Source organism: Drosophila sechellia, chromosome 3L (assembly GCF_004382195.2).
Source record: "Drosophila sechellia strain sech25 chromosome 3L, ASM438219v1, whole genome shotgun sequence".
Classification (NCBI taxonomy): domain Eukaryota; kingdom Metazoa; phylum Arthropoda; class Insecta; order Diptera; family Drosophilidae; genus Drosophila; species Drosophila sechellia.
In genome coordinates, this window is record NC_045951.1 from 24000341 (window position 1) to 24072429 (window position 72089).

The following is a 72089-nucleotide window of genomic DNA, read 5'->3' on the forward strand; positions in this document are numbered from 1 at the left end:
TATGAAACAACAATAACTGGCCATGAAATATCAATGTAAGATTTTTCTTTTGGGCTCCAACATTTGCATATTCCAACAGGCTGATCCCCTTCCTACGAAGATATAAGTTTTGTCAAACACAATATTACGGTGAATTTCAATTTTCTCATAGCAAGTGTCAACAATAACGCAAGAGTCAGGCTCGCATCCTTCAATCACTGTATTTTCCAGAACGCCAATCTCGATACAATTTCTTTGGCAAATCGATAGAAGTTTACAAGACTAAAAAAAAACAAGAGAGCACGCTATAGTCGAGTTCCCCGATTGTCCGACACCCGTTACTCAGCTAGTGTAAATGCGAACGCGAAATTTCATAACTTTTCTATCGATAGATATTTGGGAATAAAATGAGAAAAATTTTCTGTCGGATTTGTAAATTTTATTTCTGGATTGTGCAGCCTCTTCTCCAAAATAACCGACTGGAAGAACTGTGCTTTCAAAAATCAATTTCGAGTTAACCAAAAACTTGTGACCGGTCGCTGTTATTGGAAGCCAGGGAAGCTGGTCAATAATAAGTTTCCCGGTCTTATGGAACAGTTGTTCAAAATTATCCAGGTCTATTAGCAACGTGACACACATACGAAAATTGTCCTCAAGTTTAAAATAATTTGGGTGTCAACGCCAGTTATATCGGTGACGATGCTCGGCGGGCAGCATTACCAACACTTGTGCTTCCGAATCCTCCTTGTTTTGGTTGGTCAAGCGTAAGCAATAGCTTTTTCCAAATAATTGCTAAATGTTCTTTTTCATTTCTGAAACCGTACTTTTGTCGACGGAACTCACGCTCACTATCACTCACCATCAAGCGCACCAAGCTGTCACGCCCACACTTTTGAAAAATGTTTATTTATATTTTAGGTCTGGTAAATTGTTTTCGATTTGCCACGCCCTTATCCCGCCGAAAACTGCCACGTCCACAATTTAAAGAATGTTTTGAAATTTTTTCACATTTTTATTAGTCTTGTAAATTTCTATCGATTTGCCAAAAAACTTTTTGCCACTCTTACGCCCTAAAACTGCCACGCCGACTATTTTGAAAAGTGTCTTGACATTCATCATATTCTTATTAGTCTTGTTAATTTCTATCGAAAAAATCATTTTGACTTGCCCACTCTAAAGCTCACGAACTGCCAAAAACTGCCACGCCCACAAATGTTTTGATATTTTTCCAAAAATGTTCTCTAACGCCCACCAACCGCACAAAACAGACACGACTACATTTTTGACAAATTGTTGGATATATTTTCCTTATTTTATTAGTCTTGTAAGTTTCTATCGGTTTGCCAAAAAAACCTTTTTGACATGCCCAATCTATTGCTATAAAGCCGCTCAAAGCTGCCACGCCCACATTTTGACAAATGTTTTGATATTATTTCATATTTATTTAGTCTTGTTAATTATTATCGATTTGCTTAAAAACCGACATACACCGCCAAGCCCAGACTTTTGAAGAATGTATTGATATTTTTTCATATTTTTATTAGTTTTTCAAATTTCTATCGATTTGCCAAAAATCTTTTGCAACACCCATTCCAACGCCCTAAAGCCGACAAAAACAGCCAAGCCCACACTTTTGAAAAGTGTTTTGATATTTTGTCTTATTTTTTTAGTCTTGTTAACTTTTATCGGTTTTCCAAAAATATTCTAATATTCTAACAACCAAAAACTGCCACGCCCACGTTTAAAAAAATGTTTGGATATTTTTCAAAAAGTTAGTAGTCATGTAAATTTGTATCGATATGTCAAAAAAAAATATGCCGCGCCCACTCTCACACCCTAAAACTGCCGAAAACTGACACGCCCACACTCTTAAATAATTTTTATTTTTTTTTTATGATTTTATGATCTTTTTTGTTTCATTCAGCGAGAGGAAATTGCGATACTAATATTCTCTTTTTGTAACCAATTTTGTAATGATTTAGATACATTTTTACATATACATACATATTTTTGCGTTTTCTGAGTTTTTTATAAAAGGAAGAGTTTCTTCTGTGTTCGGTGCTCTGCTCTGACTCATAAATTACAAACTTCACGTTTATTAATGATATTTTGAAGGAGTTTCTTTAAGTTTGGGAAATAGTATGTCGTTGTAAAATCGTCGTAAGTCTTTTTAAAACCTAAATATATAGTCTTCTCATGTATTTTTAATATTTGTCAATGGAGTTTGCATATTTCGGCAAGTTTGGGAGTATTACAGATGTTTTCATTAATTTCGTCCCCGTATTTGGGGTAATCATCAAAAATTTCAATGTCTGCGTCATTATTAATGTTCATAACAAAATGGTGTCCACATAAGTATATCTTTTGCTAAATGTTAAGTTATGTTACTGTAAATTATTTTATTAATAGTTTCATTAATCTAGTGCGACCCACTTCCTTTCCAAATACATGCACATGTTAGTAATTAAATACGTTAATAGGTCGTTCGGTAATTTGTCTGCAATCACCAGTATCTTCTTGTGCTCTGTGCAACATTTCTGTGGTTGAACCTACATATATCACATCCGGTTTTATGGAATACTTCCTTAATTTTATCGACGTTAGATATATGTGTAATTCTTGACAACGCTTCTGCTACGCGATTCTCTTTTCCTTTTATGTACCTTATTTTATAAGCGAGCTCTCTAAGTTTTATGTTCCAACATTGTAATTTTCCGTTACTTGTAGAGTAAAATGATATACTAGATTCGTTGAAAAGTATGTAGGGGGCAGAAGGAAGCGTTCAAGTCCATATAAAGTATATATATATTCTTGAATTAGGATTCATGTTGCCACGCCCGCTCTAACGCCCTAAAGCCGCAAGAAACTGGCACGCCAACATTAATGAAAAATTGTTGGATATATTTTCATAATTTTATTAGTTTATAAATTTCTATCGATTTGCCAAATATCTTTTTGTGCCCACTCTAACGCCCTAAAACCGCCATAAGCTGCCACGCCCACGCTTTTGAAAAATGTTCACATTTTTCTTTGTTTTATTGTCTTTTGTTGTTTATTTTTATCGATCAGGAAAAGGTTTTGAAATAAATATTACAGGAAAAAGTCCTTCGGGATAGGTTTATGTGGATGGGTAGCTTAAAAACTGAGAGTCGAAACGGACGGCGGTTGATACCAATCACATACATACATAAATATATGTTTTTTATATGGTCGCAATTATCCACTGTACTGCGCTGCAAACATCTGACTGAAATTAATGTACCCTCTGCAAATATATAACAATTCACATTTTTGGATAATGGAGCCATTTGAGTATGCAAAGCAAATGGAGAAAAACGTGTCTTTGGAATTTTAAAAATATTCGCAAGGTCTACTGAAAAATTGTTTTAATTCATCCATCAACATGTTATGCTACAATAGCCATTAACAATTAATAATGTCAAATTTGAAATATATGTTTTTCACATTTAGTCCAAGGAGAGTACGAAAGTTAAATAAAACACATTTGTATGTTGAGAAGGGATACTAACTTTATGTTTACCTCGTCTTGTACTTAACTGACTCCAGCACAGGTCTCCGAAATAAAAAAAGGGTAAATGAAAAACAAAATTGACAGATGATTGCGAGCGCTTTTTTTACTGCTGGTGATGCGAAATTTTTCATAAGACTGCAAACCATCTAAATTGGCTTGTGCCAATTTTTAATCAATGTTCACCGTCGGGATCTTTTTTTGCGGGCAACCTTCTGAAACAAACATGTATGTCGTCTACCCCTCCCCGTCTGTCCGTATGAACGTCTCGATCACAGGAACTATCAAAGGTAGAATGTTGGGATTAATCATGCAGCATGCTTCCAGAGACATAGAGACATGAGACATATCTTGCTGCGCAAGATTGTTTCCACGTCAACAAACTGGCCAGGTCTTGTAAGTTGCTATCGATTTTTAAAAAATACCTTTTACCCAAAACAGGCCAAAACTGCCACGCCTACACTTTTGAAAAGTGTTTTGATATTTTGCCAAATTTTTATTAGTCTTTAATATTTTAATCGATTCGTCACAAAACTATTTGCCAACCCCACTCTAACGCACAAAACGGTCACGCCCACACTCTGAACAAATTTATAAATGTTTTCTTATTTTATTCCCCAATATCTATCGATATCCCGGAAAAATGATCAAATTTCGCGTTCGCATTCAGCTGAGTAACGGGTATCTGATAGTCGGGGAACTCGCCTACAGCATTATCTCTTGTTTAGTTTTACGTTTGGCGAGATCTGAACGTTCATACGGACAGATAGAAAGGCGGACGGATGGACATGGTTACTTTTGCTTCGCTAGGTATCTTGAGCAAAACCTGAAAACGACAATAGTATTCCATTTTACTCTACGAGCAACGGATATAACGTTGATGATCATCCAATGACCACAAATGCTACGCGATCTATTGTTTAATAACATTAAGTACCGCCGCATATCCTTAAGATTAAATAAAGTTATCGCTCAAGAATTGAATTTTAAGTCAAGCTAAAAACGTTTTTCGTTAAACATAAATTTACCTAGAATTAGAAGATTCGAGTCAGTTTTGTTTCTTAAGACCCTACTGTCTTAAAATGTTAAGAATACTTTTTTTGACAAAACGATAAAAATTTACAAGACCAATAAAATTATGAAAATATATCAAACAAATTTTCGAAAAAGTGGGCGTGTCCGATTTGGGGCGTTAGAATGGGCGTGGCAATGTTGGTCGACAAATTTGCGCTGCGTCTATGTCTCTAGCTTTAATGATTCCTGAGATCTCGACATTCTTACGGACGGATAGACGGGCAGGACCAGATCGACTCGGCTATTGATCCTGATCAAGAATATATATATACTTTATATGCTCAGAAACGCGTCTTACATACTTTTCAACCCATCTATTATACCATTTATAAAAAAATAACGAACGTAACCCCAACGGGGTTAGTGGGGCATGCAGTCTGTAAAAACTACTCAGAAAATGCTGATAAAAAAGTAATACATAAAATATTAAAAAGTAACAAGTATTATTACAAAATAAAGGAGATTGTAATACACTTATTGATGATTATTTTGTATACATATGAATATATATTCTAATGAAGGATTTGCATTTTCGTTTCCATATATGGGATAGGCAACTTTAAATATTATAAATATGGTTTTATATCTAATTATAGTTGTATTTCACAGTCGTAAGCTAAAGCTAAACCCATCCGAAATGCAAAACCACATTATCCCTTTGGCCGTTTTCAGTACGACTCTTTGTAAAATTGTGGGAAATATAAGCTAAGCTAACATTTTTTCTTGATTGCAGTGACAGTAAAATTAATTCAATTGGAATTTGCTGCCTTTCTAGAATGTTTGCATCGGGGGTAGGATTGTGAACGACAATGCCATTGGCTGCCTGCCCGATTCGGCTCACAATTTTAACACGTACCTGAGAATTTAACGATAAACGAAAGCTATGTCCGTCCCTTTTCGGCTCATTTCATTTTCCTTTGGGTTGGAGTGCGAATGAAACAAGACCTACATCGTGAAACGAAGATAGTAGCAAGCAGCAGTGACCTTTCAGAGCGCTTGCTGTCGGATCAGCCCCTTTTATTTCTAGAGCTGGTATTGGCTGTCTGAAGTAAAATGAATAAGCAATATTTTCTGTTTGTTTTATTCACCCAAGTATGTAGCCAGTACCAAACACAGCACAAAGTCATCGTTAATAGGAAAAACTTATTCGAGGGCTATCCAGAAGCCATCTGAGGAGTACTCGTCAGTACTGTTCAGACCTCTTATTTCATTTGACGGAATCGTGTCGAGTGGATATTCATAATAAATTCACTGACGTGAGCTTCTATGTGTTGTAATTTACATACATACTTATATTGTGCTAAAGAAACAAGAATCAGATTTTGCATATTCTATGTGATTTGGCAATACAAATATCGTGAATAAATCGTCTTTTAAAGTACATCTCTGTTAACAATCTTCCGAATAAAATTTAATATCACTTTGTTTTAGGAAATTAAGGTGCATAAAAAGAAATAAAATTGAGTGAGTGAAATCTAATTACTAAAAAATCATTAGAGAACAACAAATTATTATATACAAGATTCAGGCTCTACAAATTATATCGTGTCTCATGAAATCTATTTATTCTATGACGATATATACATATGTCCATAAATTTAATCATCTGAAAATCAGATTTTATTGTGTTCATATAGTGTTTTCCTTAAATAAGTCAATAATTTTTCAATAACTTAAAAACATTTCACAGCAATTTTATTGGGAAACATCAAAACATATATGTAGCTTATCGAATATGTTGGGCATATTAAGATTATATGTATAAGCCCAACATTAATACAATAGATTAAAAAAAAAACACTTTACTTCTAGGTTCAATTATTTTCATATATTTGTACTATTGTGTAATTTTTCAAATAAATAAGCTTGATGCTATTACTAATTATTAGCCCGTTAATCTTTGTGTCGTAGTTTTAAGTTCGACTTTTAATTAAGCATGTAGTCTCAGCAGATAACTCTAGCACCAGTAAACTAATGATATAAAATGATTTTTTGTCAAACGTTTCCTTTATACGCTTAAAACGTGTTCCGTTTCGGGGCTTATTAGTTTTTTTGGTTTTTTTTATTTGTATCCTTTTTAAGCCGTTCTTAAATCTTGAACTTTGGCTTCCTGAATACTGGCTAATATTAATATATGTATACCATCTGCTATGTTGACATGGCTGATACTTTATTTAGCAACAATATATCTGTAACTCGGCGAAGGCCTTATTTATATTTAAGATTTGATGTCGAACATTTTCTACTTTCGAAAAGAGAATTATATTTATACCCGTTACTCGTAGAGTAAAAAGGTATACTAGATTCGTTAAAAAATATGTAACAGGCAGAAGAAAGCGTTTCCGACTCTAATTATATATATTCTTGATCAGGATCAACAGCCGAGTCGATCTAGCCATGTCCGTCTGTCCGTATGGATGTCAAGCCCGCAGGAGCTATAAAAGGTTGAGATTCAGCATTGTTGACACCGCACAAAACTGCCACGCCCACACTTGATGTGTTGATGTTTTTTCACATTTTTATTAGTCTTGTAAAAATCTTTTCCAAAACATTTTTTGCCACACCCACCTTAAACCGCCCAAAACTGCCATGCCCACATTTTTGAAAAATTGTTGGATATTTTTTCATAATATTATTAGTCTTGTAAATTTCTATTGATTTGCCAAAAAAACTCGTTTCCACGCTCACTCTAACGACGCTCTAAAGCCGCATAAAAAACTGATCCCGCACACACCTTGGAACAAAACTTTTTCTCATTTAATTCAACAATATCTATCGATATCGATATCCCAGAAAAATGAAGAAATTTCGCGTTCGCATTCACAATAGCCGAGTAACGGGCATCTGATAGTCGGGGAACTCGACTACAGCATGCTCTCTTGTTTTTTTGTGTGTCAGTGGAATATCCTAAGAGAAATAAATAAAAAAGTTAGTAAATTGATGAAAAATGGTATTAATGTATTTTTTTGTATTTTAGCGGTAAAAGCCTTCTACCAACTTGTAAAACAATTGTTACGCATGTCATCGCACGGCCTTGCTTACACAACAAGAATTGAAAGAAAGTCTTATAGAGAACTACAAATCAATAGAGATCAATATTTTGTAACCGCGCCAAATGAAGAAGATTTGGTTATGAGTTTATCTCCAAAGGACATACTTATACATACGGCCATTTCCCAGCACCATCAAGTGGATACTTCTACTAAATTAAATACAAACGAAACATCGACACAAAATACCGTATCTACAGCAGCCGCGGCAGCGGTTGCACATCACCACCACAACCTTTCTAGTATTCACCACCTCCAAAATCTGCATAGTCAGCATCAGAGTACTTTATTTAATAGTAATCACTCAACACCCTTTAGCGTGACCGATATCTTAAGTCCAATTGAAGAATCGTATCGCAAACTGGAACTGAACGGAAATCCACCATCTCCGTTTCGGTAAATATAAGCAGATCGTTACATCTACATATTTATATCATATATTTTATATATCATATATATTATATTTATATTCATATCAAAATATTGGGAAACACAGACTGTTTTAAAGTGACCGTTGTGGGTGGTTTATGGACGCTATGATGGACGTAGAAATATTCTCAAATAAACTTACCTACGTCGGCGTCTCTAGGATCCAACTTTCATTCGGTGATATGCTGTCCAACGAATCTAGTATACGCTTTTACTCTACGCGTAAAATGTTACAGATTAATAATTAAATAAAATTGTTTTCCCTTTATGTAGAATTTTTGATTGAGACATAATATGAATATGTGGAATACATATTTTCTTAAGAATTATTCGTACTAAAACAATAATACGCACCATTCTGCGTCCATCAATTTAATTGTTGTATTGCGTTGTGTCACCAATATTAAACCTGAGACATATTAATAAAACATTAGACAGTCTTTTTTTTTTTTTTATTAATTTATTTATTAAGGCATATGGGGAAGTCTTGAAGCCCCTTTGTGTCCTTCTTATCTATTAATTCAGCCCATTTGGGCTCGCCGGCTAACAATAGTTAGCTTTTTCAAATTTACAGTAGTTTCTACAATTACATAACAATCACATATAACAAATAGGATTTAAGACAAACGTCGGCTTCTGCGGACCCTTGTCAAAGGAGATCGGGTAATGAGATCCCTCGGTTGCCTTCTATTGAGCCTCCTTGGTGGGCGAGATCTGTTTAGGGCGCTGGCCAGTCGATTTCTGTGGCGCTGCAGCCTGTCATGTTATCTGCTCGAGTGCTTGTTTATTTCGTCAAATACCGTTGCGAGTTTCAGGTCTCTGTGCAGGGTGGTGTTTCGAACAAACCACTCGCATCCGGTGATGAGTCTTGCTACCTTATTTTGAATAGCCTGGATTCTTTTGATTTGGCTATCGCATGCCAAGCCCCAGATCTGGCACCCATACTTCCAGTTTGGTGCTAAGATCTGTTTGTAAATTGTCAGCTTGTTGGATAGCGACAATTTACTGCGCGAACAAAGTAGCCAGTAGTGCTTCGCCACCTTAGCACGTAGGCGCGTTCTGATGTCGGTCACATGCTTGGAAAATGTGAGTCTTCGATCCAGAAGCACTCCAAGGTACTTTGCTGCGTTCGGCTGTGGTACGGGGGCTTCCTCGATGTAGACGGGCGGTGGCGTTCTCCGCTTTAAAGTAAAGCAGAAGTTGTTGGATTTAGTGCTATTGATGCCAATGTTCCAACGTCTTGCCCATTCCGAGAACCGGTATGCAAAGTCCTGGATACCATCGGCTGCGTCGTGCTCGCATCGGGACCTGTAGGTGACGCACACGTCATCGGCAAATGTGGCCAGCATAGATTTCCTGTAAAGGCTTACATCCGGCTGCGGCATGTCGTAGCTATACAGGCAGTAGAGCAGGGGGTTAGACAGTCTTAAGCAATAACTTCTTCATTTAAAATTAAAATTTTTAAAAATAATATACTACTACTAAGGTACAAATTTGCTTGAAAACAAGTTTACCTTTACTGCAAAAGGTTCCTATTTGGACTTATTAGTATAATTAATTAGCCTACTCTGGCCTCCTTAGGACCCAGAATTCCTTGTTATTACTTTACTAAGTTTTTGGGTGACGACATTTATCACATTTTCATACCGAAAGCTATAGGTGTTTTTATAATAATAAAACTTTGTGTATATATTTAAACGACCGAATTATTATTCTAATACGTTTAAAATAACAAAGACTAACATTTTCCTGTTGAACTCAACGGAGCAATTAAAGAAGAATCTGTTCTCTATATTTTAAGATACTATACTAGTTTTGTTGAAAAGTTAGAGCGAAGCGTCTCCAATCCTATAAAGTGTGTAATTCTTAATCAGAATCAATAGCCAAGTCTGAACTTCGAGATCTCGAAAAACATTAAAGCTAGAACGTTGAGACTAGACATGTAGATTTTAGTGACGTCTACAGTGCGAAAGTGTGTTTCAGAACGTTGCCACGGCACTCTTTTGAAAGTTTAGATTTTTTTTCGTTTTATTATTTGTTTTGCTTATATCTAGGGGTATACCAAAAACATTTTTGCAACGTTTATTCTGCATCCTGGTTACACGTTACATACATTTCTTTGATTCAAATATTCCCCTTTACTGCAAGAGTGACGAGTAAACAAATTATTTTGTTTTACTTACTCATTTTTTGGACGACTTATAACAAAACGGAAAAATATCAAAACATTTTTTAAAAGTTTTCTTTAAGAATGCATGGCTGGCTACGTTCTGAAATAAACTTGGGCAGCATATGCGTCACGTCCAGTCTTAACTTATTAGCTTTTATAGTTTTCAAGATATCGGCATTCAAACTAACGGATAGACAGTGGAAGTGTTAGTCCTAGATCCTAATCAAGAATATATACCTTGTTGAATCATAAGCTCATCTATTTACTTATTACTTACCTTTTAACGAATGCAATTTAACCTTTCATTCGACGAGTAGCGGTAATAAAAAGAATTTGAGTTAAGATATAATTTCTAATCATATACTAACAAGTTTATATAGTAACAAAACTGTAATACTGTCCAAATAGTATTTAATTCAGTGCAGTAATATTTAAAAAAATAAATCGAAATATGTTCAATGATACTACATCTTAGTAGACAGCTAATTTCAGAGAATACAAAATACTGTAAACTGCTTTCAGGTCAAACTCTAGTAGCAGCAGTATTAATTCTCCTGGAACACTAACTACATCAACTATGGCGAATCCGTACGCTATGGGAACCCTATATCATAGCCCAGGTGTTCAGACCTATTGTGGACCTACCGATAACCTCTCTCTGGCTGGTCACTACACTGACATGAGAAATTCCGCATCATGGTACGGATCAACAGCTAACGACCCAAGATTTGCAAGTAAGTATGGGACAATTTACTAAAAGTTCTATGGATTCACATAGCCGATAATTTTATTACACATAAAATGATTTTGAGACTAAGACCAGGTTCCTTCAATTTAAGATAACCGATAGCTGATTACAGATCAGTTAGTTTTCTTACGATCTAGAACCAGAAAGTTATATTTCCTCTGTTTGAAAATCTTTTATATTTAGCTATCAAAATTATAGTAATTATTTTAGATAACAATATATTTTTTCAATAACAGTGAATAGGCCCTGCTTCTGACCAATATATATATATATATATAGACATATATATATATAATATATATATATATGTTTAATGATACTATATATATATATGTGTATATATTGTCTAAATATATATATATATATACATATATGTATTGTCTATATATATACATATATATATTATATATATTGTCTATATTTATACATATATATATATATATATATATATATATATGGCCGTCCATAGGTATGAATGTAAAAGCCTTAAAAAATATAAAAGATTCAATGTTAATATAAAAGACGCAGATTACAGATTTATTTGGCAGCGATCATATTCACGGACGTGGCCAGATCGACTCTGTTATTAATTTTGACTAAGAATATATATACATAAAGGGTTGGAAACGCTTACTTCTACCTGTTTTTCAAAAAATCAAGAATACCCTTTTAATCTACGAGTAACATGGTACAAACATTCCTCAAAAGTGGTAGCTTTGGGCGGTATGTCGGCGCGGTATGACTCATAGGTTTAATGGAAAAAATTTTGAAATTAAAAATTTCAACTTTGTTTTTTGTATGGTATTATCGTCTTATTGGGCGAAAGTACCTTTTGAATGATCTGACTGCAACAAAATTAACACCAAAATTGTTTTTAAAAATATTTGTGCTTGTGCTTTACTGTTTTTTAACGTGTTAGGAAGGAATATTTGACGTGCTTATACTTCATTGAGGGACTACGAAAATATGAAATGGACACCGGTTAAAAATGAAATGCATGAAATGGTTGTAACAAGGGCTTCTGCATGGGTGTAAGAAAACTAATATGTTTTGAGTCATCGTATACAGCATACTATCTTAAAAGGAATGTAAACGGGTAAATCAAGGTTTACGCGTTGGTCATGAAAATCTTAAGTAGATGAAGTGAATTTTATTTTTCCTTGGAATCGCTTTTACACCTATATACACAATTATAAATATATTTACAGAGATCTATACAAAAAATATTCATACACACATCCAAATAAGGTTATTTGTGTTTATATACCATTCAAGAATAATAACCTCTTTGGGAGTAGGGTCATAAAGGCAAAATCAACAATCATCTTTCCATTTCTTAAGTAAACAATGACAACGAAATAATTTTAAATTCAATTGCTTTTTCCGATCGCCTTTTTACCTGAAGTAGAGTATAACCCTCCTAGTTACACTCTTCATCAGCTTGAAGGAAAATTGTTTAAATTTTTTGTATAACATATAAAATGGATAAAATCAAAACAATTTACAAAACAAAGGACCTTACAGTTTAGGGCAGTTGTGGGCGTTGCCAAAATGTGTTTGGCATATTTTTTAAATAAAATATTAAATAAATTATAAAAGGATGTACTCTTGTTAAGATTGAAAGAGGTTTTTATATAAATAATGAATATGAAATGCTAATTAGTTGCATAATAATATTAAAAAAAAAAGAGACAGCTTCTAAAACTTTCACTTTTAAATTTGTTTTAAGAAAATAATATATTAAACCGTTATATCTCTGAATAATTTACTCTTAGTTCAGGGCTTCAAATACAAAACAATTATTTATGAAGTACTAGGTTAGGCAGTTATGAATCTTTCCATTGCATTGCGGGTGTGACGTATTATTACGTCATTGTATTATATTGCAAAATCTCATACATACATATACATATACATAAACATATTCTTTGTCAATTTCGATTTCATTTGGCATTTTATGGTTTGCTGCAAGGAATTACGCAGGCAGATGTGAAAAGGCCCATATAATTGGAAATATATTGTGCAAAAGTTTAGTATACCCATGCAGAGGGTATATGGATTTTAGTCAGAAGGTTGTAAGGCGGTGCAGAACACTTCACTTTACATAACTGTTGTTAAAAATAGGGATTGATTACAAGGGCGTCGCCAGGCCGTCAGCCATAGTAGAATTATAATTTTAAAAATGTGGGAAAGTGGTCCTCGACTACCACGAGCGGATACCCTTAACTTCCTTCTCTTTATATAAAAGTTTCGTTGCCTATATCGCGGTTGTATAACCCGATTTCATGAGACTTATTTTGGTTAAGATATTTTCGAATATAACAGCTTTATGGTATATTTGGCATCTGTGCAAATAAGTATAGGCAACGTCGGGTCTGCGACACCTCCTAACTAAATATTCACTTTTTGAGTGAAGGGTAAATACAAAACAAATAAGTTTTTTAAACTACAATTTTTCTTTTTAATGAAACAAAGCTTAAGAATAACACAACTTTCTGGGGTTTTTACTAAATTCTTTAAAAACTTTGTTATTGAATTCATCCAAATCGTCCATAATTAGTCGTCGGTGAACACTCATCAAAGCCAGCCCATTAAGACGACTTTCTACCATTGTACTTCGCAGCCAAGTCTTTATACGTCTTAAGCTGCTAAATGATCGCTCAACTGAACAAGTTGTACACGGTAAAGCGATTAAAATCTTCAGAGCTTTTTGAATATCGGGATAGAATTCATTTGCGGGCTGAATCGAATCAAGAACAGTCATCTCAGATACATTTGTTTCCTTACAGCGCCGCATTTGTTGCCAAAGCTCAATTTTATTTTTAAGGCTGGGTAAATTGTAAAACTGCGAAATTATAAGTGAGTCTGTTGACTGTTTGTTTGTTTGTCTGTTTGCATTTTTGCCGGATGTAAATAGAACAAAGAAAATGATACATTATTTTCATCGGAATACCGATTATCGAGTCCAAGTTCGGAATAATCAATGACCTCCTCCAATACTGTGAGCTATTTTCAGCTGGATGGTTATTTCTGTGACATTGCTTGCCAAATATACGAGGAAGTGATGACATATCCCCCTCCAACCAAATTGTCTCTGCAACGACTGTTGCATCTCTTAATACTTCATCCGTTTTACTATCAGGATCATCTCGATGGCCTCTTAACAGTTGTATTATAATCAATTTGATTAACATCTCATCACTGTGGAAGGCAGTTCTTGTGATGACAACGCGCACCAGGAAAGTGTTTGATAGCGATTACTATATATTCATATATATATATGTACATATATGAAAAGGGTAACAGCATCCACAAAAAATATTAATAATCATATATTGTGGAATATACCCGCTGAAAAAATTTCTATTATTTTGTTTGCATAACAATAGAATAAGTTTCACAGGTGTAGGAATATAGGAATTTGCAAGACAAATAATAAAACGGGAAGAGAGAAGTTTTTGGATTTTGGCGATTAATATTCAAATGCAAACAAGAGAGAGAGCTATAGTCCAGTTCCCCACAATCATATACCCAGCTGATGACAGAGTAATAGGGGATGAAATGAGAAAGAAAATAAAAATTTCAAATCGATAGAAAGTCGAATATAAATGTAACAAAATTTCAAAACCCTTTTCAAAAGTGTGGGTGTGAATGTTTTTGGCGGCTTGTGGGCCTTGAATGACTTGCTCCCGATCTCCGGCTGGGATCAACTGAACCAATGACAATATTTGACGACCCCAAACGAAAATGCATTGACTTCTTGAGATAGGCTGATCGGGTAGTCATTTATTTAGCTTCTTATTAGGCTTCATTCCACAAGACCCGCAAAATAACCCACGATGTTATCGGTACCTTTTTAATCTGGACACCTTAAGGCCAGCTTTAAATAATATTGAGAACATCTAAGAACAGTTGGTGGATTCAGTCCGACTACAAAACTTTATTTATGCCAATTGTGACATTTTATAAGCTGTTTTAATTCTTCTTATCTCCAGATTTATTTAAATTTTTGTTTTTGTATTTTAGTCTTGTCAGAAGAGTTATGCCAATTCAAAAAATAACCATATTTCATACATTTTATTGTATATTTTTCATTTTCAATGAAAAAATATGCGTTTGTTAATTTTTCAGTTTATGTTACAAACACAAAACAAATAAAAGAGAATTGATACTACCATATCAAGGCTTTTTAAAGTTCCACTGTGACAAATGTGATAGCGACGTCCACGATATGCAAGTTGGTTTCAGATCGTTGCCACGCCCACTCTAATGCCCACATCGACAAAACTCCTGCACCCTTCCTATTGAAATTTTGTTGTTTCCCATTTTGTAATTTGTGGCCAATTCCTATCGATATGCCAAAATATGTTGAAATTTCTTGTTTAGACTCCCACTAGCGGAGAAACGGAAAGTCGGAAAGAAAGAAACTGAAACTCGATTATAGCGTATTCTCTTATTAACGGGTATAACTCGAAGAGTAAAAGTGTATACCAGATTCGCTGAAAAGTATGTAACAGGTAGAAGAGCCAGAGCGACCATATAAAGTATATATATTCTTGATCAGGATCAATAGCCGAATCGATCTAGCCATGTCCGTCTGTCCATCTGTCCGTATGAACGTCGATATCTCAGAAACTATAAAAGCTAGAAGGTTGAGATTAAACAAAAAATACAAATTCTTTAGGCAAAGACGCAGGGTGTGTTGACCCATGTTGTCACGCCCATCCTCACGACCACAAGCAGCACAAAACTGCCACGCCCACACTTTTGCAAAATGTGATAATATTTTTTCACATTTTTATTAGTTTTGTAAAAATCTTCACCAAAACCCTTTTTGCCACACCCACCTTAAACCGTCCAAAACTGTTATGCCCACACTTTTTAAAAATTTTTGTATATTTTTTCATAATATTATAAGTCTTCTAAATTTCTATTGATTTGCCAAAAAAAACTTGTTTCCACGCTCACTCTAACGACGCTCTAAAGCCGCATAAAAAACTGATCCCGCACACACTTTGGTACCATTTTTAATCTTTTTCTCATCTTATTCCACAATATCAATCGATATCCCAGAAAAATGAGGAAATTTCGCGTTTGCATTCACACTAGATGATTAACGGGTATCTGATAGTCGGGGAACTCGACTATAGAAAAGAAATAAATATATAATGAGTAATCATTTAAGTCATAACATTGTGATAAGGACATGAGCGCCCTTTTATACACAAAGTAGCCTCTCAGTTTTAAAAATATCCTGCATTTTCCTTCATTTAGCTGGGTATCTTCTGGGTGTCTTCTCTTTATCTTTTTAAATAATAAATAAATAAATAAATGGAAATAAACAAATTAGCATTATTTCAAAATATTTCAGTATCACGTCTAATGAGTTCATCAGCCAGTGGAACAATGAGCCATATGGGAAATATGAGTGGACTAGCAGCTTGCAGTGTAAGCGATACAAAACCGCTACAGTTTCCTTTAGCCCAAAGAAGAAAGCGAAGAGTTTTGTTTACACAAGCCCAGGTTGGTACTTACATCCTTAGTTTGCTACTTAAAAAAATATTTACCGAATGGAAAGAAGTCAACTTGCGACAGGCAAAATAAAAGAAAACGATATCCTCGACCTGGGGGATACATTTTAAACTGGGAATATGTTTTAAAGTTTTATTTTTTTATTGGTACGTTGTAGACAAAAGTTTTAAACTTATGTTACAATAGATATCGGTCATAGCTGCTGGGACTTTCGGTCGAACTTCTTTAATATTTATTTAACTCACAACATTACTTACAATTATTTACAATATATTTGCAGATTTGCTTATTGTACTATGAAGGAATATTTACAGATTTGTTGCTCTATTTAGAAATTTAAGTAAATGTTGGATATTTCCAGATGTGGGGATTTTTAAATTGTCTGTAAGGTTTAAGTTGATTGATCTATGTGTTTGGAGAGCGATGCAATCGTCTAGGATGTGGGGAATTGACATGCGGGTATGCTCCGGTAGTCGAATTCGTAAGAATTTTACGATTTCGATTTGAAATCGCAAAATCGGTGATATGGTTTTCGAATGCGTAACATTTTTTTGATTTGTTAAATGGACACTTTTGTCTGGCCATAATAAAATATAAATGCCTTTTTTTATATAAATCAGAATTTATTTACTCAATAGTCTATTGATGTTTATTCTACACAACCACAAGATCCTTCTGTCACTTAGTTATTTAAAATAATAAAAAAAAATAAGAATATTTCTGACCTCAGACCACCTGAGGACCAGACCTTTCTGACCAGCTCAGAACATTTTGCCATCGGCAAAAAATATTTTCAAGGGTCGATAAGTACGAGGTCGATAAGTAAGTATATTATATTTTTTAAAATGTATTTCCTTTTCTTTAAAATTGATGTTTTAAATTAAAATTTATATTCATATTTTATAATATTTCCTCTTCCTACTCATCCTACGACTTTAAATTCTTAAAAACTTCTTTCTTAATTTTTTCGCACTCGCAATTCCCCTAGCTGAGTACCGGCTACGTGATAGTCGGGGAACATGACCCGATTTCACATATTAAGTAAAAAAATTTGTTTGCCACGTTAACACTTACGACCAAAAGCCGCTCAAAACTGCCACGCCCAAACTTTTGCTAAATGTTTTGAAATTTTGTCATATTTTTATCAGTTTTGTAAATTTATTTCGATTTGCCAAACAACATTTTGAAACGACCACTCAAAATGTTGTGTTTTTTTCATATTTTTATTAGTCTTGTAAATTTTTTTTCAATCTGACAAAAAACTTTTATCCACGCCCACTCTTACTCCCACTACCCGCCCAATACTGGCACACTAACACTTTTGCAAAATGTTTTGGTATTTTTCCAAATTTTTATTATTCTTGTGAATTTCTATCGATTTTCCAAAAAACTTTTTGCCACGCCCACTCTAACACCCAAAAGTCTACCAAATCTGTCACGCCCACTATTCTGAAAAAAGTTTTGATTTTTTTCGTTTTATTGTTTGTCTTAAGCCACGCCTCTTCTAACGCCTCGAACCGTCAAAAACAGTCACGCCCACAATTTTGAAAAAAATGAGTAACGGGTATCTGACACCTTTTGCTTTTTTCTATTTTATTACTGAAATTGAAATTTCCTACACGACATTCCCGCTAACCAAGCAACTGCTATTCGAGGAACTCGAGTAATTATATACATATAATTATATACATATAAGTATATACATGTAAGTATATACATATAAGTATATACATATAAGTATATACATGTAAGTATATACATATAAGTATATACATATAAGTATATACATATAAGTATATACATATAAGTATGTACATACAAGTACATACTTGTAGTTATAGTTTTCACTCAATTTTACTGAAGGTAAAGCAAAACAAAGACCATTTTAAAATGTTGGGAATGTTATAATGAAAAATGTATTTTTTATTTACCATCTACTTGACGACTTGGAGGCTTAAATCAATACAAATAATATTAAGATTTTGTATTTAAATTGAGCAAATACTTGCTTGCCAATGCAGTACGTTTCTTTCTGATGTTTGGCAAGCATACACATACATAAGTATTTGAACAAATAAAAACACACTGATATAAAATCGTATTTAAGGGTACCTTTCAAGAGGTACTCAAATGCAGGCTGTGCAACACAGTTGTACACTTTTTTTAATAAAATGTATTATAAGGGTTAATTTCCTAAAAGCATCAAGTGTCGTTGCATGGCAATCAAACATTTTTGTAATACAAAATGCTCGGACTGTACATTTAAGATTTGAAGTTATTACACTTTTGCAAAAAAAAAATACTATCTAATTATTTTAATTTTTTAATACGAATGATTTGTAAAATTTATTAATCTATATTCCTTTTTTGTTTGTCTGAAAATCGAGATTTCAAAAAGTTGGATGCAGTTTTAGAGACTTCTACATGCAAAAAAATGTCCACAAGCGTCAAATTTGAAAACTATCAAAAACTTCCTTGTCAAGGTGAAATGCTGACTTTCTTTTATTTTTAATATTCCAGAGTATCTAGTGATTTCATTTAGAGGTGTGCAACGTAGTAAGTACCTTAACTCAGATCTAAGGGTACCTGAATGACGGAATACGTCGGATCGGAGCACTATATAACATAGCTGCCATAGGAATTCCAGAAAATACTTAGATAATACCAACGGCCACAACAGTCACGCAATTTTGTGATTCATCTTTCACACGTTTGAAAATGTTTTGTTTTCTTTTTTATTTTACTATTTTTCCTGCCAACTTTTATCTCTATGCCAAATATAACTTTAAAATATACACCAGACTGACCCATAAGCATCAATTCTCCCAGCCAATCAACAGCCAATGCCGTTTCTGCAATGACACCATAAGGCATGCTCCAGTAATCGGATTTGTTCTGAATTCGATTTTGGAAAAATCTTTTGATTTCGTTTTAAGGTGGTCTCGCTTTTGCAAAAATTTTTGCTATCGGAATGTTTTCTTTCTCAACAACTGACTTATTTACTTTGCCAAAACCAAACAACGTAAAAAATTCCTTTTATATTTGCAATTGCTTGTTTTGAAGCCAGTAGTAACCAGAAATTGTTCTTTGCATTCATCAGAAATCTGCTGTTAAAGCTGTTTTTCAGACAATAGAACTGCCACATTTTTTACAGTTTTAATCTTTCACATCGCCTCGACTATCTAAGTTATTAAATTAAATATAAATATTTACGAACTACACTTTTCTCTTTTATTTCTAAATAAATGAATTCTTTAATAATTTACAAGTATTTTTACCTGCATTTTTCGCTTCAACAACAGTATGGCAACGTTCGCGACAACTTTTGGCGACGTACTTATCGACCCCATGCCAAATTTATAAAATTTGTTGCCGACGGAAAAATTTTGTATGACAAATCTGCGGTGGGGTTTCTGACCTTTTTTTAAAAATAATTAATTGACAGAAGGATCTGGTGGTGGTGTGGTATAAAAAAAGGCATTTATATTTATTTCGGCCATTTAACAAATCAAAAAAATGTTAGCATTCGAAAACCATATCACCGATTTTGCGATTTCAAATCGAAATCGTAAAATTCTTACGAATTCGACTACCGGAGCATACCCGCATGTCAATTCCCCACATCCTAGACGATTGCATCGCTCTCCAAACACATAGATCAATCAACTTAAACCTTACAGACAATTTAAAAATCCCCACATCTGGAAATATCCAACATTTACTTAAATTTCTAAATAGAGCAACAAATCTGTAAATATTCCTTCATAGTACAATAAGCAAATCTGCAAATATATTGTAAATAATTGTAAGTAATGTTGTGAGTTAAATAAATATTAAAGAAGTTCGACCGAAAGCCCCAGCAGCTATGACCGATATCTATTGTAACATAAGTTTAAAACTTTTGTCTACAACGTACCAATAAATAAATAAAACTTTAAAACATATTCCCAGGACTCCCGAAAGTTGAGTAACGGGACAAGGCAAAAGTTTTCATTTATTTGGACTGTTTGGTATATGTAACGAATTTAATAAATATAATAAAATTGGAATGGTATAATGAATGGTGTACGCCACTGTAATAGGCTACAGTTGTTAATAAGAGTTTTTTCTAGTTCGAACTTAATAAAAAGAAGGCCCTATTGTTCGTCGCGTTTTTTACAATGCATTTAACTTAACTTTTTGGACAAAAAGATCAGCAAAAAATTTAATCGACACACATCGATCAAACATCGATTGCTTTCCGATAACTTCGAGAAAAGATCTTGTTGCCATTTTCTCTCTCTTATTTCTTAGTCCCCCCTCACAACTCTCTTTTCAAACTAAACCCCGAGTCTAAAATTATCGATGTTGAGCTCGATTTCATCTCGAAATGAACAGTCAGGCGGACATATTCAGATAGCAATATTCTGACCAATCTGACCATAAGTATACCCATTACTCTTAAAGTTAAAGTGTATACTAGATTTGTTAAGATACTATGTATGTATGTATCTATGTATGTACATATACAATGTATAACCGTCAATAAAAGTTAGCAAGTTAGAGAAGCATGTATATTTTAGAAACCTCCACGGAGTGTAAGCTTCCTTTGGAAAATTGCCACAAACAACCAATGACTGTCACTTTATGAAGTTTGTCATGGTATATGCGCTGGGTTAGTCTATTTTTAACTTTGGCCGAGACGGCTTGCACACCACTATATAAACATGTGTTATGCTCAGAATATTACCGGCTCTTGGCTTATATTCGTCACTTCCTTTAAATGGAAATTAATTTTAGTTTTGTTTAACCAATTTTAGGTGTATGAACTTGAAAGAAGATTTAAGCAGCAGAGATATCTTTCAGCACCAGAACGAGAACACTTGGCTAGTCTTATTCACTTAACCCCAACGCAGGTGAGTTAAACATTACACAAAACTTATGCAACACCAAGAAATAAACAGGATCCAAATTTTGAAAAACTGTAATGGCTTAGGAGAGACTGTATTTAGACTGAAAAGGTAAACTTTTTGAAAATGCACCATATTTGTGCACCACTATGTTTTACTCCAGCTATGAATAATATAAAAATTAGTAAGATCTATTTAGTTAGCGGCAGAGAGTCAGGATTACAGATAATTGTATAAAGTTTATTAAAGTCAAAACATAATACTCTGTTGGGGTCATGTAACTCATAGACAGAGAAGTTAAGTGGACTAGCACAGCCAGGGACTATTAACTCCACCACGAATAAGCTTACAAATAAAGACTGTTCAAATCATCGTTCTACTGTTAGCTAGGGAAGTTAAATTAATTGAAGGTAGTCTTCTGGGTTAAGGAGTTAATATAAGGCGTGCATCCCAATTCGGGCGCCGCAAGGTAAACAGTAAGAAGTTTTTTCGATTCAATGCAGTCCTAGCGAACTGCCTATTGTCCATACAGGTTATCCATAATCTAGAATCGGACGGACTAGCGAAATGAAAATGAAAATGCAAGTTTATGGTCCAAAGAACACCAACTTAGAGTGTAATTCGCGTGCATTGTGTAGACACGACAAAAGGTCATAACTTTACACGTGGAGCCATTTAGGTTTAGTACGTTATAAAGACACCATATTTAAAAGCCATCTAGATCGGATTGTAAGTCCAAACGGCAAGAAATGTCCTTTCACTGGATGCATAATTTAACATCGTCTGTATACATAATTACACGCGAATGTTTAATTACTACGGGAAAGTCGGCTCCCTTGTGAGACCGGATGTTACTCGGAAATTACAAAAAGATAGTTTTTAAGAGGACCCATCTTGCTAATCATATAACTTAAAATGAAATTTAGAAGATATTAAGTACAAAGCTTTAATATTAATCGCTTGTTTATTATACGAACTAGATACAAGATGATAAATAAATATTCTTGTCTGCTTGATGCGCGGTGGGTGAGTCGCCTGGCGCGCCGAGTACTCGACTGCCGATATTCTATCTGAGATCAAATGTTGGATCTGACAATGAAGTGTGTTTACAGCTGTTGATAATTTGGGAGTGCTACTTTGAACATACACAGCAGAAAATTAATATTGAAACCTAGTGAACTAATTTTCCTTACTAGAAAGAATTATTAACAGAATCAAATGCTTTACGAATGTCAGTGTAGATGGATGACATCTGTTTGAAGAATTTTTTTGAAGCCCTGTATTACGAAAGAAGTAAGCTCCCAAAGGTTCATTGATCTGCCTTTCATAAAAGCGTTATGACAAGGTGATATAATTGACTTGGATTCCACTGGTATTGCTTGCATCCAATAGGCAGGCCTAACTCGCTAAATATCGTCAAGCAGCGAGCTTTTGTTAAGAGTGCAAGAGTAAGAGTAAGGCTGGTAAATAAAACTTGGTTAATAGTAACGGTTAGTAAATGGTAACGGTTTAAATAGTTCTTGTAACACTGAGAATTAAGCACGGTACAATTTAACCGAGAACTTAAATATTTAGAAAGGATTGACTGAGTACCGGTATTTTTAAATTATTTAAAAGTGTGGACATTTTTCTGGACATTTCTTAGGTTTGTCAACTCTTTATTAAACCAAGAAGGTTTGTTAGTTATTGACGGACAGTACATCAGAACACATGAGTTACAAAATAGCTTAATTGCGGTATAAAAATATATTTATGGCATCCGCCATAATGTGGTAGGAGTAAAGATCGGACCAATTTAAGCCGACAATAATATTATTTAGCCTCAGATAGTTTTCCCTGCGAAAACAAGGAATTCGCTTGGACCGACGATTTTATCTTGCCTAGGCAAGCACAACAGTATTTAAGATTCAGTCCCTGAGCTAGGACATCAAACACAACCAACAAGTGATTTTTGGCTTTAAACCCGTAAATCAGACATCATTAGTTTCCATATTTTTATATTCATTAGTCGTAGAGTAAAAGTTGAAAAGTATAGTTGAATATAGTTGAAAAGTATGTAACACGCAGAAGGAAGCGTTTCCGAATATATTAAGTATATATACTCTTAATCAGGATAAATAACCGAGTCAATCTGGCCATGTCCGTCTGTCCGTATGAACGTTGAGATCTCAGAATATTCAGCATACAGATTCTAGAGACACGGACGAATCGCAATGCTGCCACGCTCACACTTTTTATAAAACATTTTTAAAAAACTTTTCGATAGTTTTATTAGTTGTTTAAATTTCTATCGATTTCCCAAAAAACTTTTTGTCACGCCCACACTTTTGAAAATTTTTTAAATTTTTTCTCATTTTATTTACCAATATCTATCGATATCCCAGAAAAAAGATGAAATTTCGCGTTCGCATTCATACTAGCTGAGTAACGGGTATCTGATAGTCGGGGAACTTGACTATAGCATTCTCTCATGTTTCTATTCGGACCACTGAACAAAAACACAAAATTGAAACTTGCAAGCGAGCTGTTAAATGTACCACAAGAGCGCAGAAAAGCAAGGGATTTCTTTAATTTATTTAAATTATTTCACAAATAAAAAGAAAAAGTTTTAATAATTATGTGTGCAATATATTAATATATGTTATTAAAGAATTTATTAAAAGCCACCGCTGGATTAGTGCATTACTTCAATTATGTCTTATGGATGCTATTGACACCTATACCATATTATTTGTATTGTTAATAAAGGATCTAAAATATTAAATTGTGTATGATTCGATTTTATTTTAATTATCATACAAATAATTTTCGCTAACTGGTAATTGCATTTTTAGGCATATATTCTTGATTAGGATCACTAGCCTTTCATTTACTTAATTTCTTTACTTAAAAATATAGTGCAATAGTAGGCATCCGAGTATAAAGATACCCCAGAGACGTTAGGGTGTGATACAAACAATGCCCACCACTTAACACATAATTGTCATTAGGTTAAGCAATTACTTTTGCGGTCTGCACAAAAGGTTCAAGATGCGACGTGTTATAACAATAAAAACATTTGAATTGTGTTGTCACCCTTCCGAGGTATTTTGCGGAAATTTTCTTCAATGAATACCCACATAAGCATAGATTTTTATTACCCCTGAATAAAGCAAACAAAATATGTGTATTCCCAACAGTCTCTGTTTTTGAAAGATAAAACTGCATTAAGGGACAATGAAACACACCCCTAAAACTAGCCATTGTTTGAGCATGCTCTTCCTAAGTAATTGGCATGGGTATTGTGTTTATGTAAAGGTAGTAAAGTACCTTAGTTATAAAACTGTTCGAGTTTTCATTCATTTATTAAATCTATGAAAAACATTAAAGATTTGACAAGAAATAAAGCTTGCTCAACAAATCGAACCTTATGTACCCATTCAGTAATACGAATTTGATCAAATTATATTTAAAAAAATTTTATCTTTACCGAAAAAGTAAAGTATCTTTATTTAAATAATGAAATACAGCGAAACTACGATTTTTTTTAATCTATAACTTGCTTTAATTTCCCGAATGTTCATTTTGAAAGTTTTAAAAGTAGGAGGCTAGTTTTCGTAGAAACGGACGGACTCGGATGTTGATTTTGATCAAGAATGGTGGGCATAAGTATTTAAATAAGGAAAATATTCAATATATTTGTTTGTAACTTTTTGTTTATTTGAAGGAAAACTGTTTACTAATTTTAGTAAATAAGTAGACTATCGTAGTTAAATTAATTAATTTAAATATATTTATTACTTAATTGAACTGATTGTTGATTTTACAATTACTTTTTTACAAATTAGCAGTGTCATAAGTATTTAGACAAATAAATTAAATGCCATTAATTGAAAGAAAAAGTCAACTTAAAAAGTGTAACAAATATATTCCCCTTACGGTCTATAACTTTTAGAAAAGACTGTACCAAGCTGTAAATATAAAATTCAACAAAAGGCTTCAATTTCTAAAATAGATTCTTTGGGACTTCTATATAAGCTTGCAAATCTTTTTTTTCTTATACCCGTTACTCGTAGAATAAAAGGGTTATCTAGATTCGTTGAAAAGTGTGTAACATGAACTATAGAAGCTAGATAGTTCAGATTAAGCATACACTTTCATGAAACATAGACGCAGCGCAAGTTTGTTGATTCATCTTGCCACGCCCGCTCTAACGTCAACAAACCGCCCACAACTGCCGCGGCCACACTTGTTTTGATATTTTTTCATATTTTTATTAGTTTTGTAAATTTCTATTAACTTACCAAAAAAAACTTTACCACGCCCACTCTGACGCCCTAAAACTGAAAATTTTGTCAGATTTGCCAAGCAACTTTTTGCCACGCCCATTCTTACGACCTAATGCCGCCAAAACAGTCATGCCCACACTTTTGAACAATTTTTAAATTTTTTCTCGTTTTACTTACCAATATCTATCGATATCCCAGACAAATTATAGAATTTCGCGTTCCCATTCCCACTAGCTGAGTAACGGGTACCTGATAGTCGGGGAACTCGACTATAGCATTTTGTCTCTAGAATCTGTATGCTGAATCTCAATCTTCTAGCTTTTCTAGTTCCTGAGATCTCGACATTCCTGATCAAAAGTATATATACTTTTAATAAAAAAAAAACACTTAGTTCTCCCTGCTTGATACGAATCTAGAATAGGTATACTTTATAAGGTCAGAAAAGCTATCCTTCGTTACACGCTTTTTCTAGGTACCCAGAGTAAAAGAGTAATTCTACGGTAACAAGTATAATAGGTCCCTTGCAATTCTTATAGGTGAGAATCTGACAGTCCAAGCTTCTCCCATGGAAGGAATATTCGACAGATAGCAGATAGCACAATGAAAAACTATTTTTTACAACTGTCACGCTAAGTTTTTAAAAATCGTTATTTCTAGATCCAGTTTTTATTTTTAGTTTTTACTTTTTATCGAAATTTTATATCCAATTTTTATTGCCATTAAACCGATGACTATAAATTTCAGTACGGGACTTTTAAGAACTAAGAATTTTCTAATAAAGATCTGGTTGTATAATTTACGTGGGCCTAAAACACTAAATGACCTATCGTATCTATCTTGATCCTTTTTAGCCTCTATTTTCAGCCTAATGTAGATTGCCCTCTGCTCAAGACGGCTATGATATTATATTTAGATTCTTTTATAGAACGGTTACACCAGTAAATTGCAAAATTGTTGTTTCTTCTTAGCTTCCTTGCGTGAACATTTCCCAAAAATTTCTACCATGTTACGCCCTCAATATAAATATTATAGAGTATATATTATAACTGTTCTGCTGCAACCAATAATAATTTATTCGGCGAGGCTGAATAACGACTGGTAACCATGTTCTTTTCCGAAAATCTTTGTTATTGTGACTTATTACCAGTTAGCCAATCTTTCTGCATAAAGATCTTCTGTCAGTATTGAGCTAATAGGATCTGAGGCAATAATAGTTTTATCACCTACCAGATAAAAACCGATTTCATACCGAAAGGATTTGAGGCAAAAGGAGAAAACCAGGATAAATATTACATTTTATTTATTCTTGCTAAAAGATTATTCAAAATTTTAGTGAAATTGATTGGAAATACGCAAATTGGAAATATGGAAATAATATGAAATTTTTTTATATTTACTTGACTAGCCAATAATCCGGTTTGGCGTTTTAAAAAGGGCAAGAAACTGGTTTTTTCCAATAGAGTTATTAAAATAAGTAATTTTGTACCATCAATGTACTTTTAATACACGATACTTTTAGAGTAAAAGCCTAATATACACTTTTCGCTTTCGTTAACTGTAACAGGTAGAGTGAAGCGTTTCCGGAAATATATGTTGTTGATCAGGATTGTTGATCACTAACCTAGTTGATCTGCCCATGTCCGACTGTCCGTCTATCTGTCCGTCCATATGAACGTCGGGATCTCAGGAAAGATTTCTCATACAGATTCCAGAGGCACAGACGCAGCCCAACTTTGCCTATTGATGTTCCCACACCCACACTTTTGAAAAATATTTAAATTTTTGTAATATTTTTATTAGTCTTCTAAATTTCTATCGATTTGCCAAAAAACTTTTTGTCACACCCATTCTAACAACAAACCATCCAAAACTGCCACGCCCACACCATGGAAAAATGTTTTGATTGCTCATTGTTTTATTGTTTGTATTGCCAATTTCTATTGGATATATATACTAGAAACCGCACAAAACGGTCACACCCACACTTTTGAACAATTTGAAGTGATTTATTTGTCGATATCCCAGAAAAATGATAAAATTTCTCGTTTGCATTTCCAGTAGCTATGTAACGGTTATATGATAGTCGGGGAACTCGACTATAGCATTCTCTCTTAATGTTTGTCTTGCCAATTTATAATAAAGCTATAATTTATAATGAAGCTATGCTAAGCTAATAAAGCAAAATCCAAATATGTGGGAATGACAGTTTGGAGAAACTTTCAAAACTTTCTAGCTTGTAAGGTTTCCGGACGGACATTGTTAGATCGTCTCGGCCGGCTACTGATAGTTATCGAGAATATAAACACTTTATCGGGTTGGAAATGCTTCCTTCTGCATGTTAAATTTTCAACGAACGAAAAGTTTACACTTTTACTCCAGAAAAGTCTATGCAGACTAATGATAGAAAAAGGGTTCACAAATAATACCAACAATTTAACAGGAACGTTTTCTGCGAGATTTAATTAGCTTGCTTAGTATAGTTTTGTGATTTCTCTTTATTTTTAGGTGAAAATTTGGTTCCAAAATCACAGGTACAAATGTAAAAGACAAGCGAAAGAAAAGGCAATGGCTGAACAAAATCAACATAATCAGGTAATCTCCTCAACTATATTGCCAGACTTCTTAAATTCGTTTTTGGTTTTATTCATTTCTCTGTATTTTAATGCCGTTTATTGTTTTAGTTGATTATAAATTGAATTCGAATTTGATTGCCTGATAAATCGTAAATATTGTGTAAAGTTATGTTTAAAATTGTTATGTTAAAAGGAATTATATACGATTTTTCCTACCCTCACTGTTAACTAGTGTCACTTTATAATTTTAATGTTAAAAATGCAACGATAATATAAAGAATAATCAAAAGACATAACGAGTTCTTCGACTAACAGATACCCGTTAAACATCTGGTCGGAGTGGAAACAAGAATTCTCGAGTTTTCTTTGACACGAATTCAAATTCAAAGACACAAATTGGCGAGAATTCGTAAAACAAATTATAACACAACAAAAAATAAACATTTTTCGAAAGGGTGGCTGTTATGAGCGGTTTGTGGGCACAATGGGTCAACAAACTTGCGCCGCGTCTATGTCTCTACGATTTGTATGCTTAATATCAAGCTTCCAGCATTTATAGTTCCTGAGATCTTCGCGTTTATACAGGCGAACAGACGGACATGGCTAGGTCGCCTCAGCTATTAAAATGTGGGCGTGGCAGTTTTGGTAAAAAGTTTTTTGACTAATTGATTAAATTATTCAAGACTAATAAAAATATGAAAAAATATCAAAACATATTTCAAAAGTTTGCAATATGGGTCAACATTCATGTTCTATGACGGACTTAGCTTACGATACTGCCTGGAGAAGTTTATTTAACCGCCACAATCGTCCTCGAAGCATTCTGAACACTCTACGTTATTTGAATCCTGGTCACATGCGAAGGCTATCGCCCGAGGAAATCGACCAGAAGCCCAGCTTTTACTTGCCACATCGCCCTTTGATTACTCAAAAACTTAGGATAGTATTTGACGGCTCCGTTTAGAACACAAATGGACACTCTCTAAAGGACGCTGTGCATATGGGCCCCAGTATTCTGAGAAATTTGTTTACCATTTGTATACGTTTCAGAATATACAATGCAGATATTGTTAAAATGTATAGATAAATCTGGGTGGCTGACAATCATTGCGTATCATATGATAAACACTTGCCTATCGAACACTACTAACTGTCTACTATAACATACGGAAGATCTAGCGCACCCTTCTTAGCAGTAAGGGTACTGGATCAGCTAGCTCACGACCATCAACCCGAGTTTCCTACAGATGCAAGTATACTTAAGGAGGAGTTTTACATAGATGACGTACTCACTAGAACAAGAAGAAGAAGATCGACATAAACTGATACAGCTACTGGAACGCGGAAGCATGGAGCTTAGCAAATGGGTCGCGAACTCATGCATTTGCACGGAAAACTAATTAGGACGGCCAAGGCAATTAATGCTTCGTCAGCAAAGATTCTTGGTATTCATTGGTATCGAGAATATGACACTATTACTACTTAGTTTGCCTCACATCAAATGCGAAAAGCACAAAACAGCAAGTTCTTTCTGACGTGGTGACGCTTCTTTGACCCACTTGGTATACTTTTTCATAATCCACTTCCACAAAAACTCGCTGAATGGTGGAACAAATGCCACAACAAACAGGAACACATTGAAGTACAGGGATTTTCGGATGCATCCATCAAAGCATATTCTGCGGTCGTCTACAGTCGAGAAGTGTATGAAGATGGAACTATATCCGTTTCACTTATCGCTACAGAGCCTCGAACTATGCGGTGTTTCGATTGCGGCTTGGTTTTCCTTGCAGCATGAGAAGACTGAAATTCACGCTTGGTACGACCAATCAATGGTTCTACCTTGGGTATCACATCAACCATCGAAATAAAAACGTTTGTAGCACATAGAACATCAGAAATTTTCGATGCTATTCATGGGCAATTCATGGCATCATATCAACACCAAGGAAAATCCGGGCATGCTCGCAACTGAAATGCTCAATTTTGACCTTTGGTGGACAGGCCCATTGTGGTTCTCTTCTTCCCTTTCAGAAATTCGCGGACAAGGAAATTGAAAAATTTGGCTTTGGTCACACAGCACTAGCATCGTTTGTCTTCGATAGGCATAGGGTTGCTATAATGAGGATCGTAACTAATTATTGGACAACAAGCAGTTTCGAAGCCGTTCCCAACTTCTTAAATTTTCTCTGATTGTATGCAAGGACGGCATTTTAAGAGTGGGAGACAGATTAGGCAATACGCAGCTACCGTCAGATGTCAAACATCCAATGAAAACTGGGCAAACACACATCCAGGTGTTTCTGCACTGTTTGTCATTGTACCGCAAAAATATTCGATCTTTGTCGCAGCAATCAAATAATAAATCTGGTCCACGACTGCATAAAATGTTTTTGACAATGGCACACATTTTGTGGGTGCAAAACGCATTTTTGATATAATGCATCACCTTTTCCAGTCGCAGCACCATACACTATAAACCGTTGCACCATAGGCACTACAATAACAAGATGCGTAACGGCCATACATTGGTTTAGCACTATGCAGCCACTTTTTTGGTGACGGCCAAAATTGCTCTCTGTCCGCTCGCTTACGCTCAGAGCTTAAGAAATCTAAAAATAGAATTTGCTTTCTTGTGTGAGTAAAAACAATAGACGAGAACGTGTATATGTGTGTGCGTTGTTTTGCTAGAAGACGATTTTCGGTCCGAAATTTCAATTCTTATCGAAGAAACGAATTTACATATTTGGGGAGTTTTGGCCAAAATATCAAATTGGAATATAACAAAAAAAACTGAAACTGAAAACAACTGAATATAATGCGCATTTTAAATAATAAAAATGGATCATTTACATCCATCATATTAAGTCATATGACTTAATAAATATACTAAATAATTAAATCATATACAAAGGAAATTATTATAATTAGAGTATGGAAAAAAGGAAGTCATTGCATTGAGAAATAAATATTTCATAAAAATAATACGTAGAAGAAAATAAAAATTTATAAATAAATAAAATTATGAAAACTGCTTATTGCAAGAGTCATATCTGGAGGCACGAAGTGCGGACACAAGCACTCGACAATAATTGCCTTTTTAATTTTTCACACGTCGCACGCTGAATACTCTAATAACAAATATTTTACTATAAAGTCATTTTTAAAATTTATTTTGTGATATTATGATTCGGCTATTACTATTTCTAAGCTATATTTAAATAATAATAACGTTAAGGCAATGCAAAGCAAGAATTTTTCGCACGGTGCCAATTGATAAAAAGTAATATAGACTTAAATTCTAAGAACTTTTAAGGTGAAGGGCATATTTTGTCAAATTTACAATGCATGAGCATACGTGTGCACACATACAGTTGTCTGCCAACACTGTATGCGTAGAAAAGAGCTGTTCGCTGTAAAGCTCTCTGCTCTCTCGCTCTTGAACAAAAATTCGAGAGAGCCTGGGGCCACCTCTAGAGCCACGTCGAAAAAATCGTGTGCCAAAAAATCGTATGGCGTTACGCATCTTGTTATTCTAGAGTCTTTGGTTGCACAGTCCTTGGCTAATGATGGAATCAAATGGAGGAGGTATGCCATACCATTCACCACATTGGGGAGGAAAATGGGAGTCAGTCAAACTGAATTTTCGTCGTGTCGAAGGAAAGACGACCTTACCTTTGAACAGATACAACCACTTCTGGCTCAGATAGGCGCAGTGGTTAATTCTCGAATGTTATGTTTTACCCAGACACTGACATAACAAACATATCTCCAGTCCATTTTTTTATCAATCTACCATTCAATTGCGTTCCAGAAGGAGATCCAAGTCATTTGCCAATTAATCGCAGCATTTACAATCAATTGGCCTCGGATAACAAGTAGAATAATATGAAAACCAATATATCTGCAGAGAACCTGATACTGGTCAAGGATTCGAATCAGCCACCAGCCGCTTGGCTTTTAGAACGCGTTGTTGAAACGTATCCTGGACCAGATGGACTCGTGCGCTCTGTAAGGCTATAGATACCAACTGAAAAGAGAACTCGCTGGCATAATATAGTCCCCTCTTCAGGATCCATGTTTCAGGGGGCCGGGATGTTGATGAACGAATTATATCGATGTACGAATTTTAGTAATTCTGTTGCTCTGCGCCGCACGTATATATATATTTTTTTTTACCAAAAGAGACAGTCACACTTATGAAAAACATTAAAAAAAAACCGAAGTTCACACACCAAAACCTGAAATTAAACCTCTTTTAAGAGTTCCGCAAACTATGAATGTTTTATTCTTCTTCACTGAAGACCGGAACCGGTCTCTTTGGATGTTTTTGTTTGGGATATTACAGGGTGCCCTACGGATTGTTCATAGTATCTTCGATTGAACCCTTTGAATGATGGCAATGTATCTGCTGGAGGCACTTCATCATAGATATTGGGGAATATAATGAGAATACATTTAATAATTGTTCAGAAGTGCGGGAGTTGCGGTTCGGGTTCTTTAGGTTGTTAGAATGGGCGTGGTAAAAAGTTTTTTGGCAAATCGATAGAAATTTATAAGACTAATAAAATTGTGAAAAAATATCCAACAATATTTCAAAAATGTGGGCGTGTGAGTTTTGGGCGGCTTAAGGCCGTTAGATTGGGCGTGGCAAAAAGGTTTTTGGCAAATCGATAGAAATTTACAAGAGTAATAAAAATGTGAAAAAATATAAACACGTTTTTCGAAAGTGTGGGCGTGGCAGTTTTAGGCGGCTTGTGGTCGTTAAAGTGGGCGGGGAAAAAGTTTTTTTGCAAATCGATAGAAATTTGCTGTATGCTGAATGTCAACCTTTAGCTCTTACAGTTTCTGAGATATCGACGTTCATACGGACAGATGGGCAGACTGAGATGGTCAGATCGACTTTGCTATTGATCCTGATCAAGAATATATATACTTTATATATTCGGAAACGCTTCCTTCTGCCTTTTACATACTTTTCAACGAATCTAGTATATCCTCTCATTCTACGAGTAACGGGTATAAATATATTAATCGTAAAAAGAAAGACAGTTGGCACGAGAATATATGTATAGATAATATATAAAAAGAATGACTGTTCCGTCAAACTTACCCGACACTCTAATCCTGGGCGACAAGATCTCGACGGGTTGGATCTGGATCCTGGGTGTTACTAGACAGCTATTGGAATTATGTACGTGCGCCAACATATTGCACAATAAACCAAACGTGGTACAAAAAAAAACAAGTAAATATGGTCTATGGAGCGCAACAAGAGAAACAGCAATTAAAACAGATCAGCAGGAGAAGCGACAGCAGAAAGGACCAGAGGGAACATATAAGGCGGTATTCGTTGTGTGGAATTCAGCAGAGACAACCGGAAGTGTGTAGTAAACCCGAAAGTTGTCAAGGAAAAACTAAAACTTATAATAACCGTGTAATTTTCAATTTTTAAGATAATAAAGAGAGAATATTCAAAGATACCAATTTAAACAGGAAAACAGGCGTATTACACTAAATCAGTAGCTGCAGCAGTGGAAAATAATACAATGAGTGATTAATAAAGAAGCAAAATGCTGAATCGTGTCGAAGCAAGTGGAGAGCACAGTGGCGCAGCTGGTTTAATTAAAAGAAGATCGATCGACGAAAACACAAGAACGTGGAAGGATTTGGTTCAGCTGCTGGCTATTAAGATGGAGACGGATGAACGAAACAACGATGGCTCGATTACGGCGGAAAGCTTTGCGAAAATCATTCCGGAGATTGTCGGGTGGTCCACACCGGTGAAGAATTGGTTTCATGATTTTGAGGTGAATACTGCTGCCTACGACCTTAACATAAGACAGATTTATGTGTAGGCTCGCGCCATCATGACGAACACAGCGAAGTTGTTTTTGGATTCCACGTTCCTACACCAATATTCAGAAATGCGTATGCAGCTGGAGACGGATTTCACCCGACAATATATGTGTAGCGCGGATGTGCACGAGCAGTTCCGCGATCGGAAGAAACGCAAGCAGGAATCATTTCACGAATACGAACTGCAGATGAAAAAGATAGCTTCACTTGGAAACATTGAAGAACGCTCGGTGATCCGCAATGTTGTGGGCGGCCTAAACATAAACAGATACTCTCTCTACAGTTGCAAGTCCTACAAAGAGCTACAATAGCAGTATGAGGTGTACGACCGCGTGGCGAAAAGCCGTTCAAGCCGAACGATGAAAAGTGGACGTCGAACCTTCAACGGGAGGAAAAGTCACTGTTTCAATTGCGGATCATTAAACCATCTTCGCAAGATGTGAAGGTCTGCCGTTAAATGTCTCAGTTGCAACAAGGAGGGGCTTATGCCAAGAGATTATCCAGGGTCCGCTACTGGCGTCCAAGTTGTAGTGGAAGTGGAGGGTCTGGTAGATACGGGAGCCGATGTATTTATTATGCGCAAGTAAATCTTAAGCAAAATACCGAATGTGGTATTAGAGAAATGTGCGCCGAAGCTCTGTGTGCTGGGCAAGAAGATCACGTGCCCAGTTGGCTACTTTTTGGCTGAGGTTGCAGTAGATACGGAGATGACGCCACACAAGTTCGTCGAAGTTGAGGATGAGGACATCGAGTATGTCGCACTGCTCGGATTTAATTTCGTCTCAAAGTTAAACTTTACGCTGTCGGCCGACGGTTACAAGTTTTCTTCCCCACTGGGGGATCGTCCCGGATGGTGAAATCTACTTTTTCATCAATACAATAGATTTGTGATTGCTGACGAGAAGGTGAAACTGCTGCTGCAGTGAGAAGCATGTCAGCCGGCTGAGAGCGGAGCTGCGTGTCCTGCAGCACCGAATGGAGTCCCAGCAGACGGAGAAGGAGAGGGTTCAGCGCGATCTCAACAAGAGTGTGCTGATGCGGAACACGGAAGAAGTACGAGAAATCCAATAAGCAAGGAGAAGAAGGCGGCGCGTGAGGAAAAGCAGCGCGACAAGAAGTTGACTGATGAATATATAGGATATAGAATATATAGATTTTGAAGGCCCATCTAATACTTATACCAGCTGTTATTATATGAAGTTGTAGCGGTAAGTCCAGGACAACGAGGATGATTGCTCATCTGGGACAGATGATTAGTCGCATGGCGGAATGGCCGAATGTAAGAAAGGGTCCGAGAAAGAGCGCGAGAAGAGAAGCAGAAGTGTGGAATTCAGCAGAAACAGCCGCAAGCGTGCATTAAATCCGTATGTTGTTAAAGGAAACCCTAAACGTTGTAATAACCGTATAATTATACCCGTTACTCGTAGAGTCAAAGGTCCGTTGAAAATCAGACGGGCGTCTGTCCATATGAACGTCGATATCTAAGGAACTTTAAAGGCTAGAAGGTTGATATTCAGCATACAGATTGTAGACACAAAGAGGCAGCGGAACCTTTTTGGCCCACGCCCACTTTAACGCCCCCAAACCGCTCAAAACTGCGACACCAACAATTTTAAAAAAGTTTTGATTTTTTTTTTCATATATATATTAGTCTTGTAAATTTATATGGATTGGATGGAGTTTTTAGAAGAACTTTTTGCCCCGCCCACTCTAACGGCCTAAAACCGCCCCAAGCTGCCAATCTCACAATTTTGAAAAATGTTTAGATTTTTTTTCGTTTTATTGTTTGTCTAGCCAATTTTATTGGTGTACCACGCCCTCCTTTCTCACCTACAAAACGACCAAAACGGTCCCGCCCACACTTTTATACACACACGATATCCCAGAAAAACTATGAATCTGTTAAGATATGTCAAAAGCAGAAAAATTCGGATGTGCCTCTTGAACGCATATACTTCGTCACATGTAAAAGGCCTTCATGTGAAAATAAAGAAATAATATTAACCTATGCAATGGTCTTAGTAGTAATGCTAAAGTGGTGACGCTTGAATTTCAATATTTGTTGCTTATGCAGCCGAAACATTTAATCGACATTAAGTCCGATTAATGGCTGAGTCGCGCCACAACATGCGTTCATGCGTTCACTGATTTCGGGAAGACTTAGTTTCACTGACAACGAGAACCAAGACCGCAACTCAATTGCTCCAAATCCAGACGAAGTTACGGCCTATTTTCGTGAGCTCCATCAGCAGCTGGAAGCGTTGCAAACAAACGCTTCTCAAGCCCAATAGCAGCACCCGGGTCCACATGTGCCCTCTTAGCGTGTCTCGGTAAACTTTTCGAAATTTCGGACGTAATAAGTCTTAGTGGCTAAGTGTGGCTTGAACAAGTCTAACGCTCGTTTCGCATATGTGGAGAACATAGTAACACGTCCTCCGATTGACAAGATATACCTTGCTCTGAAGACCTAACAGGTTGACAAATTTTCTGAGACACAACAATCATAACCATCCGAAATTTTCACACACATGCTACGCCTTGCGCCTTAAAACATATTACGTACCCAGATTCTTGTAGAGATGCCACAATCTATTTGACTAACTTTAACCGTTTCAAGGAATCAGATTTGGAAAAACTTGCGAAAGTGGCCTGTAAAAAGCTAGAAGCTTGGATGACTCCTACTACTATTTATACAATTGCATCTTACAATTTTCAACCTTTGAAGAATTCCGTAAATGCAGTCTAGCAACCCAGAAGTTGCAAATTTACTACGTGCCTTGTCCCGACGGTTAAATACCCTGAACGACGAGATCAATAGTTTAAATACATTAACATTTAGTCGACATTCTGGTAGATCGCTTATTTCTGGAAACAAGAGCGGTCGGGCAGAACTCGATTCTGAGCTTGAAAGTGCAGGGAAACATTCACATTCTGCACGTCTTTAAACTAGTACGACTCAAAACTGATTACCAAGCTAATCCAAGGGAGTTTTTGGACACCGATTATATATTTACGATCAAGAATTCAAATTCTAATAGACTCCGGCTCCGTGATTCCTCGAACTCTTATTAAACGTAATCTTAATGCAAGCAGTTGGTTGTTGTATGCAGCAAACAAATCCTTGATCAACACGCTTGATTTGGACCTTCAATGCAGTCTAATCCGCACAATGCACACAGCTGCACTTTTAGGACTACGTACATGTTTCAAGGAAGATCTTAATTTAGCTGCCGCATATATATGAAGTTACATTTCGCCGTCTCAACAAATTCTTTAATGACTTGGATGCAAGCGCGGATCCTTCCGCATTCCTATTTGCATTCAGATAAAAGATTCGAATAATACGACCTTCTCCGACCATCAACCACATTAACCATTGGAGGCACCATACACAGTGGCATATTTTCAAAGTCGACTTACAGATAATGTTTCCATAATTAAGGCTAACAACAAGGAGATATAGATTTCTTTTGATTGACTTAAACTAGCACATTTGGTAGTGGATGGTATAGAAAGTAGAAAGTTCTGAGCTCTCGTTGTTATCTGTTTACAATGACTGAACAATCTAAAATAACTGGACTGCTGTCGATTTCAGATGACTTTTAAATGTTGGTAAGGCCAATCCGCGGTTGAGGGAGTGCAGCTTGGGACCACTAGACCTTATGATTCGTTGGCACTGGTTTCACAACCAGTAATCACAACCGATTAGTTTACCACCAAAAGGTTCCAGAACTGAGTCCGGGTTACCGGCAAAAGCTGGCCGTTCAGGAACACTATCAGCAGTGACAAAACCCGCCTCGGTGGTTCGACTATAGAAACAAAGTTTTGTTTCTTAGCCTTCCCTGGATCAATCATCATTTGATGATGATGATCAAAACAAACTTACGGTAGTGACGAGTCGAACATATTTCCCCATGTGTTCTGTTAATATACAATAGGAGATAATTGTAGAGTCGAGTTTCCCCGATCATCAAAAAAAAATTTTAAAAGTGTGGGCGTGATCGTATTTGGCGATATTAGGTATGGTATATTAATTGGCAGGACAAACAATAAAATAAAGTTTGTGGTTGGCAACTTTTTGGGCTTTTAGGTGGTAAATCGATAGAAATTTACCAAACTAATAAAAATATGAAAAAATATCAAAACATTTTATAAAGGTGTGGGCGTGACAGTTTTGGGCGGTTTGTGGACGGTAGACTGGGCGTGGCAACATTAACCTTCTAGTTTTTATAGTTCCTGAGATATCGACGTTCCTACGAACGGACATACAGACGGACATGGCCAGTTCGACTCGGCTATTTATCCATCAAGTCCAGCATTGAATAGGTAACAATATAAAATGAAGATAGACAAAAGCTTTTTCGCCCATTTAATGTATATATATTTTTTCAGGATCATTGCTCAGGATATATTGATCTTGATCAAGAATATATATACTTTCGGAAGCGCTTCCTTCTACGTGATACATACTTTAAACAACCTTTTGACCCTTAAAAACAATTGAATGTTTTTATATTCAAAAAATTTCTTTCTGGTACCCTAAATATTATAAAGCGAAATTTGTGACATTTTTTTGTTTTCTTTTTATTTTAGCCTGCAAGCTCACCAAGGCGAGTTGCTGTTCCTGTACTTGTAAAAGACGGTAAACCGTGCTCTGGAAATAACAGTTCAAGTCAATCGCAACAGCATGGAACCAATTCGACGTCAGCAGGCAATAATACCGGTTCAGCAAATAGTGGAAATGCCAATAGTGGAATAGTTTCGGTAACTGCAAATGTTTCGAGTGGTCTCAATCTTATAACAGGAGACGCTCCCAACTCCCACTCACCGGACACATCGTCATCTTTACTAGCTAGTTATGGGACTGTTGGAGGTTCTAACGTTGCTATGTTACAGCAACCTTGCAATAATACTTTGATGTCGAATAGCTTGGCAATGGCATACAGAAACCAAAATAACTTTATTTCTAATGGACATCAACAGCAATGTGGCGGTTACCTGCCCTTACAAGGCCGGGCATGGTAAACATGGAAGAAAATCGATTTTTTACCTAAGTGTACTCCATTCGGTTATGTAAGTGAGATATATACAATTTAAAAAATGTTATATCGGAAATTAGATTCATAAAATGAAAAATGAGTATTTGTAGTATAGACCTATCGAAACGTCAATAGTAAAAAAATTATATAAGCAAATGCTCAAATAATAAATGTATTTGTAAGTGTAAATAAATAGACCAATGTATTAAATAAATTTTAATTATTATTGGAAATATTTATTTCATTGGTATTCCTGGATATAATAACAACAATAATGTCAACATTTAGAACAACAAACAACAACAAACCCTAATATGCAATCTCACCGTCTGCATACGCAGAGCTCCAAGAATATGTTTGGCAATGACTTCCGCCACCAGTGCTTATGATTACAAGAAGACTGCAGTTCATCGTAGGCCATTGGAAATAGCGAACCGACATCGATCCTTTGCCAAGTAGGGCGGCACAGCAGACTGCTTAATACTCGCAGCTTGTTAGAGACAGCATGTGTAGTTTAAGTTTCTAATTGGATTTTAATAAATAATGACGTTGTTCTCACTTCAATTTGAGATCCAATTCTTTTTATTTTGTACGCGTAGAATAAAAGGCATACTAGGTTCGTTAAAAAGTATGTAACAGAAGCGTTTCATACCATATAAAGTCAGTCTGTCCGTATGAACGTCGAGATCTAAGGAACTATAAAAGCTAGAATGTTTAGATTCAGCATACAGATTCTAGAGACATAGACGCAGCGCAAGTTTGTTGGCCCCTGCTGCCACGCCCCCTCTAACTCCCACAAACCGGCAAAAACTGCCACCCGCACAATTTTGAAAAATTTCCTGATATTTCTTCATCACTTTAAATTTCTTGTGAATTTCTATCGATTTGCCAAAAGAAACATTCAACACATAATGGCCGCAGAACACGCAGCGAACTTAGGAAACGTTAAAAGAGTAACACATATCCGTTATCGTAAAAATAACCGTAAAAAATATCCGACAGTTTTCAGGTGTAGACCGAAGACCATATTTTGGAAGCGTATAGTGCTTTTCGGATATATTTTTTGTATAATCCTTATACAAAGTGCTAATCAATCGGTGGAAGAATTCCATCAAGCAGTTTAAAAGCATCTATCCCTAATCCCTAACAAGATCATCCGTATGGGATTAGGAAGAGAAGCAGAAGGGTTAATGACAAAAATGAAAAAAGATGTAGCTTAAGACTTATCATCAGCATTACACCTTTGCCTTTCACATTTTAAATCGATAAATCGGATGGTTACCTATATGAACAGACCTCGTTTTGTACCAGGTGTAATGCCAGATGGGTTGAAGCGGCAAAAGAACTTCAATATACAACTAAAGTTGAGGAAAACGAAACATGACACACCGAGAGTCTATCGACAAGGATAGACTATGAACGAGCTATTGCAGAGTACGAAGATTATAACAACATTAACGATAACTTGGACGACTACGTAGGTCAGATAGACGAAACCGACGCTGACAATAACGCTTACGACCTTTTTAATATTCAGGACGTTAACAAACAGTTTTTCAAAAAACAAAAAAGTTTTCACACTATAATCTTTTAATGCACTTTGGCAACAAAGCGCCAGCGTCTAGCCATGCGCGCATCTGTACTTAAAGCGCTCATGGAGTTTCTCTTCTCCCCTTTCTTTCTTATCTCGCTAGAGCTGTCGCGCTATTTATTCAGCTAAACTACTTTGTGGATATGCCTAGGGGTTCATAGTATGAAGCAAAGCTTTTACTTAATCCAGTCTGCATCTCCAAACAAAGCAGAGCTACAAATACAATAATATTAGCATTTTTGTGCGTTTTTATTAATGTTAGTCCTAAGGGTGGCATATTGGTTATTTTTGTTATTTTTTACGGAAAACTCGATGAAGTTATCTTTTCTTCGCGAGTGCAATGGATCAATTCCCTAAGCTTGGCGTTTGATTTGGCGCAGACATCGTTGAAAAAATTAGATTTTACAGAGAAATCGAGTGCCCACCGGCTTGAATTTTCCGTTTGTAGTTTGTATGGATGTGAACGCGAAACTGAACCGAGGAATAGCTGCTTTGCTGATTGACGGCTTTAATCGCTGCCAAGTCAACATCCATTGACATTATAAACAATGCGGATCGAACTAGGAAGCCTCGGTTGCCAATTTTGAAAATTGCTCGTTTTCATGGGGTTTTACACTTCAGGTACACGTTCCGCCAATATTTGGTTTAAAAGGTGTCGAGAACGAATCACCAAATGGTCTTTGGGAGTTCAGTGATTGCATGAATTCTGATTTGCGGGCAATTTGCACCTTGGCCACTACGGAACAAATTTTCTATTCAAACAGAAATTTAACTATTCACACATTTCAAACTATTACAGCTTACAATCACACACACACATGTTTTGCTTAATATTAATAATAATTCTTTTCTCATTAAACGCAACCCTGGAGCTACAATTTTGGGGGCTCAGTCGGAAATATTTGGAAATCAGTCATCAAACTGTGTGTGTAAAAATTGGATAACCCGTTGTTCTATTCGTTGGTACTATCGAAATGGCAAAGTTGCAAATAGATTATTGTGAAATTTTCTTGCTGCAACGTGAGGGAATGATAGACAAACCGACCTAGGTTTTGACCTGAGGTTTGATGTCAGCTACATAGGAGGCGATTGATAAGCGATTGATCGGAGAGCAGCGCAACAAGTTTGTGTTGGACGTATAAAGTCAAGTGACAAGATTGCGCACGGTGCAGAAGAACGAATTGCCTATCTGGAGGGGTATTTGTGACGCCGAGTAGCTTGACAAAAAGAAAAATCTACAGAAGAGTGGACTAGCCATTTTGGGCGATGCACTAGAGGCTGAATGGTACCTTTTTGTAGACAAAACTAATAACTTCAAAACGGAAAGAGTTGTATTGAGTTATACTAGACCACATCTTATATGATACCAAAAAATGTGGTCGTGGCAGCGCCCCTATATATTTTTTAGATGGTAACTCCGGAACGGAGGATGATATTTAAATTATTTTTTTTTTTGCATTGGGTTACACTAGCCCATATCTTTTAGATACCAAAAATTGTGGTCATGGCACCTCCCCTTTATATTTAATTAACTAATTTTGTATAGGAATTTCTCTAATTTCGTCTGCTTCTTCTAATCCAAGCAAAAAACAACTGATTTCGTTTTAATGATTGCATTATTTATTATTTTATAAATAATAACAACCAAATTAATTAAACAATTCATCAACAGCCTTGTTTGACTCCCTTTTAGATGAAATTACTCTGCTTTGGAGGTTAAGAAAACTTTAAGATCACATTCAAATGAACTAAATTACCTACAACACAGTTTATATATTATGGGGAAGTTAGGTGAATATAATGTTTAACTCTCTAGTTAAACATCAGTTTTTGTTTCTGCTAATACACCTAAAATCGCTTACAACACTCAACTACAGGGACAGTTCCTTTCGCTCCCATTATCACTTGTTTAATAAAAACTTTTCTTTGTTCCTTTTTTTTTAATTTAAAAGCGATTGTGCGCTTGTATACAGCTGGTATCTTACCCGTTAGGTATTTTTTTAAATTTCTGGTACGCAACACTAAAGTCCAATCTTATACTATACATAATGGCGTAATCAAAAAAATAGCTTTTTGGCCACGCTTACAAGGCGAACGCCTTGCTAGTCGCAACCTCCAGTCCCTGTTCAGTTCCTACAGACGCTCCCGGATTACGCCGAAGTCCCTGAAGACGTTCCATCCTAACCCTTTCCTCAAGCTGGTGCGGCGGACGCTCCGTGCAGTCTTCCGGTTTACGCCGAAGTCCGTGGGGCAAGACGCCTTGTAAAAGACGAAAGTTACACCCTAACCCTTTGCGGTCGTTGGTTGGTTGCGGTCGTACCAGAGGGGTACCCCAAAGTCATCCTCAGCAGTGAGAACCTCTCACAGCTCGAGGACGCACTACTGGAGGAAATAGTCCTCTCCGGTTGGGATTCTCCAATCAAGTTTGGAGTAATCCACTTCAGGGTGGGTCACCTGATAGTGGACTGCCGCAACGCAACCACTGCTGAGTGGCTGCAATTAGCAGTCCCCAGCCTCAGTAAGTGGAGCGGTGTCTCCCTGGAGGTAAGGATGGGCGAAGACCTGCCTTCGTCATACAACATCACCATCTTCTGCCCCAGGACAGGCCACCTCCCTCCAGGACGACTCTTCTGCTTCCGCCTTTTGCAGGGCCACATTCATGGCCGCCTTGGCCGCTGCTGCATGTGGATCCTCGCCTTGGCGGCCTCGTACTCCTTCCGTGCTGCCAAGCGGTCGGGCCGTGGGGCCCCTTTAAAGTCTGGGGCAGTCCTCGGTAGGTACCGGTCTGCAGCCGGGTCCCTGGCCATGTCCAGCCTCCATCTTCTCTTTTCCTCGACTGGGTCCTCCTCCCATTCTAGGTCGCTTCCCTCGAATGTGACCATCATCTCCGGGTCTTCACCTCGCTCGATCCCGTCGCTACGCCTCGGACTTCGGGTGGGCAGGCGAATAGGCGATCGCCCGACCGCCCTTGCTTCTAGGCGGGGCCCTCAACTTTATGAAATTCCGGGTCGGCGAGCTGCAGGTTTTCTGTAATCTTCCAGTCCCCAATGTCCACATTAAAACTTGGCTGGCGATCTGTGATATTGGGAGCGATAACTGCTGTTATGCTCGTTGAGAAATCCGAAGTGACAGACCGAATCGCAATTCCTACCGATAATCCATCAGTCGCGAAATTGGAATCCCCGATTCCAGTGACGGAGCCGGACGACCTCGACCTCTTAAGTTGCAGTTGATTTGCAAACCGAGAGGTGACCAAGTGCAGTTGAGAGCCAGAATCTAACAAGGCCCTGCAGGGAACGAACAGTCCCGATCGATTCTGCACTAGAACGGTTGCAGTGGCTAGCAGCACAAAGTCACTACCGAGATCCTGTGCAATTAGAGTAGAAGAAGTCGAAAGCGGGACAGAATGCTCAGTGTGGGATCTTGAAGACACCGGAACAAGTGGCTGCGAGGAAGGCGGTCCATCTAGATGGAGCAGCGTATGATGCCTGATTGCACAGGTGCGGCAGCGGCTCGAGCTGCATTGCCGTAGCTGATGACCTGCCTTTAGGCAATTTCGGCAAAGTGCTAGTCTCTTTGCCTCGCGCAAACGATCTACTGGCGCTAAGTCTCTAAATTGCGGGCAATAATATGTGGCATGCTCTGCACTATGGCAAAGCATGCAACCAAGAGAATTTTGGGTGGTAGCAACTAGCGTCGAACGATTTCTGCCCACCTGAACGCCTGGCGCATAGGTTGCCATGGCGCAATCCACGGCCTCCAAAGTCCTACATCGCTGTTCCAGGAATGCAGCCATCGATTCCCACGACGGAAAAAGGTTGGCAAAGAGCGGATCCTCCAAGCGCTCCTCCCACTTAGCTTGGCTCGCCGCATCCAGCTTTTGCAGCAGCACTTGCACTATGAAGCAGCCAGCGATTTGCTCAGTGGTGTCCAAACCCTTCAACGCACGAATGTGAGCGTTAAACTTGTCCGACAATTCCCGAAGCGATGCCACTGAACCATTCCGTACTACCTTTAAACCCAGAATCTCGGTGATGTGCGCCTGAAAAACGAGACGCCGATTATCAAACCTTTTTTGAAGCAACTCTAAAACCGCTTCGTAATTGCTGTTTGAAATCTCCAATGATCGGATAGTTTCCAGCGCTGAATCCCTCAAACATGACCACAGATTTTGAAATTTCTCAATGTTGGAGAGGTCCGGATGGCTGTCGATTATGCTCGTGAACACGGAGTAAAAATCAGCTCAGTTTGCGTAGCCTCCGCCAAACGTTGGCAGCTGCACAGGCGGCAACGGCATCGGCCTCGGCCGCGTTTGAGGACCACTACACTGGTGGGGCACAACACCTTCCGCAAGCGTTGAGTGCGGCGCGAAATGCACATTGCGTTTGGCTATTTCCGCGGGAACACTAGCCTTGAATTCAACGATGAATTCATCGAAAAATCCAATTCCTCCAGTTCTGTATGCAGAACATTGAAGGCACTTTGCAGCTCATCAATCTGCTCCAGCCTCACCGTAAGAGTGGGTTCGTCGTATCCGCTTAGCGTCTCATTAGACAGCGACGTTTGTAGCCTCTGCAACCTGCTGAACAGCGCATTGGCTTTGCGCTTTAAAAAGGTCACCATGTTTTTGTCACCTTCAGCGGGCATAGCAAAAAATTGCCTTTAATTCGGTTCAGCGGGAAGATGAGCACAAAATAAATGCCGAAAATGCAAGCGGAGTCAGTGCACGCAACGATATATGTAGCAATGTATGTATGTATATATGTAATGCTAGCTCGCTTAAACACAACCACTATCACCGAAATCACCACTCACTTGCCCAACCGATTGCGATTTAATGTATTTATATTTATTTATAAACGGGATAAGTGCATTAATTAATGCATGCAAATTAACACTATCACGTCGGGGTCACCAATGTTTAGCTATTGAGCTTTTTCAATAGCTGTTGCGAATAATAAATAGCCGAAGAAAGTTTGTTTATTTTACGATACTGTTTATTTTGCGAATTGTTTACGGCAGCTATATCGAATGCGCAAGTTTAGTCTTTTCCGAAACACGAAGAAGTGGCAAATTGGCGGGACAGACAGCCGAAATGCAGCGCCCAAGCTTAACGTAGGTAGATAACAAAAAAGAACAAGGAATGAGCGCCGTACAGATAAATGCGTGCGAGAACAACGGTTTGCACTATGGGCATCGCAACTGCTACCACTGACTAATTCGGCTTACAATATTAAAGAGTATGAGATTAGTCTACTGCACAGTTTTGGCGGCTGCATGACCCAACAATAGTAATAATAATAAAAACAATAATAATTATAATAAAAAAAAAAAATAATAATAATAATAACACTAACAATAATAATACTAATAATAATTATTCATTTGAGTACTTTATTAGAACTAAAGTAGTATGTTACAATATGACTTCATGCAGGCAGTTGACAGCATAAGAGATAAAATATAAGAGAGTCCCGCTTCAGTGTGACTTCAAATTAAAGAGTTGATCTTATAGCATAAGTTTTTCCGTTGATTTACGATTGCGTTGCTATATAAATACATACATAAATTTAACACTCCTTCTCAACGCAATATGTCAACCTCTACATGGCAAGTTGCTTATTTAATATTACATTTAATATTCATTTGAAAAAATCAATCTCTACTCAATACAAGAATCAATACAATCCGTAATTTTTATACATCTCTTATGCTTAACTCTATTCAAATTCTTTGTTAATACATCTGATACCATGTTCTCTGTTGGCACATACTAAATTTCAATTATCTTTTCAATATAATTCTCTTACATAATGATACTTAATATCAATATGCTTACTACATGAATGGTGTCATTTTTTACCAAACATTGTGCGCTTTGATTATCGCCATAAATCTGCACTTGGAGATTTCTTAAGCCCATCAGTATGCCTACAGGGCGGGCAGATCAACTGATACTGCCCTATATCGCCTGAAAAGCCTTATTGAGGATTGACTTACTCATAAGGAAGTGGCGTTATGTGCCTTCTTAGACATACAGACAACGCATCCCTGGCAAGAAGAGGACTAGATGCAACAACCAGCAGATGGATCAAATCACTACTGGCATCTAGGCGAGCCATGGCCACTATAGGAGGACAGTCGTCCACAGTATCTACCACAAGGGGTTGCCCCCAAGGGGGTGTCCTCTCGCCTCTCCTGTGGAGCTTGCTGGTAGACGAGTTGCTGGACAGACTGACCCGCAGGGGTATACTTTGCCAAGGCTATGCTGACGATATTGTCATTATAGCCAGAGGTAAATATGAGGAAACACTCTACGATATCATTCAACTGGGCCTCAATATGATCAGCGAATGGTGCAAGGAAGTAGGCCTGAGCCTAAATCCTAGCAAAACTGTTATTGTCCCTTTCACAAATAGGTACAAGCTACAGAGAATGAAGGCAATAACCCTGTCAGAATGTCGCATAGAGGCCAGCAAAGAAGTTAAGTATCTCGGCATAACCCTCGACTCCAAACTTAGCTTCAAAACACATGTCGATAACACAATTGATAAGTGCACCAGGAACCTCACCACCCATAATAAGGTGGCTGTACCTCATGGTAGTCAGACCCATACTAACCTATGGGGTAATAGCCTGGGGTGATAGAGCACGCCTTAGCACCACTAAGGTGAAACTTCATAAGCTGCAAAGAATGGCCTGAATATGCATGACAGGAGGAATGCGTACCTGTCCCACTGCAGCCTTAGAAGTACTAATGGAGGTAACGCCGCTTCATATCGTCATTGAATAAGAATTGAGGGAGCAGGAAATGACTGCAACCTTACAAGAAAGGATGCTGAAAGCCTAAAAAGGGATATCCCTTTGCTGATGCAACCAAGGGATGAGATGCCAGCTGAGCACAGGTTCGCTCAGACATTCAGCACTCATCTCAGTAATAAAAACAGTTGGACAACCCTGGGGAAAGTACACCTTATGAAATCACAAACAATAAAGTGGTATACAGACGGATCCCTCACCGACGAGGGAAGTGGGCTGGGGGTTGTAGGCCGCAGGTTCAATCAATGGGCAGATACACCAGCATTTTTCAAGCTGATTTCTGTGCTATTGGACGCTGTGCGGAGTTTAATCTGTAAAGGAACTATCGTGGCAAGCAGCCATAAAGGCGCTCAGCAAACCTAAGATAACATTTAAGCTAGTAAATGGAGTGAGGACAGCCCTAGACAAGCTAGTAGCTGTCAACAAACTCACAATAAGGGACACAACAACATCCCCGGAAATGAGATAGCGGACAACCTAGCCAGGAAAGGGGCAGAGAACCCTCTAATTGGGCCCGAACCATTCTGTGGTGTTGGTCACCACAGAGTACTGGGCTTACTTAAGTCAATAGAGGAAGAAAAACGTCTGTCCTCCTGGGAACACCTACCAGGACTTAGGCAGTCTAAGATTCTCCTCCGTGAATATAACCATAAAAGATTCAAGACCTTAATGACACACGGGAAAAACACCGTGCGCATTTTAACTGGCCTTCTTACGGGGCACTGCCGACTTCGCAGTCATTTGCATAAGATTGGCGCTGCCTGGAGGAGGAGAGCTCTGCACATATTATATGTGACTGCATGGCGCTTTCCATCAGGAGGGACAGACTCCTGGGCATGTATGTAGTCTCACGGCAAACAATTTCATCCCTGAACCCCAATAAAATAATGGCATTTATACAGTGCATTGGACTTCAGGGAGATCTTTGAAGTCATGAAGGGTTAGTACAATAGATCAGAATGGGTCGCAGTACACATAGAAACCCGCTTAATAATAATAATAAGCCAATCTCATTTATCAGCTTTCGCACATGGGCGCCTCCCTCGCCGCAGTCGAGAGCGCCACATACTCCGCTTCTGTGCTACTTTGAGCAACCATCGATTGTTTTTTCGAAGCCCATGTAAAAACAGCTCCAGCAGAAATCAATACCTAACCGGTGAACGATTTTCTGTCCGTAGAATTACCAGCCCAGTCCGCGTCGACAAAGCAGTGTATTGGTACACCAACCAGTACGCTAGTAGTGCAGCTTCAAATCAGTTGTACCTCTTAGATATCTCAGCACCCGCTTCGCAGCAGCTTCATGCTGCTTATGTGGGTCTGCATTCTGCTGTGCCAGTTTAGTCACAGGATGCATTATATCAGGACGAGTAGTTATTGCCGAATACATTAGGGATCCAATTAATGACTGGTAGGCAACTTTATCCAACCTCTGGCAATCGACCCTGTCGCATTTTACTTGGAATCCAGCTTATAGGGGTATAACGTTTGGCTTGCAGCCCTGCATCGACTACAAGAGCCTCTCTATGTACTGCTTGCGTTCAATCTCTATGCCTCCAGTTTCGCCGTCACGTTCGATTTCAATTCCCAAAAAATGCTTCATTTTAGAGCCGTCCACAACTATAAATTCTTTTGCAATTACACGCTATATTTTCCCAAGTTCACCCTCGCTCGAACTGGCTTCAAAAAATTCCATTTTGAGCAGCACCGCATTTAACCGCTCATTCCAATCTCGCTCTACTTAGCCCTTAGTCTTAGTCTTGTCCCGCTTGCAAACACCCATTTCGATCCGATAGCTTTCTGACCCTCTGGGAGATCCACCTTCGTCCAGATCGCATTGGCTTGAATACTCTCCATCTCCTTCTGCATAGAAGCTCTCCATTCAGCAGAATTATCCATACTCATTGCCTCGTTCACACTCGTAGGGACGGGGACTTCTTCAGCATTGACCATATTGTACTGCTTACGTGGTCGTCCGAGTAGGCCAGTGTACACTTTCTTTGGTCGCCCACGACCACTCCATTTAGCTGGTTCGGAGGGAAGCTAATCAGAGGAAAGCTCTCCTCCTTCTTCATCAAAGTTCTCGCCGACAGGTGCATCATCGTCTTGATCATTAGACAAGTTCGGGATGCAATGGAACGGCTTTAAGCTTCTTAAGTTGAACGTTGGAAGTACCAGAATCTTGTTCGTTCCGAGCACAGTCATCATGGTCATTCTCAAATACAATGACGTCCCGAGCCACACAGACGTTTCGCTTGCTAGGATTATACAAACGATAAGCTTTCGAAATTTCAGAGTATCCTACCAAAACATGCTCCTGTCCTCTTGGATGGAACTTCTTTTTTTTGGGTTTTGTCCAGCACGACAGTTTTAGACCCAAAAACCTTCAAGTGTGACACAGTTGGCTTTTTCCCTGTCTAATATTGAAATGGAGTCATTCTTGGTTAAGAAGACGTCTCGGCGCGATTGCTTAGATAGGCAGCAGTGTTAATAGCCTCTGCCCATAGCCAAACACCAACAGTGCAGCATAATACTTCTAGCCATTTCTACCAGAGTTCGGTTAGCACGTTCTGCCACACCATTTTGCTGAGGGGTGTGTGGAACCGTCAACTGGCGCTTGATGCCATTTTCTGTCAAGAAAGACTGAAACGCTTTACTCAAATACTTTCGCCCGTTGTCGCTTCTTGTTGGTCTTATTCTCCGCAAATGCTTCAAATTCTTTAAATTTTTCAAGAATTTCATCTCTTGTCTTCAGGAAACAGACATATACATATCGAGATTTGTCATCTATGAATGTAGCAAAATAGTGTGAACCTCCCGTGGAAACAGTTTGCATAGGTCCACATATATCGTAATGCATCAATTCCAGTACTTCTGTTGCACGACTTCCACTTGCTTTCGGAAATTGCTTCACGCATATTTTACTTTTAGCACACGTGACATTGAATTTTTTGTGCACCACTAAATTCTTTTTTCTTTAGACCATATACCATTTTTTTATTAATCATATTATTTAAACTCGCAAAATTTAGATGTCCAAATCTTTGATGCCATATTTTCAAGGAAGTGGCCTGTTTAGCAAAACCCAATTGCTTAGCACCATTTGCTTCATTTTTAAATAATAATAAAAATAAATTGGTTCTATTTGTTTTTTATCACCGCACTTTTATTTTTTCAAATTTCACTTGAAAACGATGTTCGATTGCTCGTGTTACCGACATTAAATTAAATTGCAAGTTTTTTTACATACAGAACGTTAATCAGTTTTATAGTGGAATTTTTCCGCGACCATCCGATTCAATGTAATTGTTTCAAGCCAAGAGAATGCGCTCTTTATATTCTCTTATTTTTTTAAATATTGATCTCTCCTCAGAGCACAAATGAGCAGTAGCACCCGATTCCAAACACCACATATTTTTCGCAAATTGTCTAGCTGAGCGACAAAGCAGAATGCTGAATATGATTTCGGATTTGCTTTCTTACTCTCTTGCGATTTTTCGCTTCGCTTGCACTTCGCAGCTTACCTCCACAGTTCCAGCATGTAACTATTCTTTTACAGTTTGCTTCTTGCTTGTGTTCTTTTTCTCCGTTTCTTTTATTATCGCTCTTCTCATTTTCGTTTGCGGACCGAATTGCAAAAACTGTTTGCTCACAATTTTTTACTTGATCTTCTTGTACAATCACGAAGCATTCAAACGACTGAGGCAATCTTGACAATAGTATAACACTTAGGATTTCTTCTTGAACTAGAAAACCCACTTCTTTTAATTTTTAATAAGCAAATACGACGCGCCGGTCCCTTGAAATCTCAAGAGGGGGCTTGATGGCCACAATCACATGAAGAAATGCCATCAGCAAAGGTTAAATGGGATTGCATTTGCGAGGCGCGTTTTGAAGTTTTCCCCCGAACTAAGGACTTAAGCGTTACGAGAACATCATAAAATTTCTCATTCAAATTACTATCAATCATTCCACTTTATTATACATATATTGCAGTCTTCATGCGTTTTAACAACGTATCACTGTTGTTTGCGTCAGCGGTAACGTTTCAACAGCAACAACAACGGAATGGCAGACTCAAAATCTGGTTCAAGCGTGAAGATGAGCGCAAAGAATAATTAGCGCCAGCTTCCGTTATTCGGCAATGTACGCGCACAAATATAAATTTTTATGTATACGGAATCTTGCTTAACCAACGGATCAATGCCTTTAATTACTAATTGTGCCTCCAATGCTGGTAAAAGGATATGCATTTAGGTGCTGCTGGCAGCTGCGAGACCTGACAAATACAATGTTTTGATTTTCTTATTGAACCCCAGAAGGGTTTCCAAAACATTAATGCACACACCCTTGCCAGACAGAATCAGACAGTAGTTGAATTTGTTAATTTATGCCGAGGTTTAGAAGGAAATTAAGGAATTTAATCCATAGAAATCGTACTCAAAGACAAAAACAGAAATTGAAACAAATATTTTTTATCAAAAAAGATATGTATGAGAGACAGAACAGAATTGGCTCTAATAATACTGGAGTCATAAAAACCTTTCTAATAATAATAATCGTTCTTATCCTAGAAAATAGCAACTCAATAGTACACGTTACCCACAGTACTCAGAGTAACTAGTGCCCAGATCTTACTATACGATCAGAACGTAAATCTGAGGCAATGGACATATCGAAAACTGTGAAACAATAGCCACAACAATAAAAATTAAAATTTATATTTAATCATTCCTCTGCCTTATTGTTAAAGGTGCCAACATTACTTTTTGTCTGGAGGGCGTGCTCCACATTCTGAAAATTTGACCTTGGCTGACGGTGGCTGCTGTAATTGTATTCAGCACGCTGGCCCAGGATATCGGAACTTAAGCAATCGTGCTAAACACTGAATTACTTTGTTTTTGTAACTTGTTTGATATTTTGTAAGAAAGAAAAATTAGGGTTTAGAGAATAAACCCAAATATAGCTACGATAACGTAATAGTAACAGAAAAGCTGCTTACACTAAGGGGTCTATGGTCTGTTTTAACTATGAAATGCCTTTCCTAAATATATAGGGCCAAAATGATTTATTGCCCAGTGAGTTCATACTAATTGTGTTTCTGTAGTTGGTTTCCCTTTTTGTATAAGCTCTTGATGCAAGTAAGTCATTTGCAAAAAGCACAAAAACAATAGATAATGCTGTAGTCCAGTTCCCCTATCTATCAGATACCCGTTACTCAGCTAGTGTGAATGCGAACGCGAAACTGTCAGACAGTCGGACAGACGGACATGGCTAGATCAACTCGGCTATTGAAATTATGCAGACGCTGAGATCGCATATTTATTATTCTGAATGTAGCATTATTGTTGTGAATTTGCATATGCAGCTGATAATTGTGGTGAAATCTTAGAGTAATGCGGCAACACACCCTGCTAAAATCAGTTTATTTGTGACTGACTTAATATCTAGTTCGCAATATACATACATATAATGTTCTTACCGAAATATGCATAAAAGGAAAGGGGGTAGATCCCGTTACTTTCGGTATAACACATATGCATTGTAAACGGAATTCTAATTTCAACACATCTTAAGTTAAGTTAAGGATAACTTACAATATCAAATTTTATCAAAATTAACAAACACAGTAAGCTTGATTTTATTCAAATTGTTAGTAAGAGTATCGGAAATCATACTTGATGTCAATAAAATTTTTGTTATATTATTGTGCGCTTTGATTATCACTACTGATAATCATCTTAGAATCAGTCCTATCCCATCACCACCTTAATTAAGTACACAGCCTTCATTGCTGCCGTTGAAAGCGCCACATACTCAGCTTCGGTTAAACTAAGTGCAACAATGCTCCGTTTTTTTTTTGACTCCCATGAAATCGTCGCGACAGCGGCAGTCATGATGCATGTCCATTCAGTAAATGATTTGCGATCTCTGCTATCGCCAGGCAAGTCTGCATCAACGAAGCAATGAACCTTCCTTCACTCCTGTGCGCTAGTTACCACTCCTAGCCTGAACGGTGGAGCTGATGAAGAGGGTTGGAGGGGAGTTTTGTATTTTTCGTTCTTTCCACAATAAAGATCAACTGCACAGTTTCGAAGTCGAGATAGCAGTAAAGTTTATTTCAGATTGTTCTTAGTGGCTAAAATATAAAAGAGGAATAATCATATTATATTTTATGTAATATTCTTATTATTCTTATATTCTTATCCAAACGAATGACTCTGCCTGCGGAATCAGCAACAAAAGGGAATATTACTTAGTACATTGTATATTTGGTGACTAACATATAGTCAAATGAATCTAGATTATTAGTTTGTAGTTGAGAAAGCTTTGACTTTAATATAAGTACAGAATCGATTAGTGCGTCTTCTTCCAGAAGAGAATTGACGGTGGTGAGTATTTGATTAATGCAATCACGGTAGTTTGTTAAGTTAAGTTACATGTATTGTGTTTTTATAATTATCTAATATGAGTACTTTTCCTAAGTCTATTTTAACAAGAGTTGCAGTATTATGTTTTGTAATATGTAACGACTTATGGGTACAAGTAAACATGGAACGGCAATAATTAACGGGAGAGGGGAGGGTAGCAGTCAGTAGTTATTTTTTTTTTTTTAATATTAGTTTCCTGATCTTTGATTTGTGTAGTTTCTGTCTTTAAATGGTAGTCTGTGTAGTGCCGTGGTCTTTAGCGACTTGGTGAGAGAAAACCTGGGTGTTACTTTATTCCTCCTGATTTTTACCTCAACACTATATTTCCAGGTTCTACTGTGATAGGATTTTTTGATTTTTCGTGCAAGAGTATTTTCAATTGTGAGCAAAATGTTTTAAATACGTTGCCGGAGAATTCGGCGCCTTGGTAATAGACTATCTGTCCGGGGATTCCGAGGATAAACCTATGAAATGTTTTAGTTATTTTACTATATTCAGGGAGTTACGATTTTCAATGGGGTAAGCTGTCGCGAATTTAAAAAATTTGTCGATCAACGTCAGGTTGTATGTGTTGTTGATACAGTAAATGTCGATATGGATGATGTCAAGCGGTTTTCCAGGTGTTGGGGGAATTAAGAATTGGATTTTCTGGGGGTGTCTTTCGTATTTAAGTGTTAGACAAGTTTCACATTAGTTGATTAACTGGGAAATTCTGTTCTTCATATGGGGAAAAAGTATTTAACTGAAGAAAAGTCGCCGTGTACTTGTTACAGTATTTTGAGAATGGTTTCGTCGGCAAAGACATATTTGCACAATCGTTAAAGTCAAATAAGGGCTGGTAGTATTCTCTTTTAATTTTCTTTTTAAACGGTGTAACTGTTAACTGGGTTAACTGTATCGTTGAGAGGTTTGTCGGATTTAGGGTGGTTAGGGGCAGGTTCGGGAACGTTTTCGTTATGGTTCAAGTTAACGTCTGCCATGCTTAATGCATCAGCTATAACATTTTGGGAGCCTTTTTTGTGCATTATCCTGAACTCATATTCCAGCAGTTGAAGACGCCAATGGATAATCTTAGAATTAGGTTTTTTGAAGTTCATTAGCCAGATTAGCCAGATCGGTCACGATATTAAATTTTTACCGAATAAATATGGTCTGAAACACTGTACGGCCCAAATGAAAGCTTGTATTTCTTTTTCTATGGTCGAGTAGTTTATATCGGTGTCGTTAAGGGACTGCTGGCGAAGCAGACTGGCTTATTGTATTGTGGTATACCCTAGGACAAGACGGCTCCAAAGCGAAATTGATTGCGGCCGTAGGCAACATGAAGTTTTTGGTAAGATCTGGGTACTGTAAAATGGTGTCATTTGAGAGTAGAGTTTTAGAAAATTCAAAAGCTTTCAGAAATTCGTCGTCAACTGTAAAGTGCTTTTTACCTTTCAGTTGTTTTGTCATTGGTTTGTTAATTTGGATAAAGTCTTTTATGCATTTTCGGTAATCCCAGGAAGGATTTATTCGCTTTCCTGTTCTTGGGACAGGGGTAGTTTTGAATAGCTTTGATTTTGGGTTGGGTTTTATGCCTTGCTCTGTAATCGGGGCGTTAGAATAAGGTCACCTGTTATAGGACAAAGATTGTTCGACTTTGTATTGTTTATATGCTTGTTCGATACTCTTTGGATCTTTGAGTCCAATTAAGGTCTTTAATGGTTCTCTTAGCCCTTTGAAGAATGTGTTCAAACAAACTTGGTTGTACAGAGTTTTCTTTGCTTCAATTACCGCAGTGAGTTCTCCGCTGTTTTGAAATAATGAGAAAAGCTGGCTTTTATTTTTGAAATACCAAGGATACGTTGACAGAATGAGAGGTTATCTTCGAATTGCTAAAGTTCGCGTAAAAGGCAAACTTCAGTTACCTTCTTTGAATACATTCTGGTGAGGTTGCTTTTAATCTCATCCCATATCAATGGAGTGTTGGCGAATTCTAGAGTTTCGTCTGCCCTTCCTATGATGATGCTATGATCCTATGATATTGCCCTGAATGTAAGAAGTCCGTAAGGTGTCTGGTCAGCTCCCTTAATAAGCATGAGTATCTCTTCTACGCTGGTTATGAATCTATCAAGGTATCTGGGTGAACCGTTAAACGGGGGTAAGTGGCTAACAAAGGTCATAATGTCATTTTGTTGGAAGGTTCTTGCTAGGTTGCTATTAGTGTTGCTAACCGTAGGGGTTAGGGACCTAGAAGGGTCGGAAATGTTACCCGAGGCCATGTTTTGTTGTATAGAGGGGATTTCGTGGGTATCTTCACTGACTAGTCGGGTACTGGAGCGGGTAACTTTTTTAGGAAGTTCGGTATTGATTTGAGCTCCTAATACAGAAAGTGTGGTTTTTGTTATAGTTTTTTTTTTAATTAAAATTAAAAATTTAATAAAATAATTAAAAAGATGACTCGTTCCAACACTTCTTGCTCTCCGGACATACGACACTTTTGGCTTTAAGATCTTTTAACTAACCACTTTCAACCCGCATTGTTCTACTTCGACTCTCTCTATGCTTGTTCTATTTTCTTATATCAGTTAACAAGTAACATCAGAAAAAGCTGCGTGTGACGACGAACGACACACGAAGCTATACTTCGGAGGCTGGTCGGCGGCCGTGATTTGTGCGAGATAGGGTAATCTTAAGCTTTCTCTCTTTGTACTATTCAGTTCTGATCTAGCACCCGAAATAAAGTGACGTTATCATAAAATACCTAACGTGAATATCAAGTCGGAGCTACGACCCTGCTACCGGCTTATTCCAGTTGGTCACTTAAGCTATTGTCACCGATCGTGGACACCACCTGATCCCGATCCGCACTCTGCACCACAACGCAGCTACAGAGGCGACAACGAGGTGACTGTGTTGTGATCATCAACGTGCCGCAACACACATTCAGCAACCACTTGATCACTCCAGCCATAGTCGCCGATCGGGGCCACCACCTGGTCCTGATCTGCACTCTGTACCACACCACAGCTACAGAGACGTCAACGAGGTGACTGTGTTGTGGGCAGCAACTCGCCGCAACACACTTCAGCAACCACGTGAGCAGCAACGTGCCACTTTGACATCCCCTTGCAACAACGGTGCAGGCGGAGGAGTTCGCGGGCAACTATCTTGCCGCGTCCATCACCAAATCATATCTGGCGCCCAACCAAGTCGACGACCCCGACAAGATCACATAATCTGGAAGGCACGAGCTAAATAAAACCCATTTGAGTTGGCAATCTAGGACGAACTGTCCTGGGCAGAGGAGAAGGAGACAAACGGAACAACAAAACCCGAAAAGGAAGAAGGAAAACTATCATAGATTCATGTGAGTGAAACCTTTTTTATGAATTGCCAAAAGAAATTAAAAGGAAATGTTACAAAATAATGCAATTAAATGTTAAATCTCAGTTAAGACATTTATTTTGGAAAGAGTGTTGGCACTAATTTAAAGTAGTTGCAAATTGAGTAGTTTCTACTTTGCATAGAAGGTACAGTTTTCAGCGGACGACTAGTTGTATGCTTATCTCTCGGTCCCGGTGTTTTTTTTCCTGATAGTAAAATCTGAGACACGTGCAAGAATACGGTAAATGGATAAGCGCTTAGCGTAGCGCCTAGCTTGGCGAGCGATCAATTTTTTCTTACCTTTTCCTTGTATCCCGCACTTGTTTGCATTATCTGTGCGGGGCTGCCAAATACCTCGACGGCGGTTGTATGAGCGAGACAGAGTCTGAAGAGTTGGTTGATCAACTGAGTAATCTCGCTTTAACCGACGAGGCCGAACGTATAAGAAAGAAGACATACAATATGGATCCACAACAACTACAGGCAGTCATAAATGTAGCCGTATCGGCTGCATTAAATGTGCAGAGAGAAGATTTTGAAAAGAAGTTGGAGGAAGTCAAAAACAAATTTACCGCTTAACAATATCTGCTCCTGAGATTGCAGTGTACGTGCCTGTTGCTGTAACCGGCAATGTGAGTTGTGATGAAGGCCTCGATGCCGTAAAATCATTGCCAGAGTTTGATGGGTCTCAGGAAAAATATGTTTCTTGGCGACAAGCAGCAACAGCTGCATATGAATTATTCAGAGAGTATAGCGGTAGTTCTAGGCATTACCAGGCTGTTCTCATAATCCGTAACAAAATTAGGGGATCTGCTGACTCTGTTCTTTCTTCATTTAATACAGTCCTTAATTTTGACGCCATTATTAGCCGCCTTGACTTTACCTATTCCGATAAACGCCACTTGCTCGAGCAAGAGCTTACAACACTCAGACAGGGGCAGATGTCTATTACACAGTTTTATGAGGACAAGACAAGACAGCCATGACATATGAGACGGACCATGCCCGATATATGAATGATAAGCATAGGTCTGATGCCCTGCGTGTCTTTATTTCTGGGCTAAAGAGAAACTTAACTGATGTTCTATTTGCTGCTCAACCTGCAGACCTGCCTTCAGCCCTAGCAATGGCTCAGGAAATAGAGGCAAATCACGAGAGGCATGCCTTTGCGACACAATATGCCAGGTCCATAGAAGAAAAATATCTCAGGCAGGCTCAAAATCGTCAATTACAAAGGACAACAGAATCCAACCATGAACCAACGTTTAAAAAGTGGGTAAAAAATCCATTTTTTACAAGGGACAATGGTGGACGACCCGTTGTTGACAATAGACCGTTAGAGAAGATGGACGTAGATCCAACATTGTCGAGGTTTCGTCAGCTGACAAACTTTCATCGCCCTCAGGGTGTTTCCATGCCACAGGCGCTTGACGCACAACAGCAGAGTGCACAAAATAGACTGACTAGCTCTCAAAGAATGTCTGATTTCAAGCGTCAAAGGGTTAACCATCTGTTTGAAGAAGATAGGAATGATCAAAAGGAGGATCATTATAATCAGATTGCTAACGATGCGGTGGATGACATAGACGGTGAAGAGGAAACAGACTATGAAAGCGATTCCGTACATTTTTTAGGTGTTCATCCCTGCTTCCGTTCGTCCAGCGAACAGTAGCGGGGGAGCAACGAAAATTTCTAGTGGATACGGGAGCCTCTAAAAGCTACATCAAGAAAGAGATAGGATTGCCGATTTCAGTTCCCGTCGACTCACCTTTTATTGTTAAATCACTTCATGGCTTTGAAAAAATAGAACGGAAATGTGAGCTTGATCTGTTTGGTGTAAAGAGCCATTTCTTCCTATTACCCGGACTGAAAACATTTGATGGAATAGTTGGCCTTGACCTTTTAGCTCAGGTAGGTGCGACAATTGACCTCAAGGGAAATTCTGTCAAGTTTAATGGAGGACGTGAAGATCTACACTTTCAAAAATGCGCTCAAGTTAACTTTACGAAGATTGAGGATATTGTCGTGCCGCCAAAAGTTCAGGAAGATTTTCAGCAGATGATGTATAAAAACTCGAGAGCCTTTGATGATCCCAATGAGAAGTTACCATTCAACACAAATGTCGTAGCGACCATTCGAACAGAGGACAATGAGCCAGTTTATTCGAAATTGTACCCGTTTCCTATGGGTGCTTCCGATTTCGTTAATCGGGAAATTAAAGATCTACTCAGAAATGGCGTCATTCTGCCATCCAGGTCACCCTACAATAACCCCATATGGGTTGTAGGTAAAAAAGTCACTGACGCTGCGGGATCTCCCAATAAACGCTTAGTAGTCGATTTCAGGAAGTTAAATTTAAAAACTATTGCCGATAGATACCCGATGCCGAGCATAAATATGATACTGTCGAATCTCGGGAGATCAAAATTTTTCACCACTCTCGACCTTAAGTCCGGATACCACCAGATTGAACTTGCAGAATTGGACCGAGAAAAGACATCATTTTCCGTCAACGGAGGCAAATATGAGTTCTGCCGCCTACCGTTCGGGCTGAAGAATGCCTCAAGCATCTTTCAGAGGGCCATAGATGATGTACTACGGGATAAGATAGGAAAAAATCTGTTACGTTTATGTGGATGACGTTATTGTTTTTTCAGAAACTGAAGAGTCCCACATTGTTCATATCGGACAGGTTTTAGAGAGCCTCCATAAGGCCAATATGCGAGTGTCTAGGCAAAAGTCAAAATTTTTTAAAGAAAGTGTTGACTTCCTTGGTTTTGTTGTCACAAAGGAGGGTATTAGAACAAGCCAGGACAAGGTCCAGGCCATCAAGGATTTTAAACAGCCCAGCAATTTGTTTGAGCTGAGATCGTTCTTGGGCTTGGCAAGTTATTATCGATGCTTTATAAAGGATTTCGCATCTATAGCTAGACCTTTGACGAGTATTCTGAAAGGTGAAAGCGGCAGGGTCAGCAAATACCGTTCAAAAGGCATTCCGGTCAGTTTTGATAAGTCTCAGCTTAGAGCATTTGACAAGCTTAGAACTATCCTTGCATCAGAGGACGTTATTCTTCATTATCCTGATTTTACGCGACCATTTGATTTGACGACTGATGCGTCGTCCTTTGGCATAGGTGCAGTACTGTCTCAGGGAAACAGGCCAATAACAATGATATCCCGAACGCTAAAAGAAAGGGAATTAAATTATGCGACAAATGAAAGGGAGTTATTGGCAATCATTTGGGCCTTGGACTGTCTCCGACACTACCTCTATGGCAAAAACGACATAAACATATTTACGGACCATCAGCCCCTTATATTTGCGGTCTCTGACAAGAACCCAAATTCAAAAATTATGCGTTGGAAAGCCCGAATCGAAGAGAGCGGTGCAAAGGTCATGTATAAACCGGGGAAAGAAAATTTCGTTGCGGACGCTCTGTCGCGACAAAATATTAACGCTTTGCAGAGCTCATCAGAGTCAGATCGAGCCACTATTCACAGTGAAGAATCCTCAACATTTGTCATTGAGGCCACCGAAAAGCCATTGAACTGTTTCCAGAATCAAATCGTATTGGAGGAAGCATCCGTGCCGAATAAGCGACTATTTATAGTATTTGGTACTAAGACACGTCATCAAATTGATTTTACTGATTGGGAGACATTACTGGACTTAGTAAAAGACGTAGTAACACCCAACGTAGTGAATGCCATACACTGTGAGCTTCCAGTCCTGGCCCGTATTCAAGATAGTCTGGTTCGGCTCTTTCCTGCGACCAAGTTTTGGTTTTGTAAGTCTTGGGTGGCAGGCGTTATCAAGCCTGATGAGCAAAAAGAAATTTTAGTTATTGAACATAACAGAGCTCATAGGGCTGCTCAAGAGAACGTGAAGCAAGTGCTACTTGACTACTATTTTCCAAAAATGGGTAAAATTGCAGCCGAGATCGTTTTAAACTGCAGGGTTTGCCAAAAGGCAAAATACAACAGTCATCCAGTAAAACAGGAATTAGGTATAACCCCAATACCAACGCAGGTTGGGGAGATGTTACATATAGACATCTTCGCAACAGGGGGAAAGTACTTCCTCACCGCTGTTGATAAATTTAGCAAGTTTGCGGTGGTGCAGCCGATTGCATCGCGTTCAATATGGGATGTAAAGACCCCAATCCTTCAGCTGGTCAACCTTTTTCCTAATGTTAAATCGATATACTGCGATAACGAGGCATCGCTTAGCTCCGAAACAATACGATCCATGCTAAAAAATCAATACGATATTGAAATAGATAATGCCCCACCTCTACACAGTACGTCCAATGGTCAGGTGGAAAGGTTCCACAGTACTCTTAAAGAGATAGCCAGGTGTCTTAAATTGGAAAGGAAAATAGAAGATTTTACTGAATTATTCCTTCAGGCGACTATAGAGTATAACAGGTCATTTCACTCTGTCACGAATAGAAAACCTGTCGAGATCATCCATGCTAATGCCGACATTGCCCCTGAGATAATCATGAGCCTAAAGAAGGCACAGCAGGAGCAGTTAGATCGGAATAATCCTACTAGGCAGAATAGAGTATTTGAGAGGGGTGAGAAGGTGTTAGTTAAAACCAACAAGAGACTTAGAGATAAACTTACGCCCCTGTATGTCGAGAATAGGGTCGATGCTGATATAGGGACAACGGTCCTAATTCAAGGGAGGGTGGTCCACAAGGACAAAATTCGGTGAGGCCACTTACAAGATTGATTTATAGGCCAAAAAGTTGCGGCAGATACTCTGGCGTGTTACCCAAAAATTCAGGCTCGTATAAATGCTCACGCAACCATCGCAGTAAAACATTAAATCTAATTTTCTATGTAAATTCAAATTTATTTAAATTAAAAATACATATAATGAAAGTAATTTAATTGCCCTCACTCTTGCCAAAATAAATATTTTGCATTCTTTGAAGTTGCACTGTTGACCTAAAGGCGATTATAAAAAAGGTTTCACAACTGTTAACCTAAAATACTGGGAAATACTATGTTTATTATTGAAGCTTGTACAATTAATTTTAGTTTGTATGGTAGATAATTTGAAAAGCGCACACCGACCGGATATCACACCTCGATGAAAACAAATGAATGCAAGGTCGAACTAGAAGCGTTGCTGTCAGCTCATGGAATGGGGTACAATTAACCGTTGGCAGCCTTTTGGTCGGCTCATCTCATCGACCTAGCACGCATATCAAGGATCGGCAAACTACTCTTCGTCAACTTGCACCTGCAGCCTTAATCCTGCCCTTTCTTCACTAGTCAAACGAAGAAATTCTGCAGAATATAGTTGGTTACAAATGCTTACAATCAGATGCCACCTTCACCAACATCAATCCGCTTTGCATTCTACGTAATGTTAAATATCATGATTTATCAAGCGGCAAAGTGGAGCCTCGATGTCGACAACGCAAATCCTTGATAACATAGACATGGACGAGGACGCCCATTTTTAATGTGATGGGGAGTAGTTAACAAGTAACATCAGAAAAAGCTGCGTGTGACGACGAACGACACACGAAGCTATACTTCGGAGGCTGGTCGGCGGCCGTGATTTGTGCGAGATAGGGTAATCTTAAGCTTTCTCTCTTTGTACTATTCAGTTCTGATCTAGCACCCGAAATAAAGTGACGTTATCATAAAATACCTAACGTGAATATCAAGTCGGAGCTACGACCCTGCTACCGGCTTATTCCAGTTGGTCACTTAAGCTATTGTCACCGATCGTGGACACCACCTGATCCCGATCCGCACTCTGCACCACAACGCAGCTACAGAGGCGACAACGAGGTGACTGTGTTGTGATCATCAACGTGCCGCAACACACATTCAGCAACCACTTGATCACTCCAGCCATAGTCGCCGATCGGGGCCACCACCTGGTCCAGATCTGCACTCTGTACCACACCACAGCTACAGAGACGTCAACGAGGTGACTGTGTTGTGGGCAGCAACTCGCCGCAACACACTTCAGCAACCACGTGAGCAGCAACGTGCCACTTTGACATCCCCTTGCAACAACGGTGCAGGCGGAGGAGTTCGCGGGCAACTATCTTGCCGCGTCCATCACCAAATCATATCTTATCTACTTGCGCTCACGACGCTACCCTTTGCGATGATTATCGACCATCGAATATCGATAATTATTGTTACATTCGGCCATCCTGATCACTGTCGTCTGACCCAGACGACCATAGATCTTCAGTAGTAGACGCGTACTTCCATAGCTTCATATTTTCTGCGCATGTTGCGGTTATTGTAGGGCCTTCCACCTGAGCTGCTTTTCGTACATCGTATCGGCCGTTTCTTTTTACCTTACTTCATATGGCCCGAGAAAACTGCTAGCTAGTTTTTTGCCAGTCACAAACTGAGTTCGTTTAATAGCCATCCGATCTCTCTTTTTATATGTACGCTCGCCCTTGCGTTTGCGATCATAGCTGTCTTTATACTTGTGCTGCGCCTGCTGAATATGTGTTTTTACCTCCTTGCGTAATTCAGCTCTCTCGGCGGTCAGCAACTTGGCCAGGTGCTCGCGCTCAGCCTGCAGACGCTTGAACTCCTCTGGGTTGCGATTGCTCTTCTCCACCAGCGCATTAGCACGCTGCCGCCACTTGATTGCCTGGGTGCGGAGCAAGGTGTTCTCCACATTAAGCTCCTCGATCTTCGATGTCAGTTCCTTGTTGCTCCACTGCAGCGGGAACAGTTCCTTTTCCACGCTGCTGATACGATCAGTGAGTTCGGCGACGCGAAGAGTTAAAGCGTAAGGCTCCGTTTCAGCAGCACGTCGCGCCCTCTCTGAGCTGGCCAGATCTTAAGTCTGTAATACTTCTGCCTCCAGGGCCTTGACCTTGCGCTCAGCCTCCTTACTCAACGCCCGTAGTTCCTTCAGCTTCTTTACTACGACGACTCGACTGGCAAAGTTCGATGAAGATTTGCGCATAATGCCATCCTGCAACCAGACGTCAACTTCTTTTCTGATCGACTCGGATCCCACAGCTGAGTGACGGCTTTGTTGATGACGAAATGGGCATTCAGCGTTGTTTTCGGCTGGCTTGTACTCTGCTATCATTGACTCGATCATCGGCTTATACTGTGGAGAAGCATCTATGTTACTACCAGTCTCAACAATATTGTACATACTTAGCTCTTTTGATTCAGCGCATTCCGGCTGCGCTGACGCCTTTGTAAAGGTGAATTCTCCGTCATTCAAAGTAACGCAGAACTGCGATGCAAAGTCAAAGCCAAGTATTACGTCGTTCTCGATGTGATTGTTTGGTATCACAACAAACTTTTGTACGGCTTCGATTCCATCAACGTGTACTCTGCCCATAAATGAACCTAGCGGCTGGGTCTTAGCATAACACTTCTGCATCACAGTACCTTGAAGTTTCTTGTACAAAGACTGACATACGATTGGCACATCGGATCCTGTGTCCACAAGGCAGGCGACCTCTGTACCGTTCAGCAAAACTACTTTCATGTGCTTAGTATATTTTATGACTTGAACACTTTTTACAGCTTGTGGACAATTCTAAGATATATGACCGCTGCCTGCACACTTAAAACATTTTGTTTCTGCCTTGCAGTCTTTTCTCGTGTGTTCATTAGAACCGGAGTTGTAGCAACAAATACTTTTTCCATCGGTTATATTTTTTCTGCCACCACTGTATTGCATTTGCGGTTTTTCGATAACACACTTGCTCTCGTACAACTCATATTTTTCCAATAGTTCGCGGTATGATTTGCTGCCGTACAATGCAAATTTGAACTCGCTTTTAATATCCAGCCCGTCAACTATATAAGCGATAATAGACTCAACATCGACTTGTCCAAGCTCTACAATTTTTTTCATTTTTAGCATGTATTCGTGCATGCTCGTCGCTCTTCTTCTTCCAGTGCGTCAACTTTGCATGTACATCGGCACTTTGCGACGCGCGCTTAAATTCGCCAATTAGGGCATTTTTAAGTTGCTTATTGCCATTTTAACCATTTTTCCTCGTGCCTGCACATATCGTTGTTTTTCCGTAAGCTCATACGCATCTGCACTATGCTCAAAATTTTCAAGCCAAATTTTCACTGGGATGCTAACGCCATCGAAGTCGGGTACAGTTTTTGCAAAATTGTCTGCAGTCACTTTCGGCTCTTTCTGGGTAATCTCATCAGCTTGAATCTTAAGAGTAAGCAGTATTAGCAGTATAAGAGTATTATTCTCTGCTTGCATCCCTTTTATTTCGTCTCCACACACTTCTGATAGACGCTGCTGTTCTGCATTTCCATTTAACGGCACCTCGCTGTCCCTTTCTCTTCTCCTCACTCATGCTTTCGTATTCTCGCGCTTCTAAAAATTATCAACCGACGCCAACAAATCTGCCAAATTTCACAACTTTTTATTTACAACATTACAACTTTCTGCACTTTACAAATGGGTCAATTTTTTATCGGTTGTTTTATCGGTTGAGCCCCAAATGTAGGATATTTATTGTTTAGCACAATTGTTTATCCTAGCAATATTTTTATATTATGACAGTTTGCTTATTATAGGTATTAAATAAAACGATGACTCGTGCCAACACTTCTTGCTCTCCGGACATACGACGACTACGCAACTTTGCCTTACTCCGGACACGATAATTTCTCGGATCTACTTTTGTGCAGCTTGTAGACTTGGTTGTAGCGCGTTAGAGTGGGCGTAGGAAGGATTCAGCTGTAAAATACTACACTAAAGCGATTTTAATTTGAAACTCAGGTTTCAAACCTTCCCAAGCATTCCTTTATATGGACTATTTAATCGTCAATGAATGCTCACAACAACACATGATCAAAAATTTAACTAATGTTTTTGAACTGTTTAGGACAAATAAACTGAAGCTACATCCGAAAAATGCTCATTTTTTATGTACGAAGTGACATTCCTAGGTCATAAGTGTACACATAACAAAATACTTTCGGATGACAAAAAATATGATGTCATTACAATCTACCCAGTCCCACATGATGCGGTCACTACTTTCCGTAATTCGTCATTGCAAATGTCTTCATATACGTTGGTCTTAGAAGCGTCAAGAGTTTGTGTAGTCAAATCTTTTTGTATTTTTCCTGCGCAGGATTTTTTCTGTTTACTTTCCTGCCTGGTAGTGACTTTCAGGACTTTACATTGTAGGTTTTTCATTTCCGATATGGTTATCCTGAATAGAGCATCTGCCACAAAATTGTCTTTTCTCTTAGATACTCCGACCATACAAGGTGTTAACTCCTCCCCTTCAATATCTCGCAGATTAAGTAGCCTTGGTCTGCCCGGAGGTAACGGGTGAATCCGGGATCACGGTGATATTGTCTGATTTCGGTACAGGTCAATTTCCTCCACAGGAAATAAAAGGGAGAAAAGATGAGCAGAGCCAATCCTATCTCCGTTCGGAATGAAGCCAAAAGCTCTCCGTTAACTTGGGATACCTTTTTTTTGTTTAATTTCGCACGGGTCCCACGGCCACACCTCCCGCCCAACCGACCGAGGGGCGCTGCCGTGTATCGTACGGCTCGATTCGCGAGAAGATAGACGCGTTATATGTTAAATAATAAATAAATATTAGTGTTAGTAGGATAAAATTATGTACTAAAAAAGTTAAGGTTGATTGCTTTGGGAGCGGCAGAGAGTCAAGATTACAGGTAATAGGATAAAGTCTATTATAGTCAGTACATAATACTCTGTAAGGGTCATGCAACTCATAGTTAGATCTACAACGATTTAAGTTTTCATTCTTCTTTCTAGTTTTTAGGGAATCTACTTGGAACCGAGAAGTTAAGCCGACTAATCAAGTCGGGGCTCTCAACATCAACACGAATAAGCTTACAAATAAAGACTGTGCCAAGCATAGCTCTACGGTTAGCTAGGGAAGGTAAATTAATTAAAAGTAGTCTACTGGAATAAGGAGGTAATATACGCTTTGCATCCCAATTTAGACGCCGCAAGGCAAAAAGTAAAAAGTTTTTTTGAACCGATTCAATGCGGTCCGAGTGGACTACGTATTGTGGACTCCAAACAGGTGATCCATACTCAAGAATCGGACGGATTAACGAAATACATAAGGTTTTAGTCATGTAAGGATCATAAAATTCCTTAGACCACCTTTTTATAAAACTAAGCACACCCCTGGCCTTATTGACAATAGATGAAATATGGTCAGAAAATTTTAGTTTTGGGTCCAGAAGAACACCAAAATCATCAACTCGTGTTAATCTGTCCAGAGAGCACCCACTTAGAGTGTACGTCGTGCGTATTGGGTTGACACGACAAAATGTTGGTTTTACACTTGGAGCCATTAAAGTTTAATACGTTATCACGCCACCATATTTGAAAGCTGTCTTGGAATTGTCATTCCAATTTTTTTTTTTTTTTTACTTTGCTTTTTATTTACTGAATCTTCTTCTATAAGAACTAACAATAAGTTTAAAAATCTTAACTAAAACAAGTATTTTTTGAACAGTTGTATTATTTTTCCAACTGTTCTATGATTAAACGGCCCTAATAATTTATTCGCTGGGTTGGTAGGTCCTTTCGCCGGAGACGGGAACGGCTGCTGAGCTGGATTAGACCTCGCGCTAGGTGGTTGGGGTGCGTGTAAAGCTTGCTATGGTATTTTTCCTTAAGTTCCGTGATTGCGTTGGTAACTGATGGGATATTTAAGTCTCTTTGGATGTTTTCACTCCGAACGTACCACGGTGCCCCAGTGATGGTTCTCAGAATCTTTGATTGTGCTCGCTGTATGATGTCAATATTGCTGTTGCTGGCATTGCCCCATAACTGTGATACATAGGTCCAGATAGGTTTCAATATAGAATTGTATAGCAAGACCTTGTGATCTAGGCTGAGCGGAGAACCAGAGTTGATGAGCCAGTGTAAGTTGTTGGCTTTGAGTTTAAGTTGGGTTTTTTTTGGCTTCAATGTACTCCTAGGTACGCTACCTCATCTGCTTTCGGGAGTGGTATGTTGTTCAACAAGAGCGGAGGACAGTCTTGTCTGTTTAGCGTAAACGTCACGTGCTTGCATTTTTGCTCGTTTACTTTTATTCGCCAGTCAGAGAGCCACTTCTCAATGTCGATGAGGTACAGTGCCAACTGTGCTGTAGCTTGGATAGGGGACCTTGAACGGCTAAGGATAGCTGTATCGTCGGCAAATGTGGATACTGTTAAGCGACTATTTGTAGGGATGTCGGCTGTATAGATGAGGTATAAGGTTGGCCCAAGAACGCTGCCTTGGGGGACTCCAGCCTCAATTGTATGATCAGTGGAAGTGGCAGTGTTGCACCGCACTGTAAACTTTCTGTCATAAAGGTAAGACTTTAGAAGTTTGTGTGTGCTTTCGGGTAGGGATGTTTTAATTTTAAACATTAGGCCGTCGAGCCAGACTCTGTCGAATGCTTGGGATACGTCTAAAAATACTGCTGTAGAGTATTCGCGGTATTCAAATGCAGTTCTTATTTCCGTTGTAATACGATTCACTTGTTCAATGGTTCCATGGCTTTCGCGAAATCCAAATTGGTGGGCTGGGATTATGTTGTGGTGTATCAGATGTTGATTAAGTCGAATCAGCAGGCATTTTTCGAATAGTTTCGAAATACATGAGAGTAGACTTATTGGTCTGTAAGATGAAGCGACTGTGTGGTTCTTAACAGGTTTTGGAATCATTATGATAATCGACCTCTTCCATCGTTGTGGGAAGTAACCAAGTTTGGTGATGGCATTAAAGAGCTTGGTTATGTAGCGAACTGCAGAATGTGGCAGCTGGATGATCATTTCCGGTGTTATAAGGTCACAGCCGGGGGATTTTTTCGGGCTGAGATTGTCTTTAATTATTTTAGTTACTTCTTTAGGACGAAACACAATTGGGGTGTGTTGCTGGTGGCGGTTTACGGGATAGGACGGTAGCGCGAATGTGCTAGTAGCCTGGTTTGGCGTGAACACATTTTCTATGTATCGGCGCTGATCGTCGTCCTCTTCTTGTTTCAGAGCGTTGGCCAGTTTCCGTCTGGCTACTTTTAGCTTTTGTTTTGCAGTTGGGGATCTGGAAGATTGCCATTCTCTGCGTAAGCGTCGTTTTACGTGGACGAGTTGCTCGATTTGTACGTTGGTCTTTTTTGAATTAATTGTATTATTTGTTATTTTGGGTGTTGCAGTAAGAGCTGCTGCAGTAAGGATGGATTGCAATGCAAACGTGCAGCTCTCTATATCAGATTCAGTATTGAGTTTTGGGCTTAGCTCAATATGTGAACTTATATATTTTTTATACCTGAGCCAGTTTGTTTTGTGAGAAGTCAATCTGAATGGTGGTTTCACATTTTCAGCGTACCAGCCATTATTTATTTGATTGTTGGGCTACAAGGATTTTGTATCAAAAGGTTTTGATTACGCATCATGTCTTGAATGGTGGTCTTCATAAATGTCATAAATTCCATCATGCTCTGTTGTAAGGCTTGCATCATAGCTTCAGTTTTTGTTTCCTGCTGCGCAGCTGGGTTATAGTTTTGTTGTGTGTCTAATTTTGTGTGCACTTCATGTGGAGTTCGGGAATTTTGGGTTGGATTTTAAAACGTTTGCAAATTTTTACTTGTTAGTGTTGGATGTAGGCCAGGGAGCGAAACTTTCTGCTTTCGAGAAAATTACTTCAGGATTTGTCTCTGATGGTATCAGCGTAGCTGTTCATTCTTTTGTGAAGACGGATTTTCAGCTCTTTGTAGATTGGACAGCCTCTGTAGTTTGCTGTGTGATTGCCCCCACAGTTATTGCATTTTTTCTCGCATGCATTTTTTTTTGTTAGTTTGACACTGTTTGGAGTCGTGGAGATCTCCACAGACTACGCACTCCGGCGAAGTGTACAATACGACTTCGTGTGGCCATACTCTTGGCAGTTTGTACATTGAACAGGAGCGTTACGTTTGTGCGGCTCTTCTACCGTGATCCTACGGTGCAGAAGGAGCTGGAGTTTGTAAATTGGGTGAACCTCGTTTTTTCTAGGAGGCTTGTTCCAATTGGCGCGAAATGTTCTTGTACTGAAGGGATAATTTAACATCGTCTGTGTACATAAGTACACGCGAATGTTTTATTACTAAAGGGAGGTCGTTTATAATAAGGTAAAAAGAAGCGGACCAAGGTGGCTCCCTTGTGGGACACCAGATGTAACTCGGAGAATACAAGATAGGGAATTTTTAAAGAGGACTTTTTGCGTCCTGTCATTCAGATAGCTTGAAATCCAATTTAGAAGATCAACAGGGAAACCTAGTAGATCAAGTTTCCTTACTAGAAGGTCATGATTAGAATCTCAGAATCTGAGCACACAGCCAGTGATTCCATCGGGACCTTGCGAATAGACAGGTTTAACACGCTGGAGATCGTTAAGCAGTGAGCTTTCGTTTATAGTGGGGCAGAATATTAGATTCGACCTAGATACGGCATAAGAGTATGTCTGTTCGGAATGAGGTAAAGTAGAATATGTTGTTTGGAAAAACTTGGCGAATAGATCGGCTATTGCCTGGTCCGATGTTACCGTAATGTTTTTAAAAAATAGCGAGGATGGGTAGGAACTTGTTTTTCGCTTAGTGTTAACGAAATTATAAAACTGTTTCGGATCCTGTGCGAACTGGAGATTACAACGGTTTAAATAATTCCTGTAGCACTTAGCATTAAAAACGGTAAAGTTTAACCGAGCGCTTACATATTTAGAAAGGATAGACTGAGAACCGGTATTTTTAAATTTTGTATAATGTCGGGACTTTACATTCGCTTTGAAGTATGAAACTTAAGTTATGATCTTTTCAAGATCTTTAAACTGGCGTCATGTATGTACTTTAGAGATAGCCGGTTATCGTTGGCTGTTACTTGCATCCGTCTTTCTTCAGCGTGGCTAACCGTTGTGTGGCCAATGGACTGGTAACCTTCTAGTTTTGCGTAGGTCGCGTTGGGGCTCATCGCCAGCTTGCGGTGTTGCAGCTTTACCTGCTTCCCTTCGTGGGTCGTGGGATATAGCTGCATAAGGCGACTTGTGACTTTTGAGTCTTGGTTGGCATGGATGATAGCTTTGTTTAGGATAGCAGTTGTCACGTAGATGTTCCAACCAGTTTATCTAGCGAGGTTTTCTCACGGGCGCACTGGCTATACGGTTAATACCCTCCGTTGCGTCTTTGAGATAGTACTCGAACAAGGTCTCAATTTACGCCCGTTCGAATTAACTACCCTTTACGTTGATAATTAATAATGTTTAATTATATTATATAATTATATAACATAATTATTTAATTATGTATACACTACATTTATTTGTGCTCTTAATGGTCAACAATAAATTTTTTTATACACATTTGTTTTTTATTATTTTTAAAAATATTTCAAAAACTTTAATGTGTATTTTACAAATATTAATAAAGATCAGATGGTGCCTTTCGTTTTCCGAAGTTTTAAAAATTAAAGTAATAAAAATTTATAAAATAAATAAAAATATGAAAACAGTTTGTTGCAAAAGTCAAACTGAAGTGCGGACACAAGCATTCAACAATCACTGCCTTATTAATTTTTCTCACGTCGCAAGCTGAATACACTAATGACAAGTATTCTAATATAAAGTCATTTTCGAAATTTATTTTGTGATGTATACAGATTTGGCTATTACTATTTCTAAGCTTTATTTAAATAATAACAACGTTAAGGCAATGCAAAACCAGAATTTTTCGCATGG

General features: G+C 38.2%; 1 protein-coding gene across 8 annotated transcripts; it reads left to right on the forward strand.

Annotated features, from left to right (window-relative positions):
• Window positions 1-5762: 5762 nt before the first annotated feature.
• LOC6620502 (homeobox protein Nkx-2.1) lies at window positions 5763-39372 on the forward strand. Of its 8 annotated transcripts, none has more exons than XM_032718952.1 (8): window positions 5764-5960; window positions 6014-6046; window positions 7560-8028; window positions 10754-10965; window positions 16351-16502; window positions 21311-21406; window positions 28174-28260; window positions 38694-39372. In XM_032718952.1, the coding sequence occupies exons 3-8, from the start codon at window positions 7601-7603 to the stop codon at window positions 39123-39125; spliced, it is 1407 nt and encodes a 468-aa protein (XP_032574843.1). In that variant the 5' UTR covers window positions 5764-5960; window positions 6014-6046; window positions 7560-7600; the 3' UTR covers window positions 39126-39372. The 8 variants fall into 8 exon arrangements, with proteins under 8 accessions (XP_032574848.1, XP_032574843.1, XP_032574842.1 ...); XM_032718955.1 differs by having other exon boundaries at window positions 5767-5838; XM_032718951.1 differs by having other exon boundaries at window positions 5764-6046.
• Window positions 39373-72089: the final 32717 nt, after the last annotated feature.

Excerpts from the sequence above, each read along its gene's own strand:
- LOC6620502 (XM_032718951.1), top strand. The coding sequence starts at position 7,601 with ATGTCATCGCACGGCCTTGCTTACACAACAAGAATTGAAAGAAAGTCT. Across the intron at positions 8,029-10,753 it reads AATCCACCATCTCCGTTTCG|GTCAAACTCTAGTAGCAGCA; the intron begins GTAAATATAAGC and ends AACTGCTTTCAG. Across the intron at positions 21,407-28,173 it reads TTCACTTAACCCCAACGCAG|GTGAAAATTTGGTTCCAAAA; the intron begins GTGAGTTAAACA and ends CTTTATTTTTAG.